The sequence below is a fragment of the Taudactylus pleione genome, unplaced genomic scaffold (genome assembly GCF_031769625.1).
Source record: "Taudactylus pleione unplaced genomic scaffold, aTauple2 ptg000447l, whole genome shotgun sequence".
In the NCBI taxonomy this organism is placed as follows: Eukaryota; Metazoa; Chordata; class Amphibia; order Anura; family Myobatrachidae; genus Taudactylus; species Taudactylus pleione.
The window spans coordinates 2,915,475-2,987,563 of record NW_028284849.1 but is presented as its reverse complement, the minus strand read 5'-3'; the positions used below and the strand labels follow the sequence as shown (position 1 = coordinate 2,987,563).

Below are 72,089 nucleotides of genomic sequence, written 5' to 3'. Positions count from 1 at the left end.
GGGTTTCTCGGCATCAGCACTTCAGGCCCTGGGATGTTGGAAATCGGATAGTTTTATAAAGTTACATTAGACCTAGGCGTTAAGGTCCTCTGTTTAAAATCATGTCACAGTGTGTTCCGGTTACGTTTATATTTTATGCTTGCCTGGTTTTTGTCTTGTCTCATGTACTGTCCTGTCTTGTCTGTTACCCCTGTCCGTCCTACTCGGGATTAGCTACTCGCCATTGCTGGCAATGGGAGTCTTGAGGGATTTTACAATTTTTACCTGAACTGACGGATTCAATTCGGCTATTCTCAATCATTTAATTAGGCCATAGTCCATCCCTCAGCAGGTTTTTATTTTACCTCTTGCCGAGTTCACCTGTTTTTTCCCAATTCCCCCCCACCCATTCTTCCCCTTTGTGTCTTCTGTTTGTCAAAGCCACTTTAAATAGTAAAGTCGGCGACCAATAGAAAATTTTTCTTTTTGGCAGATACTCACTTATGTTCTATCAGATCCCACTAATACACCATAAAATGTTATTGTTTTATGACAATTACTAATTTTTTATTTACTGCTTTCCTCCACCTTTAGGATTGCTCTTTGACACGAAGGACATTTGGGTGATAGGCCACTCATATATTTTTTGGGCTGCTAGGTTTATGAGTTCAGATCAAGCTCAAATTTTTGAATATTCAGCTAGGGTCCATTGGATAGTTTCCAGAGGTATGAGATGGCATTCCTTTTGTCCTAAACTGTTAGAGTATGCAAGGCTTTTTGGTAGGCCACGTATTTTGGTGGCTTATTTAAGAGGCAACGACTTAGGGAAGAGGTCCACTGTAGAATTACGAGTTGATATTGTCAATGATTTGGTGGGGTAGATTTAGTTATATGTATAGACCTGATGGAGTTCATTTAACAGAGGAGGGTTTGTCATTGTTTATTGGGGATCTTTTTGAGGAGTTGGCGTTATTGGGGTAGTACTTGGTATGGTGGCGGTGCGGCGGTTCTATAAGCAGAACCTTGCTGTGGCGGGAAAGAACGGCAGGTCGCCAGTCCGGGTGCAATTATGATTTAAGGGCGCTACCTTCGTTGACTGGTAGTTGGCTGTACCAACCTAACGGGGGGCAGTATCACCACCTAAACGGGTGGGAAGTCAAGATGGGGGTGAGCGTTACCTTTTGTTGTTGACATGATTTACATGGTTATGTGTATGCACTCTGGGCGATCTACGCCTGCTATGCCTTTTGTTGTTTGTGTGTGGGCATAGCAGATCTGGCTGATTTCTGGCCGTCCTTTCTTTGCCACCATACATCCTTAAATAAATAATAAATAAATAATAATTATTATTGCTCCAATAAATCGCCATCAAGTTATCTGCCAAATCCACGTCTCAGTGTCTTTATTTTATCTTAGTATGATAAGTGGTTTGCACACATGACAACACCTCATCCGATAGAAGGTTTAGAGAAACCGAAAGATTGCATAAGAAAAGAGGTGTTTTAAACCTCTAGGATGGGGGCAGGCATGTATGCAAATTACTTGTGGGAGTTAGCCTATGGCAAGCAGGGGCGGGTTTGTAACAGGAACATTATATAGTCGGCTAAAAGTGTGGGCCAAAGCCTCTTTGTTCCAGATTCCCCACCCTCCCTCCCCTATAAATTTTGTATGTGGTGGGTTTGGTTTTGGGTGGCGGGAAAGAACGGCAGGTCGCCAGTCCGGGTGCAATTATGATTTAAGGGCGCTACCTTCGTTGACTGGTAGTTGGCTGTACCAACCTAACGGGGGGCAGTATCACCACCTAAACGGGTGGGAAGTCAAGATGGGGGTGAGCGTTACCTTTTGTTGTTGACATGATTTACATGGTTATGTGTATGCACTCTGGGCGATCTACGCCTGCTATGCCTTTTGTTGTTTGTGTGTGGGCATAGCAGATCTGGCTGATTTCTGGCCGTCCTTTCTTTGCCACCATACATCCTTAAATAAATAATAAATAAATAATAATTATTATTGCTCCAATAAATCGCCATCAAGTTATCTGCTAAATCCACGTCTCAGTGTCTTTATTTTATCTTAGTATGATAAGTGGTTTGCACACATGACAACACCTCATCCGATAGAAGGTTTATAGGGAGCAGAGCAGTGATGATATTAGTGATGTAGATGTCACTAGTGTATAGAGCATGTGTGGAGGAAGGATTAGGTGTATGACACAGTAATGTATGACACAAGGGAGCAGAGCAGTGATGATATTAGTGATGTAGGTGTCACTAGTGTATAGAGCATGTGTGGAGGAAGGATTAGGTGTATGACACAGTAATGTATGACAATAGGGAGCAGAGAAGTGATGATATTAGTGATGTAGCTGTCACTAGTGTATAAAGCATGTGTGGAGGAAGTATTAGGTGTATGACACAGTAATGTATGACACAAGGGAGCAGAGCAGTGATGATATTAGTGATGTAGCTGTCACTAGTGTATAAAGCATGTGTGGAGGAAGGATTAGGTGTATGACACAGTAATGTATGACAATAGGGAGCAGAGCAGTGATGATATTAGTGATGTAGATGTCACTAGTGTATAGAGCATGTGTGGAGGAAGGATTAGGTGTATGACACAGTAATGTATGACAATAGGGAGCAGAGAAGTGATGAAATTAGTGATGTAGCTGTCACTATTGTATAGAGCATGTGTGGAGGAAGGATTAGGTGTATGACACAGTAATGTATGACACAAGGGAGCAGAGCAGTGATGATATTAGTGATGTAGCTGTCACTAGTGTATAGAGCATGTGTGGAGGAAGGATTAGGTGTATGACACAGTAATGTATGACACAAGGGAGCAGAGCAGTGATGATATTAGTGATGTAGCTATCACTAGTGTATAGAGCATGTGTGGAGGAAGGATTAGGTGTATGACACAGTAATGTATGACACAAGGGAGCAGAGCAGTGATGATATTAGTGATGTAGCTGTCACTAGTGTATATAGTATGTGTGGGGGAAGGATTAGGTGTATGACACAGTAATGTATGACACAAGGGAGCAGAGAAGTGATGAAATTAGTGATGTAGCTGTCACTAGTGTATAGAGCATGTGTGGAGGAAGGATTAGGTGTATGACACAGTAATGTATGACACAAGGGAGCAGAGCAGTGATGATATTAGTGATGTAGCTATCACTAGTGTATAGAGCATGTGTGGAGGAAGGATTAGGTGTATGACACAGTAATGTATGACACAAGGGAGCAGAGCAGTGATGATATTAGTGATGTAGCTATCACTATTGTATAGAGCATGTGTGGAGGAAGGATTAGGTGTAGGACACAGTAATGTATGACACAAGGGAGCAGAGCAGTGATGATATTAGTGATGTAGCTATCACTAGTGTATAGAGCATGTGTGGAGGAAGGATTAGGTGTATGACACAGTAATGTATGACAATAGGGAGCAGAGAAGTGATGATATTAGTGATGTAGCTGTCACTAGTGTATAGAGCATGTGTGGAGGAGGGATTAGGTGTAGGACACAGTAATGTATGACAATAGGGAGCAGAGCAGTGATGATATTAGTGATGTAGCTGTCACTAGTGTATAGAGCATGTGTGGAGGAAGGATTAGGTGTATGACACAGTAATGTATGACACAAGGGAGCAGAGCAGTGATGATATTAGTGATGTAGATGTCACTAGTGTATAGACCATGTGTGGAGGAAGGATTAGGTGTATGACACAGTAATGTATGACACAAGGGAGCAGAGCAGTGATGATATTAGTGATGTAGATGTCACTAGTGTATAAAGCATGTGCGGAGGAAGGATTAGGTGTATGACACAGTAATGTATGACACAAGGGAGCTGAGCAGTGATGATATTAGTGATGTAGATGTCACTAGTGTATAGAGCATGTGCGGAGGAAGGATTAGGTGTATGACACAGTAATGTATGACACAAGGGAGCAGAGCAGTGATGATATTAGTGATGTAGATGTCACTAGTGTATAAAGCATGTGCGGAGGAAGGATTAGGTGTATGACACAGTAATGTATGACACAAGGGAGCTGAGCAGTGATGATATTAGTGATGTAGATGTCACTAGTGTATAGAGCATGTGTGGAGGAAGGATTAGGTGTATGACACAGTAATGTATGACACAAGGGAGCAGAGCAGTGATGATATTAGTGATGTAGATGTCACTAGTGTATAAAGCATGTGTGGAGGAAGGGTTAGGTGTATGACACAGTAATGTATGACACAAGGGAGCTGAGCAGTGATGATATTAGTGATGTAGATGTCACTAGTGTATAGAGCATGTGTGGAGGAAGGATTAGGTGTATGACACAGTAATGTATGACACAAGGGAGCAGAGCAGTGATGATATTAGTGATGTAGATGTCACTAGTGTATAAAGCATGTGTGGAGGAAGGGTTAGGTGTATGACACAGTAATGTATGACACAAGGGAGCTGAGCAGTGATGATATTAGTGATGTAGCTGTCACTAGTGTATAGAGCATGTGTGGAGGAAGGATTAGGTGTAGGACACAGTAATGTATGACAATAGGGAGCAGAGCAGTGATGATATAAGTGATGTAGCTGTCACTAGTGTATAGAGCATGTGTGGAGGAAGGATTAGGTGTATGACACAGTAATGTATGACAATAGGGAGCAGAGAAGTGATGAAATGAGTGATGTAGCTGTCACTATTATATAGAGCATGTGTGGAGGAAGGATTAGGTGTATGACACAGTAATGTATGACAATAGGGAGCAGAGCAGTGATGATATTAGTGATGTAGATGTCACTAGTGTATAAAGCATGTGTGGAGGAAGGGTTAGGTGTATGACACAGTAATGTATGACACAAGGGAGCAGAGCAGTGATGATATTAGTGATGTAGCTGTCACTAGTGTATAAAGCATGTGTGGAGGAAGGATTAGGTGTATGACACAGTAATGTATGACACAAGGGAGCAGAGCAGTGATGATATTAGTGATGTAGCTGTCACTAGTGTATAAAGCATGTGAGGAGGAAGGATTAGGTGTATGACACAGTAATGTATGACAATAGGGAGCAGAGCAGTGATGATATTAGTGATGTAGGTGTCACTAGTGTATAGAGCATGTGTAGGGGAAGGATTAGGTGTAGGACACAGTAATGTATGACACAAGGGAGCTGAGCAGTGATGATATTAGTGATGTAGCTGTCACTAGTGTATAGAGCATGTGTGGAGGAAGGATTAGGTGTATGACACAGTAATGTATGGCAATAGGGAGCAGAGCAGTGATGATATTAGTGATGTAGCTGTCACTAGTGTACAGAGCATGTGTGGGGGATGGATTAGGTGTATGACATAGTAATGTATGACACAAGGGAGCAGAGCAGTGATGATATTAGTGATGTAGCTGTCACTAGTGTATAGAGCATGTGTGGAGGAAGGATTAGGTGTATGACATAGTAATGTATGACACAAGGGAGCAGAGCAGTGATGATATTAGTGATGTAGCTGTCACTAGTGTATAGAGCATGTGTGGAGGAAGGATTAGGTGTAGGACACAGTAATGTATGACACAAGGGAGCAGAGCAGTGATGATATTAGTGATGTAGCTATCACTAGTGTATAGAGCATGTGTGGAGGAAGGATTAGGTGTATGACACAGTAATGTATGACACAAGGGAGCAGAGCAGTGATGATATTAGTGATGTAGATGTCACTAGTGTATAGAGCATGTGTGGGGGATGGATTAGGTGTATGACATAGTAATGTATGACACAAGGGAGCAGAGCAGTGATGATATTAGTGATGTAGCTGTCACTAGTGTATAGAGCATGTGTGGAGGAAGGATTAGGTGTAGGACACAGTAATGTATGACACAAGGGAGCATAGCAGTGATGATATTAGTGATGTAGCTGTCACTAGTGTATAGAGCATGTGTGGAGGAAGGATTAGGTGTATGACATAGTAATGTATGACACAAGGGAGCAGAGCAGTGATGATATTAGTGATGTAGGTGTCACTAGTGTATAGAGCATGTGTGGAGGAAGGATTAGGTGTATGACACAGTAATGTATGACACAAGGGAGCAGAGCAGTGATGATATTAGTGATGTAGCTATCACTATTGTATAGAGCATGTGTGGAGGAAGGATTAGGTGTAGGACACAGTAATGTATGACACAAGGGAGCAGAGCAGTGATGATATTAGTGATGTAGCTATCACTAGTGTATAGAGCATGTGTGGAGGAAGGATTAGGTGTATGACACAGTAATGTATGACAATAGGGAGCAGAGAAGTGATGATATTAGTGATGTAGCTGTCACTAGTGTATAGAGCATGTGTGGAGGAGGGATTAGGTGTAGGACACAGTAATGCTATGACAATAGGGAGCAGAGCAGTGATGATATTAGTGATGTAGCTGTCACTAGTGTATAGAGCATGTGTGGAGGAAGGATTAGGTGTATGACACAGTAATGTATGACACAAGGGAGCAGAGCAGTGATGATATTAGTGATGTAGATGTCACTAGTGTATAGACCATGTGTGGAGGAAGGATTAGGTGTATGACACAGTAATGTATGACACAAGGGAGCAGAGCAGTGATGATATTAGTGATGTAGATGTCACTAGTGTATAAAGCATGTGCGGAGGAAGGATTAGGTGTATGACACAGTAATGTATGACACAAGGGAGCTGAGCAGTGATGATATTAGTGATGTAGATGTCACTAGTGTATAGAGCATGTGCGGAGGAAGGATTAGGTGTATGACACAGTAATGTATGACACAAGGGAGCAGAGCAGTGATGATATTAGTGATGTAGATGTCACTAGTGTATAAAGCATGTGCGGAGGAAGGATTAGGTGTATGACACAGTAATGTATGACACAAGGGAGCTGAGCAGTGATGATATTAGTGATGTAGATGTCACTAGTGTATAGAGCATGTGTGGAGGAAGGATTAGGTGTATGACACAGTAATGTATGACACAAGGGAGCAGAGCAGTGATGATATTAGTGATGTAGATGTCACTAGTGTATAAAGCATGTGTGGAGGAGGGTTAGGTGTATGACACAGTAATGTATGACACAAGGGAGCTGAGCAGTGATGATATTAGTGATGTAGATGTCACTAGTGTATAGAGCATGTGTGGAGGAAGGATTAGGTGTATGACACAGTAATGTATGACACAAGGGAGCAGAGCAGTGATGATATTAGTGATGTAGATGTCACTAGTGTATAAAGCATGTGTGGAGGAAGGGTTAGGTGTATGACACAGTAATGGTATGACACAAGGGAGCTGAGCAGTGATGATATTAGTGATGTAGCTGTCACTAGTGTATAGAGCATGTGTGGAGGAAGGATTAGGTGTAGGACACAGTAATGTATGACAATAGGGAGCAGAGCAGTGATGATATAAGTGATGTAGCTGTCACTAGTGTATAGAGCATGTGTGGAGGAAGGATTAGGTGTATGACACAGTAATGTATGACAATAGGGAGCAGAGAAGTGATGAAATGAGTGATGTAGCTGTCACTATTATATAGAGCATGTGTGGAGGAAGGATTAGGTGTATGACACAGTAATGTATGACAATAGGGAGCAGAGCAGTGATGATATTAGTGATGTAGATGTCACTAGTGTATAAAGCATGTGTGGAGGAAGGGTTAGGTGTATGACACAGTAATGTATGACACAAGGGAGCAGAGCAGTGATGATATTAGTGATGTAGCTGTCACTAGTGTATAAAGCATGTGTGGAGGAAGGATTAGGTGTATGACACAGTAATGTATGACACAAGGGAGCAGAGCAGTGATGATATTAGTGATGTAGCTGTCACTAGTGTATAAAGCATGTGAGGAGGAAGGATTAGGTGTATGACACAGTAATTGTATGACAATAGGGAGCAGAGCAGTGATGATATTAGTGATGTAGGTGTCACTAGTGTATAGAGCATGTGTAGGGGAAGGATTAGGTGTAGGACACAGTAATGTATGACACAAGGGAGCTGAGCAGTGATGATATTAGTGATGTAGCTGTCACTAGTGTATAGAGCATGTGTGGAGGAAGGATTAGGTGTATGACACAGTAATGTATGGCAATAGGGAGCAGAGCAGTGATGATATTAGTGATGTAGCTGTCACTAGTGTACAGAGCATGTGTGGGGGATGGATTAGGTGTATGACATAGTAATGTATGACACAAGGGAGCAGAGCAGTGATGATATTAGTGATGTAGCTGTCACTAGTGTATAGAGCATGTGTGGAGGAAGGATTAGGTGTATGACATAGTAATGTATGACACAAGGGAGCAGAGCAGTGATGATATTAGTGATGTAGCTGTCACTAGTGTATAGAGCATGTGTGGAGGAAGGATTAGGTGTAGGACACAGTAATGTATGACACAAGGGAGCAGAGCAGTGATGATATTAGTGATGTAGCTATCACTAGTGTATAGAGCATGTGTGGAGGAAGGATTAGGTGTATGACACAGTAATGTATGACACAAGGGAGCAGAGCAGTGATGATATTAGTGATGTAGATGTCACTAGTGTATAGAGCATGTGTGGGGGGATGGATTAGGTGTATGACATAGTAATGTATGACACAAGGAGCAGAGCAGTGATGATATTAGTGATGTAGCTGTCACTAGTGTATAGAGCATGTGTGGAGGAAGGATTAGGTGTAGGACACAGTAATGTATGACACAAGGGAGCATAGCAGTGATGATATTAGTGATGTAGCTGTCACTAGTGTATAGAGCATGTGTGGAGGAAGGATTAGGTGTATGACATAGTAATGTATGACACAAGGGAGCAGAGCAGTGATGATATTAGTGATGTAGCTGTCACTAGTGTATAGAGCATGTGTGGAGGAAAGATTAGGTGTAGGACACAGTAATGTATGACACAAGGGAGCAGAGCAGTGATGATATTAGTGATGTAGCTATCACTAGTGTATAGAGCATGTGTGGAGGAAGGATTAGGTGTATGACACAGTAATGTATGACAAAGGGGAGCTGAGCAGTGACGGTTTTAGTGACACAAGTCAATGAAAAACAGACGTCCGAGAGCTTTCTTGGCTTACGCTGCCCTAAACCGTTAAAGAATAGATATATCACAGCGATGAACTTTATTTTATACCTATAAAGATTGATACATATTATCTAGTTTCTCCACACAAATCGATATAAGCCCTATTTACTAATACAAAATGTCATTTTTTCCCTTTATTACCGTTCCTATTTCATTTATGTGAAAAACGATTCTTCAATTTCAAACAAGTCCAATTCCCGATAAGGGTCGGCTTTGGCATGACCATAAATAAAGCGCAGGGACAGACACCCAACGTGGCTGGAGGTGACCTACGTGGAGACTGTTTGCTCATGGAAAACGTTAAGTGGCCCTTTTTCATGTTACGTCACAACTAAATCTTTTAGCGTTGACGTCAGGAGGAAAAAAGTCTAATGTCGTCTACAAGGCAAACTTATAAGACCTCGGTTAAATAAAAACTATCGCCGTAATTTGTAAATTAAAAAATGCTCCCATGCAATAGTCTATTACCATAATAGGAAACACCCATGATACAAAGAAAGAAGAGTGAGACTCTTCGTCACATCTGGCTGAGACTTCAGGTGTAAATAGTTCAGGTGCAGAGTGTTCTGGGTCCACTGACCTTTAATAAATAATCAGGGGCGCTTTAACGTGATCTTTCAAATTTCCATCTGCGTTAGATTCTGTTTTCCTCAGCAGAAATACAAAGTGGGAATAGTACAGTGAACACTGGACCTGATTCTGACCCGCTCGCGAGCACTGTACGCTCGCAAGCGGGTTGATGGTGCCTAAGTGCGCATGCGCGAGACCCGGCGAGCGACGGAGAATCCGTCGCTCGGGGTCTCGCACCAAAGGGGGCGTGCTGTCGATGGTGAGTGACAGCACGCCCCCTTTGGTGGGCGTGCCGGGGGCGTGGCTGCCAGACGGAGGTGTTCCCATGGGAATGCCTACCGTCTGAGTCCGGGCCCCACTGACATCAGTAGTGATGTCAGTGGGAGTGATTTTGGCTCTGACCACCGCGACCATCATCATGGACGCTCGCTATAGCTGTGGGTGGTAACCCACAGCTATGCGAGCGTCCATGAGGCCGCTCCAAGTTGAGGTAGGAGGACCCTGATTCAGAGCGAGCGCTCTGGTCAGAGCGTCTGGCTCTGAATCAGGCCCACTGCTTTGTAAAACAGTAAATGTATTTATTTAAATGGGCTCAGTAATATAAAAGAGATAGACTGTTACATGCAGGCCCATGTTTCTAGGCCGATTGGATAAAAAGGAAATTGGCACATCACACAGTGCAGGGGCAGTCCCGGGCTCGGCCTTCCTGCCGGAAGCGGCTCCTTTAGATGTCTCTCTCCTGGCGGGAAATCCAAAGATAGCGCCCCCCTTCTCCACTTAATGCTTTCTTTTTTTATGTCAACAGTATCATTATCAAAGGACCAGCGAGGCTTCACAGTAGCTTTTCATTACCTGCAGAGCTGACAATCCATTCTAGACAAATCAAACTAAACATCCAGGAAATGTGGTGCTCCCATTGTTGCCACTTCAAAGGAGATTCCATAATGTTTAATGGCGGTCCTGACCTGGGATTGGATGGGTTCAGACAAGTGTTCCATATACAGATGTTATTATATGGATGTTTATATACAGGCAGGAAAGGCAGCGAGAACCCAACCAGTATGTCCCAACAGCCAGGGCCCAAATACTAACAATAATGTGCACAGCAGGAACTTCCCTTATCAGCTTGCCAGACAATGGAAGTCAAGGTGTAGACTGAAGGGTCTATTTACTAAACCTTGGAAGGAGATAAAGTACCAGCCAATCAGCTCCTAACTGTCATGTCACAGGCTGTGTTTGAAAAATGACAGTTAGGAGCTGATTGGCGGGTACTTTATCTCCATCCAAGGCTTAGTAAATAGACCCCATGAGACTCTGGTGGAATGAGGGAGTAGGGGGTATACGGGACACTCAGATACCCCACTAGTACGGGTTTGTGTCATAGCCTGAACACCTGACACTTACATCGAAGTATTTATTTAGACTGAGAATTAAATGTTTTGAGTACAAGGTTGTGTGGTTGATAGTTGCTGACAGAGGTGTTTTAACAAATTAAGGGGTCTGTGCACCACAACACCCCCCCCCCCACATGAGCAATACTCGCCCCCTTATACTTACAGTAATGTCTGTGGAAAGATGGAGCATGTGCTCTGTGCCAGAGTCTCTGCCATCTCCCGTGGCGGCGCCAATTTTCCAAAGACCTAGTCGGACAGATGGAGCAACTGCCAGCCCTGTAACAGTGGTAGAGTCCGTTCTGGGTGCAGGTTGTGTGGCACCTGTGTGACTGGCGTTTGTGTGCCTGGGCCCATAACCTGTTGGAATATGTGTGTACTATGGGCGGCAGTATGGCGGAGAAGTTGTACAAACCAGTCAGTGAACAGCCCAGTACGTCAGTAATGTGATTAGTACAGGCTCTCAGCATAGAGACCACCAGCCGGTGACTGCATGTGGGTAGCGGTGCAGGCAGGGGCGTCGTCAGAGAGGAGGGGGCCCGTGTGCACTTCCCGTGCGGGGCACCCTCCTCTCTCTCCCCGGTGGCCGGCAGCCGACTGTCGCGGCTAGCCAGCCACCGGAGCCTTAGTAGACTCCTGGCACTAGAGTGTGCCCAGAGTCTAGCACTAGAGTGTGCCCGGAGACTACTGCGCAAGCGCAGAACACCGGAAAAATGGCCACAGCGGCCATTTTCCAGTGTTCTGAGCAGCGCTGACACCCGACGCGTGACCACGGACAGGTAAGTTTAAAATAATATGGGTGCGGTGCGGGGCCCCCCTGGACCCGGGGGCCCGTGTGCCCCGCACATACTGCACCCATTATAGATACGCCACTGGGTGCACGATGCAAGCGGTATCAGAGGTTGTAGCAGCAGGGCCGGCTCCAGGCACGCTTCTTGTGTGCGGACGCAGAGGGGCGCCGAGGTCCGGCTGGAGAAATTCCCCGCCCTCCACCCATTTGCTACCGTAATTATATTATGCACATGGGGAGGGTGCAGTGAGGGCAGGGGACGCAGAGGGGCGCCGAGGTCCAGCTGGAGAAATTTCCCACCCTCCACCCATTTGCTACCGTAATTATATTATACACAGGGGGAGGGTTGCAGGAGGGAGCAGCCAGACCGGCAGGACGTGGGGGGGCTTGGCCCGGGAAAGGGGGAGTGGCCGGGCAGGTGACAGGCACTTGTGGGAGGGGCGGGGCCACACGTTCACGTCAGTTTGGCCCCGCCCCCGCTACACAATGCCGATAATATAGGCATTGTGAGGCAGGGGGCGGGGTGAATCGTGTCACCGCCCCCCCCCCCCCCTCACTGCGGGGGTTGAAAAAATTATTGCAGGGGGACAGGAGGGGTGGGCGGCAGCCGGGATGATTGCCTGCCTACCCGGGAGGTCGGGAGCGGCACCCGATTTTCAAGAGGCTCCGACCAAATCGGGGGGGTAGGCAAGTATGTCTAACACAGTGCCAAGGTGGCGTTGCACATGTGCAGAATTATAGACGGTGGCCATCTGGGTTAGGGATTAAAATTTCCCTAAAGTGCCAGTAAGGAGTGTGCGCAGTAGCGCTCTCTGGCATCATCACAGCATACAGAGCGATTTCGGCTGGCGATAGCGGAGCGTCAATTCTTTATTACTGACTGCTGTAAATGTGCCGCTCTGCTATCAGCGTAATAATAGACGGTTTAATTGTTTATAGAGAAGTGATATTAAGACAGTGACTACAGCGGGCATAGGGGCTCAGATTGGCGGGTGCTTTTACGCCTGTGGCACTGTGGTTGCCGGTTGGTAAGCGGAGATTATAGAGTTTAAAATCCTGTGTAAAGATTATGATCGAACGGATTTAAAAATCTCCTCGACTACAGTAAGCACCGCACAGCACAATCTGCCCTGATAAGGGCCTCATTTAATGAAGAGGCAGCTTCACGTTCCCTTACAATAAAGTCTCTTACTCCAGCGTCTGATAAGCTCCACGCAGTAATCTCACTGTTCTCAGCCGTGAGGAACAGACATGTGGCGCGGCATTGGGTGTGAAACTGGCACCAGGGTACCGCATGGCTAGTATGCAGTCTAACATGTAATAGCGTGGTTGTTATATAATGATTACATGGTGCTCTTATATCCCAAGGCAAAACATCCATGACATGGCAAAAAAAACAACAACAATTAACATAGACAAACCCTGCTGCAATACAAGGTATGCAAATACATTTATTATATGTGCATGCAGGGTAAATACCAAATGCTGGACAGCTGTATTATTACACTGCAATTAAATTAGAGCTAGGACGCCCCTCCTAAATCTCACTCTCACTGCACATTTTATACCTGTACCCTCCTGCAGCGCAGTCTGGTTTTAACAAGGCGCAAAGTTACTTTTTTTTTTTGCTTTGCTCCCAACTAAGGGTTATATTTACTAAAGTGACACTTCTTCTATAGTAGAGATGTTACCTATAGCAACCACTCAGAATCTACTTATTTATTTACCACCTTCTAGAAGAAAGTAGCTAGAATCTGATTGGTTACTAGCATCACCTCCACTTCTATAAATCCGCACTTTAGTAAATATACCCGTTAGTGTGTTCTGTGCCGGCATTGAGCTGGGAATAAAGTCCCTCTCATACAATTTTAAATGCTTGTAGATCTTTTGCTGGTTCAAATTAGCGCAATGATCTTAAATAAACATAGTTTCATAAAAAAGTGACCTGCCCCTATATAAAACTTACATCCAACTTATACCGCAATGCAGTCATCACGTCGTCATTCAAAATGTCGGCAGTCATTATGTGGATTAGAGATGTGCGCCGGGCCATTTTGCTGGTCTTGGTTTTGGTTCTAATTTGTCGTCCGGTTTTGGTTTTGTCAAAACGCTGTGACTACTTTTAGTTTTGGATTTTTTTCCAAAAATGGGCAAAAAAAAGCTAATATATTTTGGGCCTTTTTTTTGTTCCTATAGTATTATTAACCTCAATAACACTAATTTCCAGTCATTCCCACTAAATTTTGACCACCTCACAGCTCACAATATTGTTCACCAATATAGGCCAAAGGCTGGCTGGCTAAACTAATGCTGGTCATACACTATACGATGTAGTATGCTGCGATTCATCGTACGTTTTCCCGTGAACTCCCCAGCAGCTCCCTGGCGGTCCCGATGGCACGATTTGGTGCTTTTTAACACACACGATCTGCATACGATTACGATAGATAATATGGGCTGCACATCTGGTCATACGATCCATTTTAAGAGCGGCGGAAGCACGCATCGGATCGTATCATATGCTAAATGCTAAATGCTATATAAATGCTACACGATTTCGACACGATTCATCGTACGACGCATCGCAAATCGGGCAATGTTTTGCAAATTAGTAATGTGATCGATCAGCTGTACCTGTAGGTTGGATACAGTGTGAGTCAGATACAATGCGGGTTGAATACAGCGCGGGTTACAGTGCAGGTTGGATATACCAATGGTGCACTTACTGTAACATAGGGTGCTGGCAGTGTCGGCAGTATGGGAGTGCTGGTGGTGTCTGCAGTTCGGGGGTGGCGGCAGGTGATCAGTGCGGGAATGGTGGCGGTGTCAGCAGTACAGGAGTGCCGACAGTGTTCTCAGTGCAGAAGTGCATGGTTGCCGGCAGTGTCCTCAGTGAGGTGTTGCTGGCTGTGTCGGCAGTGCGGGGGTGGTGGTGGTGGTGGTGTCGGCAGTGCAGGAGTGCCGGCAGTGTTCTCAGTGCAGGGTGCCAGCAGTGTCGGCAGTGCAGGAAGTGTTCTGAGTGCAGAAGTTCAGGCGGTGTCGGCAATGCTGGGGTGCGGCTATGTCAGCACTGCGGGTGGCGAAGTCCGCCATCTTGCGTCCGTTTGCCCCATTGAAGTCTATGGGGAAGCGCTCATTGGCTAAGATCCATGACAGACGGCTCTTTCAGCCAATCAACGGTCAGCCTATTGATTTCAATTGTACTTTTGAAATTGGCGCCCGAGCCAAAACCGCGATATCCGGCAGCGGGATCTCGAGGTTTTGGCTCGGATAGGGATCCCAGGCAGACAGGAAGATCTGACCAGCATCTCGCATCGCCTTAGAGCCCGGGTGTGTCTGAATTCCATGGGATCCGAACTGCTCATCTCTAATGTGGATATTGTTGAAATGTCAACACGGAACATGTGAAAATGTGAAATGTCGACATGGGAAAAGCTGACATTATTGTTAGGGTGATGGTTTGCAGCATACACACAGCCATAACCAGGGGATCAGATTACACCGCTGGAACCCTGCATCACCTGACACCGCCGGACATGGAGGACGCCTTTTTGCCGCTGGAGGGTAAGTGATCGCCACATCACCAGGACCCACTGTTTTCTAGACATTCTGAGCAAAGTGAGCATCTCAACATGTCATCAGTGTCAACATGCTGAATGTCGGCTTTAGACTGTGAGCTCCATGAGCAGGGCCCTCCTGTTCTCATTACCTCTTCTCTTGTACACCGGTTACACTCATGGGCGCTGAGAGGGAGGGGGGAGCGGGTACAGTTTACCCGGGCCCGGGCTTGCTAGAGGGGCCCGGTGGGGCCCGGGTCCGGCGCCGCGCCCCCCGCCTCCCTCATAGCAGCTCAGCACACAGCTTGCACTGTGCTGCACTGCAAGACTGCTCGCGGCTGCTGCAGCAGCCAGAGCAGTCTCCTATGGCTGTGGGGGGGAGCAATCATCACACTGATCACACCCTCCTTGCATAGCGCCGGGCTGGGGGCTTACAGCACCCCCCCTCCCCAGCGCACGGTGCTGCAAAAGTGATTTTTTTATTTTTGTTTGTCAAGGGGGCATGGCCACGCCTCCCCAATTAGGCCACGCCCCCTCCTTTACCTGGGCCCACACGGGCTCTTTACGGCCCTGGTTACACTCTAGGGGGTAAATTTACTAAAGTGAGAGTTTTTAGAAGTGAGTTTTAAAAGAGAAGTTGCCCATAGCAACCAATCAGATTCTACTTAACATTTAACTAGCACCTTCTAGAAGATAATAGCTAGAATCGGATTGGTTGCTATGGGCAACATCTCTTCTAAAACTCACTTCTAAAAACTCTCACTTTAGTAAATATAACCCTAGATCCCCTGCTTGGGCTCTCTGCCCCCGGGCTCCTCTCCTTCCTCAGATGACCTAGACCCATTACCTGCACCCATGCTAAAAGCTACAGGTTTCAGCTTGCGCTGAATATTTCCATTGCACCCCCTGCATCAGCGGCTGTGCTGAGATTTGTAGTGCTAATCTGTACGGTGCTGCGGACCACGTGTGGCGTCCTATAAATAAAGCTTATTAATAATAATAATTAAAACCATTTCGACAAGATGAATGTTAGCAAAACAAATCGTACCCATTATAGCTAATCCAATCTCTCTACATTTGCAGAAAAGCCCTGGTACCCCACTAGTGAGAACCAGCACCCTCTTTTCTGCATTGTGACAACGTAGGAGAAGTACTTTATATATAGGGACACAGGGGTGACACTCATCCTGTACAGAACATCTAACGGGATGTCTTATTCTCTGCAGCAAGCTCTGGAGAATGCTCCCAGCCCTTACAGCACAATCGTTTCCATACAGTAGGGATGGCCATCGATGGTTACCATCAATGGCAAAATAGCAAGTAGCATAACAAACTATTCAATGGATGTCCATCGATGCTTTAACCAACCGATGGTCATCCATGTTTTTTTTTTATTGACTGGCCCGTGGGCCAATCAGAACCTGGGGGTGGGGCTTTGCGTGAGCCAGGGGGCGGGGCTATGCTGATTCCCGGAACCCTGTAAGAAACAAACAAACATTCAGTTATGCGTCAATATTATCGATGGAGGGAAACCATCTGGTTCTACCCCATCGATGGAAAAAGCATTCGACTTCGAACATAAACAATCGATGAGTATGAATCATCGATGGCCGATGGCCATCCCTACCATACAGAGAATGTACAGAACAATATAACCCTAGCCCAGGAATTGACAATCTGGCTAGATAGGAGTAATAAGAATGATTTAGGGGTGAACTTACTAAGTGTTGATTGCAAAAATCTCTGCTTCTCTGGAAATACTATTCAAAGCAAAACACGGCATGTCTTCCGCCATTAATAGCATTGCTGTTTTAATTAACTTGCTTAAACACGCTGTGAAGCGGCAACTTGCTTAGTAAATGTACCCAGGAGCTGGTCAACACTCTGAATGTTGACCTATGCCACACCCACTTCTGGGTGTCTGTAAGGCTGGGGTTTCATGTGAGCGGGGAGATAAATGTTGGACAACCTGGACGATCTAATAATTTCTCTTTGCGATATCTCCCATCACACCTGGGAGCACATTATATCCATCATACATGGATCAATAGGGGGATTGTCTGGTTTCCACCACTGGACTGTATTGGCTGCCCACAGGGAATGCAGAGACAGCTGAGGAGTGTCTGTTACTTTGTTGTGCCTGCTTTAGAGCCTCCAGAGCTGGGAGTACCACTGTTGTTGTTACAGGAGTTGTGCCTGCCCTAGAGCTTCCGGATCTGGGAGTACCACTGTTCCAGTTATAGGTGTTGTGCCCGCTTTAGAGCCTCCAGAGCTGGGAGTACCACTGTTGTTGTTACAGGAGTTGTGCCTGCCCTAGAGCTTCCGGATCTGGGAGTACCACTGTTCCAGTTATAGGTGTTGTGCCCGCTTTAGAGCCTCCAGAGCTGGGAGTACCACTGTTGTTGTTACAGGAGTTGTGCCTGCCCTAGAGCTTCCGGATCTGGGAGAACTACTGTTCCAGTTATAGGTGTTGTGCCCGCTTTAGAGCCTCCAGAGCTGGGAGTACCACTGTTGTTGTTACAGGAGTTGTGCCTGCCCTAGAGCTTCCGGATCTGGGAGTACCACTGTTCCTATTATAGTTGGTGTGCCTGCCCTAGAGCTACCAGAACTATATGTACCACTGTTCCTGTTATATATGTTTTGCCTGCCCTAGAGCTTCCAGATCTGGGAGTACCACTGTTCCTGTATATTGTACCTGCGGGGCATACACACTAGACAATAAAGTGAAGGATATGGACGATAACGATATAGTTCAGTGTGTATGCACAATATCGTTAACGATGCACACTCCCGTGGATCATTAACAATGTCTTCCATCGCCTGAACTTGCAGGCTAATGTGACGATATCGTCAGATTCTGCAAGTTCGGGGATGTGGACGGATGTCGTCACTCAACGATATCGGTCAGTGTGTATGCTAAAATCGTTTGCCCGGGAGAGCCCGGTACTTAAAAGCCAAACACTAGACGATATCACTCATGGAGCATATAGTCTAGTGTGTACGAGCTTTAGAGCTTCTAGATCTGGGAGTACCACTGTTCCTATTATAGGTGTTGTGTCTGCCTTAGACCTTTCAGAAGTGTGTGTACCACTGTTCCTGTTGCAGGTGTTGTGCCTGCCCCAGAGGTTCCAGATCTGGGAGTACCACTGTTCCTGTTATATATGTTGTACCTGCCTTAGAGCTTCTAGGTCTGGGAGTACCACTGTTCCTGTTATATATGTTGTACCTGCCTTAGAGCTTCTAGGTCTGGGAGTACCACTGTTCCTGTTATAGGTGTTGTGTCTGCCCTAGAGCTTCTAGATCTGGAAGTACCACTGTTCCTGTTATAGGTGTTGTGCCTACCCTAGAGCTTCTAGATCTGGGAGTACCACTGTTCCCGTTGCAGGTGTTGTGCCTACCCTAGAGCTTCTAGATCTGGGAGTACCACTGTTCCTGTTTTAGGTGTTGTGCCTACCCTAGAGCTTCTAGATCTGGGAGTACCACTGTTCCTGTTATAGGTGTTGTGCCTTCCCTAGAGCTTCCAGATTTGGGATTAATTTACCACAGTACACATACCAACATGAAGCAGTATAGATCAATGCAATAAAATGCTAATTTATGGCTGTGCATTCCATAGTCTCTAACATATGAATATGACACATTCCCATACAAAATACAGGGCAACATGTGGTTTTGTTTTAGTGGTCAAGTTTATTTAGGAGGATAAGGAAAAAAAAACAAACAAAAAAAAAAAAAACTTTAAATGCACAGAAAATCCAATACTATGTAACACTACATCCATCTAAATACTGCAAAGGCCTTAAATCATTTCACAATGCTAAACAAATCATCATCAATACCGTTTCCTCTAAGTATTACAAATAGTAATTATCAGCCTCTCTCTAGTTAACATAACAATGATGTAACAGTAAAATCGATGGCGGTGAGTTTTTTTTACTCGGAGTGTTGATGGTTTAAAGTGAATGTATCGGTGTTTCCAGCGATCTATGTTGTCATACACATTTGACTTGATTATCTGCAGGTTTCTAATGATCACACATTAAAGTATTAGAAAGATTTGCTTTAACGATTTGTCATCGGTCATTATAAAAAACAAGCTCCAGCTTTTCAAGTAGATCCCCCAATTAATACGAAGAGGATGCGATAAAACAAATGCTACCCCATATTCCTCTGCCTTCGGGTGTAAATAAAGTACGTATTACAGTGGTTTTACCATATCTGCCAGTGTGTGCCGGGAGACTCTATCCTACCGGTGCCAAGTGACCTCCGCAAACTCGCTGACCAGCGTTTGTTTGGCCTCCGTTCCGATGCTGCCTGCAGCGTTCAGTACTGTCGATACTCAGAAAAAATACAATAGGAGTGTTCACCAAGTACGCCGGCCTACACTATACTGCGGGAAGCTTTCAGAACGTAACGCTGGGGAGGATAGGCGCGTGAGGTTCTGTCTATGACTTTAACCATAATTGTGTTTCTACGATTGTGTGTTAAAGCCCAGCAAAATAATTAATAGCACAGCGTGGAATTCTAATTGGTTGTCAATCAGGGATATTCATCAATAACCAAGAGGAGTTTCCCTTTAGCTTGGACATTTGAATTGTCCCCCTCAGGTGATTGTGAAATGAGATACTGGTAAGCAGGCAATGGGCTAAATGTAATAGACTGCGACCCGGCGCCGTTGCGGGAATACATGAGATTATGCCCGTATTTTTAAAGCAGAAAGTATCTAACATGCCTGCAGCTTTAAACATACATTTAGCCCGACAGCCGAGAAGTCAGTTTCAGGATCCCGACCCATATTACATTGGTGCCAAATCTTGGTGGTGTTTTTTTTTTAAAGAAAAAAATCCATTCAGCAGAGTTGTCCTGAACCGCAGACTCGCGATGCAAGCCCTGCTTCCAGATTGCTGGCCGCAGAGGAATACAGCCGACAGAAGTGTCCTCTGCGTGTCAATTACAGAAACGCTCAGCAGCTTCTATTGTGCGGTCGCTAGTTCTGTATTCAGCGTCTAGTGCAGGTCTATACAGGGGTTATTAAATTGTGTGCGCTTTTTTTGAGTGGAGACTGTCATAAAAGGTTAAATGCGTCGCAGATTCGTGAACAGGAAAGCCGCGCGTGTTATAGCGACATAACGAACAAAAGCCACTTGAGTTGCACAATAAAAAGTTGGTGCATCTCTAAACCTACGTGGATGTGGGAGGGAGGGGTCGTGTTAATCAAACTTCAGTATTAAAAAAAAAAAACGATAAAAAAAGAAAATAAAAAATAAATCCCATTTTCCTCCACCTAGGGAGCTAGTTACCAAAAGGGCTACTCCTTCCCATTACAGAGGACCCGTCACCTACCCACAGTGGTAGCAGATATCTTCTGAGACTAATATTTAACCCATCGATCACAAGGAAGTAGTGATAACGAGTAAAGAAAACAACCCAAAAATGTAAAACCACACTACCAAACAAAAACGAAGCTTGCTCATTAGTTGTCCCTAAATTAATAATAAATTAATAATAATAATAAACAAAAAGAAAGAAAAAAGAAGGACGTTGGGACATGCAGTACAAAGAACAATGCTGTATTTTGGTTCCCCAGATCATGTAAAGGCAATACGGCGGAACGTCGTCAAGACACATTATTCCCCTGCGGTCCCTATAGACTGAAATAATTCCGTTTCTGATTAATCATTGGATGAGCCGATCAACAAAACAGTTCATACCCTGCCCCTTCAGAAGCAAGAAATGTCCGCAAAGTGCGAATTCCCAGCGCGGAAACATGGAGACGAGGGAGAACGCGCAGCTCGAAATCAATGTAAATGGGTCAGTTAACAATACAATGTCAGGAGAGGTCATTGTTTAGGATAGTGTTCCCCCAATCTATCACCCATCCCCCCCCAAACAGCTCATGTTGTCACACAGCTTACCTGGCTGGGGCCAGATCTGGGAAACGCTAGTTTAGGGCTCGGTCCTTGGGAAGACACATTTTAAATGTACAAAAACTAGTAGAAAAGGGTAAGCAAAACTACCCTAATAAATACATGTAATTAGGTTATTTTTGTTTAGTATATTAATTCATTAATAAAAAAGTTCTACTCGTCAACCAGTGCGTTGTTTAATACCATCTATCCAAAGCCAAAACGGTGACATCTTCATAAAACAACTATAATTATAACTTCTATGACCATCGTTCAAAGCAATTCATCTTCCAACGGCAGCGAGTAGGTTCAAGCTCCACAAACCCGTCTAGCGTCTCATATACTGGACCATTACTGGCAGCTTTATCCCCTTGTGGAGATGACGCTCAGCCGGCCACAGCGGCTATAGCCACGCAAACCGCTTTATGAGAAGCGTTACAAGTCATAGAACTAAACAGTGCTGCCGGCAGATGTAAGACTAAACATTTCTAGAAATAAATAGTACTAAAAAAAATATATATATAGATTTAGGTACATAAGTAATATTAAATTAGTACAGTAGCCAAAAAAAAAAAAAAAAAGATGTAACAGCATTAAAAACAAAACTATACAAATGCTGTGACTGCATCATAGAGGACATTACGGAATGCAGGTGTACTGTAATATTAAACATTACTGACGGAGTGTAATGACCCAGTCCGCTAACGCTTTCTGCAGAACAGAGATGACAAAAAGAGTTTTTCTTTAAAATAAAAAAGGAAAAGAATTACTGCGCCATTTCCGGCCTGGATGATATACAGAATATACAGAACATCCAAGGACGAAACAAAAGGTTGAAAAACAGAAATGTAAAATATGCAATAGTCCGATTTTTAAAAAGTCATCTAGCCTAAGTGCTGTGTCAGAGTTGTTTTTTTCTTCATCGACTTTACAACAAAATGAAAAACGTTTGGATAAACACTGCGTCGGTGAAGAGGATGGTACAGGGGGCACTGCCTGTCTGCCTTGTACGTAACGGGTAGGACAGGTATGAGCAAATTTTTAGCAATAAAAAAAACACGTCAGCTCTGGTCCTTTCAGCAGAGGAAATCTCGACTTCCAGTTGCAAATATCTTGGTCAGTCTCGGAAAGGTTCACTGGGTTGTAGGTCCGTGTAACTGTGGGCAAGACGTTCTGCAACGACCACAAGAGCTCTGCGGAGAAGTATCTGACACACGTTGGCTTCAGTCCACTGAGTAGAGAAGGGATTGGGCAGAGCCACGGTAAACTCAGGCTACAGTGGCTTCTTCTGTAAACTGTGGCAACTAGATTCAGAGTTTTACCAAAGACAAAACAAAAAAACGAAACAGCCACTACACAGAACGCCGGTGACGGCGCAGCCCAATTATAGGCCGGGTGGGGACTTTTGGGCCAGTGGTGTCTGTTGGTTGGAAAAAGAGCCTACAGCTCTGGTGAAGTCTCTGTTCCCACTACGATCTGGGGTGATGGTCCGTTTGCATCTGAATGGAGCGCTTTTAATATTTATTACGGCTGTCATTGTGCGTGGTTGGAGTGACGGGACTTTGCTGCATCTTAGGATTCCTGTGGAACGACCTCCATCAGCTTCTGCAACAGCGCCGTTGTGGAGTCTACATGGAGGCAAGCGGACACAGAATCATTAGTCTTAGTGAAGAGGAAAGAGAAAACAGACAGGATGCGGGTACAGCAGAGGTAGGCAACGTGTCGCTGTCCAGCCGTTCAGGACTACTAGTCCCAGCAGGCACTGTTGGCCACTTCAGCGATGCCTGTAGAGCTCAGGCTGCCTAAGTCTGTGACAGTTAGAGGGATTTGCAGCAGCAGATGGCAATATGCAGAGGGAAATGTTTATTAGCCTTTTAATGCTCATTAAATTGCTAACAAGAGAAACCGAGGCAGCTGTACAGGGGGGTTGGGTACTAGATGCCGGCGCTCAGGAGCCTGGCGGTCAAAATCCTGACGCCGGGATCCCGACAGGGTTAGGATACAGACACCTGTCGGTAGGTATCCTAACCCTCCCCCGCTACCTACTTCCCAAATGCCTGACCCTAACCTCCCTCCCTACTGCCTGAACCTAACCTCCCCCTCCCCGCACCCTAAACCTTACCCTTCCCCCCCTAGCGCCTAACCCTAATCCTCCCCGCAACCCCGCTACTAATCTTCGGGATGCCAGTGCCGCGATTCTGACAGGTGTATTCTAAGCGCGGGCATCCTCCGTGTCGGGATACTGAACGTATCCCGTATCAAACGTTAAAATAATTTGCATCCATGTCACTGTGAACTTCACCATGTCAGTTACACGCCCTCCCTAGCCAGGCTATTTATACACTACCAAAAAGCTGCTTGGTGTAAGGAAAAGTGATAAAGAACAGATCATTATAATCACAGCGTACAATCTGCCAAACAGAAATACAGGAATTATGCAATAAAATAATGCAAGATCCACCGACAGTGGTCATTAATGCCTGAAATTAGAGTAACGCTGTCACAAAATGGGAGTCTGTATAAAGACTGGGCGGCCCGGCGTGGAGGCAGAGTGTCCCTCCGTCATTTGTATGGGCACAGAATCATTCATGTGCACCCAGTGATCACCATCTGCCAGCAGTCAGCATCCGGAGGGGACACACTGCAAAGCAAAGCACGGAGGCCGGAGTAACATGAGTGTGTACCGGACACGGATCCCCGGAGGGGACACACAGCAAAGCAAAGCACGGAGGCCGGAGTAACATGAGTGTGTACCGGACACGGATCCCCGAAGGGGAAACACAGCAAAGCAAAGCACGGATGCCGGAGTAACATGAGTGTGTACCGGACACGGATCCCCGAAGGAGACACACAGCAAAGCACGGATGCCGGAGTAACAGGAGTGTGTACCGGACGCGGATCCCCGGAGGGGACACACAGCAAAGCAAAGCATGGAGGCTGGAGTAACATGAGTGTGTACCGGACACTGATCCCCGGAGGGGACACACAGCAAAGCAAAGCACGGATGCCGGAGTAACAGGAGTGTGTACCGGACGCGGATCCCCAGAGGAGACACACAGCAAAGCAAAGCACGGAGGCCGGAGTAACATGAGTGTGTACCGGACACGGATCACCGAAGGAGACACACAGCAAAGCAAAGCACGGATGCCGGAGTAACATGTGTGTGTACCGGACACGGATCCCCGGAGGGGACACACAGCAAAGCAAAGCACGGATGCCGGAGTAACATGAGTGTGTACCGGACACGGATCCCCGGAGGGGAAACACAGCAAAGCAAAGCACGGAGGCCGGAGTAACATGAGTGTGTACCGGACATGGATCCCCGGAGGGGACACACAGCAAAGCAAAGCACGGAGGCCGGAGTAACATGAGTGTGTACCGGACGCGGATCCCCGAAGGAGACACACAGCAAAGCAAAGCACGGAGGCCGGAGTAACAGGAGTGTGTACCGGACACGGATCCCCGGAGGGGACACACAGCAAAGCACGGAGGCCGGAGTAACAGGAGTGTGTACCGGACGCCGATCCCCGGAGGAGACACACAGCAAAGAAAAGCACGGAGGCCGGAGTAACAGGACTATGTACCGGACGCGGATCCCCGAAGGAGACACACAGCAAAGCAAAGCACGGAGGCCGGAGTAACATGAGTGTGTACCAGACGCGGATCCCCGGCCTGTTATACAGTTTACAGAAATGTGAGTTTCCCGATATGCAGATCATACCTTACATTCCATGTTATTGCTTTAGTGAGAAGGCAGAGAGAATATGTAACGTACACACTGCGGAGTAATGACACTTTCCCATAGTGACACAGAGAGAATATGTAACGTACACACTGCGGAGTAATGACACTTTCCCATAGTGACACAGAGCGAATATGTAACGTACACACTGCGGAGTAATGACACTTTCCCATAGTGACACAGAGAGAATATGTAACGTACACACTGCGGAGTAATGACACTTTCCCATAGTGACACAGAGCGAATATGTAACGTACACACTGCGGAGTAATGACACTTTCCCATAGTGACACAGAGAGAATATGTAACGTACACACTGCGGAGTAATGACACTTTCCCATAGTGACACAGAGAGAATATGTAACGTACACACTACGGAGTAATGACACTTTCCCATAGTGACACAGAGAGAATATGTAACGTACACTGCGGAGTAATGACACTTTCCCATAGTGACACAGAGAGAATATGTAACGTACACACTGCGGAGTAATGACACTTTCCCATAGTGACACAGAGAGAATATGTAACGTACACTGCGGAGTAATGACACTTTCCCATAGTGACACAGAGAGGATTATGTAACGTACACAAGGCCTGATTCAGCAAGGAACACAAAGGAGAGAACGCACTTGGCTAATGTTTTTGACCTGCGCAGCATCGCACTGCACGTGCGCAAACTAGCTAATGCGATCGGGTTATGGTACGCGGATTACACGCAGTGTGCATGCAGACCAGGGCCGGATTATAGGCAGGGCAACAGGGGCGGTCGTCCCGGGGCCCCCACACACTGTCCCCCACCCCCATCCCCCTGATTAACCTTTTTTTTCACGGGCCTGCCGCGACCCGCGATTAAGCTCTGCCCCCATGGCCGGCGCAGCATGCTCAGATGCTTCCTGTTGCTTGCCGTATGGTGGTCAGGGTTGGGATCAGGTTACGCATCTCTGATCGCCTGTACTCCCCCTGATCAGCTCGTCAGTGCCTGTGATTATGGCTGGCCGCTGGCGTCCTGCTGCTCCCCGTCCGCACCCGGATCTCCATCTTTCCAGGTGTTTCCTCCCCCTTCTACCCCTGATATCCTCCGCCCGCCTGTCTATACAGTATTAGTGGGTAGTGATACTTCCTTGTGTGCCCCTCAGTACACCTGCACCCCCTCCAGTGTGGGAGGTACAGGTGTGGTATATCAGTGGGGAAGGGTAATTCCCTGTGTGCTACCCACCAACCCACTGTGCCCGTCTCACTTGCTCCCCAACTAGAACCCCCCAGCCAGTCCAGTCAGAGTGATCCCCCCTCATTCAGCCCAGTGTTCCCCACTTCTAAGTCTCACTGCCCCCTTCCCAGTGCCCTCACATTCACAAAGTGTCCCCTCCATCCAGCCCAGTGTCCCCCACCATCTTCCTGACCCCCCCATCCCAGTGTCTCCCACTCTGTCAGCCCAATGTCCCCCCTCTTCCCTCCCCCAACCACCTGACTGCCCCATCTAACTGCCCCTAAGCAAGAACCCCCTCACCCAGTCCAGTCAGTGTGTCCCCCTCCTCATTCAGCCCAGTGCGCCCCCTTCTCGCTCCCACCAACATCTCACTGCCACTTTCCCATCCAGCCGTGTATGTGTGTGTGTATATATATATATATATATACACACACACACATACACACACACAATTTCATTCAACTTTTATTGATCAGGGTCCCCACCTGTTTGTTGCCCAGCGGCCCCCACAGACCTTAATCCAGCCCTGACGCAGACCCTTCCAATATTGACTGACAGGAAGTGCCGTTTGTGGGTGGTGACGGGGGGTGGTCAGGTGAACGCAGGCGATATAACACCGTTATAGGGTCGTACATGATTAAGGCAGTGCGGCGGCATACGCAGCCATACCGTAAGCTGTACACAGGAATCGGCCATAATCCTGCGGCAGGTCAGGTCTACCACTATTATGCTAATGGGTCCGATGGTTCTCGATGTTACCGATGTTTACGCTATCTTGCGTACTGATCAGGCTGAGAGTAACGGGAGATGGGCGGCTTAATATGAGGCTGGGCGCCTACATCTTGTGCTGCGGTCTCCGTGCGTACACATTGATTATCATATTCTCGCAGCGGCCGGTGCGTGCGTCTGCATCCGTGCGTTCCTTGCCGAATCAGACCCACACTGCGTAGTAATGACACTTTCCCATAGTGACACTTACATATGCCATTCTGTACCCACTCCGGCTTGTTCTGCCACCAGACCCCAAAGAAGTACACTGGGACCCCAGACAAGATGATGATGAAGCCGATCCCGCACTCAACGGGGGTCATGTAGAAGGAGACGACGATGAGGAAGATACAGGCCAGGATGAAGAAGATGGGGAGCAGGAGGTTCAGCTAGGGAGAGGAAGAGAGAAGACATCATACAGATCATTTACAGTATATATACACAGTAATGCAGGTATACATACACATACAGGTGTCATACAGATCTATATATACACAGTAATGCAGGTATACATACACATACAGGTGTCATACAGATCATTTATATATACACAGTAATGCAGGTATACATACACATACAGGTGTCATACAGATCATCTATATATACACAGTAATGCAGGTATACATACACATACAGGTGTCATACAGATCATTTACAGTATATATACACAGTAATGCAGGTATACATACACATACAGGTGTCATACAGATCTATATATACACAGTAATGCAGGTATACATACACATACAGATCTATATATACACAGTAATGCAGGTATACATACACATACAGGTGTCATACAGATCATTTATATATACACAGTAATGCAGGTATACATACACATACAGGTGTCATACAGATCTATATATACACAGTAATGCAGGTATACATACACATACAGGTGTCATACAGATCTATATATACACAGTAATGCAGGTATACATACACATACAGGTGTCATACAGATCATTTATATATACACAGTAATGCAGGTATACATACACATACAGGTGTCATACAGATCATTTATATATACACAGTAATGCAGGTATACATACACATACAGGTGTCATACAGATCATTTATATATACACAGTAATGCAGGTATACATACACATACAGATCTATATATACACAGTAATGCAGGTATACATACACATACAGGTGTCATACAGATCTATATATACACAGTAATGCAGGTATACATACACATACAGGTGTCATACAGATCATCTATATATACACAGTAATGCAGGTATACATACACATACAGGTGTCATACAGATCATCTATATATACACAGTAATGCAGGTATACATACACATACAGGTGTCATACAGATCTATATATACACAGTAATGCAGGTATACATACACATACAGGTGTCATACAGATCATCTATATATACACAGTAATGCAGGTATACATATACATACAGGTGTCGTACAGATCTATATATACACAGTAATGCAGGTCCAGTAAACATACACACACAGGTGTCATACAGCACATACATAACACAGATATACACACACAGGTGTCATACAGCACATACATAACACAGATATACACACACAGGTGTCATACAGCACATACATAACACAGATATACACACACAGGTGTCATACAGCACATACATAACACAGATATACACACAGGTGTCATACAGCACATACATAACACAGATATACACACACAGGTGTCATACAGCACATACATAACACATATATACACACACAGGTGTCATACAGCACATACATAACACAGATATACACACACAGATGTCATACAGCACATACATAACACAGATATACACACACAGGTGTCATACAGCACATACATAACACAGATATACACAGAGTAGGCTGTTAGGCCGTTTAGTGTTTAATATCTTAAGTGTTTGGTTCTTAAGTCTATTGAGCATTTAAAATAAATATTTGCGTTATACCGGCGTTCTTGTTTGCTGTGAAGTGACATTGCCATCTTTCATCCCCCAGATAAATTGATCAGCAAATACTCCCATCAGATGCTACTGATTTATGTTTTTATAGCATAGCAGCAATTACATTGCATAGGTAAACTGATATTAGTTGTTGTAAGTAGTTTTAAACTTGAACTATGGGGGTCATTCAGACCCGCTCGCGAGCAGCAGTACGCTCGCAAGCGGGTCGATGTTCCCCACTGCGCATGCGCACGATGGAGGGAGCTCCGTCATGCGCACGATGGAGGGAGCTCCGTCGTGCGCATGCGTGAGACCCGGGGAGCGACGGGCTTTCCATCGCTCCGGGTCTCGCACCAAAGGGGGCGTGCTGTCGATGTTGATTGACAACACGCCCCCTTTGGTGGGCGTGCCTGCCAGACGGAGGCGTTCCCATGGGAACGCCTACCGTCTGAAGCCGGCCCCACTGACATCACTAGTGATGTCAGTGGGAGTGATTTTGGCTCTGATAGAGCCAAAATCACTCCAGTGCTTGTGGCTGGGAGACCCTACCGCAGGGTCTCCGTCGCAAGTCCGATGGTCAAGACCATCGCGACCATCATCATGGGCGCTCGCATATGCTGTGGGTGGTCACCCACAGCTATGCGAGCGGCCAGGAGGCGGCTCCATTTTCATGGAGGAGGGCCCTGATTCAGAGCGAGCGCTCTGGTCAAAGCGTCCGGCTCTGAATCAGGCCCTATGTTTTATAAATTAAATAGAAATGGAGTGCTATACTGACCTCACTATGGCCCTCATTCAGAGCCGCTCGTTAGCGGCAGTACGCTCGTTCCGAGCGATGTTTGCACATCTGCGCATGCGTACGGTTTTTAGTACGCATGCGCGAACCAGTCAGTGCGGGCGAAAATCATTTGTACGCAATATAGCGAGTGCCTGCTATTTTGAGTGACAGAATGAGGCGTATGTGGGTGGTAACAGGGGAAGGTGCTTGAAAATGGGGAGTGGAGATCCGAACGCAGGCGTGCTTAAAGGTCAAAACGGGCGTTTTATGGGTGTGTATATTTAAAACAGCAGCGTCAATGACCACGTCACTGGGTTATTTTATAGCCAGAACTGCTCGCAAATTTGTGGTAGCAAACACCAACCACAAGAATAGCGAGCAGTTCATACGCTGGTCGATGTACTCGATTAATCTAATAAATAGCGGACATGACGTATGGTGCAAGCGGCCAGGGGGCGTTTTTAACAAATAAACGAGTGTATGTTTTGCTCGTTCGTTCAGACTTAGAGGTGTGAACAGACTGCAATGTGCGTACGGATCATTTGAATAGCCACCCCTTGTTTTTAAACGAACGACCGCAAATAGCGAACGGCTCTGAATGAGGGCCTATGTACAGATTGATTAGCACCTTTTGCTGAGGGAGGAGGGTTGTTTGTTAGGGGGTAGGGGTGAATGAGGATGTACACATGTTTGTAGCATTATATATTTAGTTTAGAGTAGGCTGTTTGGCCGTTTATGCTGTTGGGTGTTTAGTTTCAGAAGTGTATTGAGCATTTAAAATCAATATTGGCGTTAAACCGAAGAAAAACAGAGGAGAAACATATTACAAGCCAACACTAAAGGGCCCCACACACGGAGCGATATAGCGGCCGATCCGATGGATTGGAACGATATCGCTGCTATATCGTTCCGTGTGTGGGTATGATATCGGCCAGTGCGAGCTCTCTTTCATGCCGCACAAGAGATCTGGAGAATAGATACACGATCCCCAGTGATCGCGGTGAGTGACAAAATTTGTGGGTCCCAGGGACCCACCACTTTAAAAAAATGGTGTCCTACCTGACTATTTCTGGGTCCCATCATAATTTCTGCTTTAGAGCTCCCCATATGCCTCTCAGACCTCCCCACATCCCCCTAAAATGCCCATCTGATACCCCCAACAGCATCAGATATCCCCACAAGCCCCTTAAATGCATGTTTTAATGCCTCCACGATCTTTCAGGTAATATGACTTGTCTGTTCACAAAACCCATAGTGAATAAGTAGGTTTACGATATCATCACTTTACACTGGGACACTCATGGATTACACAGGTTCTGTGGCTCATTAAAACCATGTGAAATCCAGGCATGAAGTCACCCAGCCACAGAACCTGTGTAATTAATTCATGTGTCCCGTTTTAAAGTGATAGTATGGTTAGCCTATGAATAACGCTTTAGGTAATAGGCATATTTATCAAAGGATAAATGCCCAGTCTTTACACATTATGCCACACATTAATGCCCTTTACACATTATGCCACACAGCAATTCCCAGCCTTCACACATTATGCCACACAGCAATGCCCAGCCTTTACACATTATGCCATGCAGTAATACCCCTTACAAATGATGCCGCACATTAATGCCCTTTACACATGATGCCGCACATTAATGCCCTTTAGTCCCCCAATACATTGTCCCCAGTAGTAGTCCCCCTATGCAGTGCCCCCAGTAGTAGTCCCCCTATGCAGTGCCCCCAGTAGTAGTCCAACCCAGGAGTAGTCCCCCTATGCAGTGCCCCCAGGAGTAGTCCCCCTATGCAGTGCCCTCAGGAGTATCCCCCTATGCAGTGCCCCCAGGAGTAGTCCCCCTATGCAGTGCCCCCAGGAATCCCCCATATGCCTCTCAGACCCCCTATGTAGTGGAGGTAGCTGCCACCCAAATAGGAGTGACCTGGGCATTAGGCGCAGGTCACTAAAGGGCAAATTGGTGGGTCAACTACTGGGGACCCTCCTATTTGCCCTTTAGTGACCTGGGCCTAATGCCCAGGACACACACCTATTTGGGGGGAGGCAGATACCTTCAATTGGGCCTAATGCCCCCTATGTAGCCCGGGCCTTGTGCCCGCCCATATACCCACAGGCCTGTTGCCTGAATTTATGCCATGGGCCTAGTGCCAGACAACCCTGGTGGTCTAGGGAGGGGTAAATAATGGTGGCCCAAGGCCGCCTACCCGCACGGTGGAAGAGGCTGAAGGGGGGAGCTTCAATAGCTCTTTTACTTTCCACCCCTGCAGTCCTCTCCGGTCCTCAGCTTGGCCACAGCACAGCGCGTCCCCGGGTACTTTAAAAAAGTGAGTCCCCAGTGCCCGATAACAGGTGAAATACGCGCTATAGCGCGTATTTACGAACAATGATCCCATGCATCACTATTCAGGGGTTGGGGGGGCATATCAGGCAGCAGATCACTCCGTGTGGGGGGGACCGCCAGATATGTCGGCCATCAGATCGCTGGCTACACATCATACAGAGTGTAGCCGGCTTAACACAGATGGACCACACTCGAGCTACACAGTGAGTCAACAAAATCTTCAAAACTGAAGGTGCGTACACACTAGACGATATTTTACACAATGCACCCGATTTCGACGCATCGGAACGACAAATCGTGTAAAATATGTCCAAATCGTGAGTGTCTACTCACGATGCCGATGCACGTACTCGCTGGTCGTACATTGCATCTTCAGATCTTGCCTACTGCAGGCAAGATTTGCCAATCTCATACACGATAGATCTTAAGTCAGATTGGACACATTTTAGCACCATATTGTGTCCTGGAGAGCCGGGGAGCGATCAAGGGAAATAGCTCAAGATATCGCATCATGAGCACATCGTCTAGTGTGTACGCACCTTGTCACCTGCAGTCTGCATAACCTGCACACTCTACACTGATCTCCCTGGTTTGGACACTGCATCACCTGCACACTCTACACTGATCTCCCTGGTTTGGACACTGCATCACCTGCACACTCTACACTGATCTCCCTGGTTTGGGCGCTGCATCACCTGCACACTCTACACTGATCTCCCTGGTTTGGACACTGCATCACCTGCACACTCTACACTGATCTCCCTGGTTTGGACACTGCATCACCTGCACACTCTACACTGATCTCCCTGGTTTGGGCGCTGCATCACCTGCACACTCTACACTGATCTCCCTGGTTTGGGCGCTGCATCACCTGCACACTCTACACTGATCTCCCTGGTTTGGACACTGCATCACCTGCACACTCTACACTGATCTCCCTGGTTTGGACACTGCATAACCTGCACACTCTACACTGATCTCCCTGGTTTGGGCGCTGCATAACCTGCACACTCTACACTGATCTCCCTGGTTTGGGCGCTGCATAACCTGCACACTCTACACTGATCTCCCTGGTTTGGACACTGCAAAACTCTTCTCCTCAGCTGCAGCTTCTTGCATTTGAAATTTCATATTCTGAGAAACATTGTGAATGCACATCCCAAACAATGTCATTTTGCTTTTTATACACTTGTTTGCCCTGTCTGAATTTACCAGTTTATTATTTACTATACTCTTCATTTGACTTTTATTCCTCCAACTCTTTACCTACACTCTTCCACTACTTCAACGCCGTATTACACTGCCTCATTGTCTGCCTCCCCTTTAAATACCTACATCCTCTATCGTGCTCTCTGGCCCACTTCCTATTTGCATACTTGTCATCCTTCGCCTTCCTACCTTCTCCCCCTCCGCCCTGTGTCGGCCTCTATGATTCCTTGCCCCTGTCCCATATCAATCCTCTCCACCGGCTCTCACCTTCCCCTCACCCACAACCCAGCCAATCTCATCCACATATCCCTCGTCCCCTCCATTTCTCCTGTGCCCTCTGGAATACCAGATCCATCTGCACTTTTAACTGCCACAAACTTTTTTATTTCACACTCTCAAAATCTTCTCGCCATGACTGAAACCTGACTCTTCTCCTCTGACACCGCTTCCCCTGCTGCCCTCTCCTATGGGGGCCTCTCCTTCACTCACTCTGTCAGAGCTGACAACCGCCAATGTGGCGGTGTGGGCATCCTCTTATCCACCAACTGCACCTTTCGCATTATCACACCTGAGCCCTCCCTTTTTTTCTCCACCTTTGAGGTGCACTCTGGGCCTGATTCAGACCTGGTCGCAAGAGCTGAGCGCTCGGAAACCGGGTCGATGGTGGCCCAGAGCGCATGCGCAGGACGGAGCCAGCTCCGTTGTGCGCATGCGATAGACCCGGATAGCGACGGGCAAGCCGTCGCTCTGGGTCCCGTACCAAAGGGGGCGTGCTGTCGATGTTGAGTGATAGGGGGAGTGGCTGCCCAAACAGAGGCGTTCCCATGTGAAAGCCTCCGTTTGGGGCCGGCCCCACTGACATCACTCATGATGTCAGTGGGAGAGATTTCGGCTCTGTTAGAGCCGAAATCTCTCTGGGGCTTGCGGCAACGAGACCACAAGGGTCTCGTCGCAAGCACGATGGTCTTGACCATCGCAACCATCTTCCTGCCGCTCGCTATAGCTGTGGGTGGTCACCCATAGCTATGCGAGCAGCCAGGAGGCCTTTCAAAAAAAAAAAAAAAAAAGACCGGCCCTGATTCAGAGCGAGCGCTCTGTCAGAGCGTCCGGCTCTGAATCAGGGCCACTGTCCGTCTCTTCTACCCCATTCATCTCCGTGTTGCAGTAATCTACCATCCCCCAGGGTCCCCCACCCAATTCCTTGACAATTTTGCTGCCTAGCTTTCCCACGCTCTACTGACCTCCCCTCTATAATCCTTGGTGACTAACATCCCTATTTACATAACGAACCCTGCATGCCCTCTCCTCCTCCTTTGGACTTTCTCAATGGACCTCCGCCACCACCCACTGTCTCAGCCACTCCCTTGACCTGGTCTTCACCCATCTGTGTGCTCTTTCTAACTTCTCCAACTCTCCCTTCCCCCTCTCTGACCACCATCTACTCTCCTCTCTTAACCCAAAGCTTCCGTCACCAGGCGCAATCTTGAGACTCTCGACCATGCTGTCCTGTCCTCCTCACTTGACACTCTCGTCTATAAACCATGACCTGCCCCAACCAGGCGGCCTCCTTCTACAACATCACCCTCACTTCTGCACTTGTCTCTGCTGCCCCCATCTCCTCTGTCCCCCTCAGTCTTCCCAAACCCCAACCCTGACACTCCAAAAAATGATTGCACACCGCCAAGTGCCTCTGGAGGAAATCTCGCTCTCTGGCGACTTCCTTCACTTCAATTTGGTCCTCTCCCTTGCCAAGCAATCCTTCTTCCAGTCGTTAATCTACTCTCAATCCTCCAATCCCCGCCGCCTCCTTGGTACTTTCAACACTCTCCTTCGCCACCCTCTCATCCTCCCTCACTGCAATTGACTGCCTCCTTCTTTTCTTCCAAAATTGAGGCAATCCATCACATTATATCCATCCAATCTCCCTGCTGCAACCCCACCATCCGCACCTCCCGGCCACCCAACTTCTGCTCCTTCAGCCTCACTATGGGTGACGAGGTACACTCCCTCATCTTGTCTTCTCCCCCCTCCGCCTGCCCCCTTCCTTCTCGCCTTCTACGCTCTCTCTCCACCGGCATCTTTCCCTCATCATTCAAACATGCTCTTGTCACACCTATTCTAAAAAAAACCAACAGCCTTGACTCGTCCTCACCTGACAACTACCGCCCCATTTCTCTTCTCACTTTCGCCTACAAACTACTTAGGCGTCTTGTCTACAGCCGCATCACCAGCTATCTCTCTGACAACTCCATCCTTGATCCTCTTCAATTTGGATTTCGCCCACATCACTCCACTGAAACTGCCCTGGCCAAAGTCACCAATGCATCCAATCCAGAGGCCACTTCTCTCTGCTTATCCTCCTGGACCTCTCTGCAGCCTTCGACACTATGGATCATCCTCTCCTCCTCTGCACCCTTTAGCCTTCAGACCTTTGGCATCTCTAACACCGTCCATGCCTGGTTCACCTCTTACCTCACCAACCGCTCCTTCTCTGTGTCTGCTTCTGGCTCCACCTCCCCCCCTTCCACCCTTCCCGTTGGTCTCCCGCAGGGTTCTGTCCTGGGCCCCTGTTCTTCTCCCTGTACACCTCTACACTAGGAGAACTCATCAGCTCCTTCGGCCTCCAATACCACCTCTATGCCGATGACATGCAACTATACCTCTCCTCTCCTGAGCTCTCTCCTTCTGTCCTCTCTCCGGTATCCAGCTGCTTCTCCGCCATCTCCTCCTGGATGTCTGAGCGCTCTCTGAAGCTCAACATGGACAAAACCAAACTCCACCTAACAGAGTCTCCATCCCAACCAATCTCGCTATCACTGTTGACAACACCATCATCTCCCCTGTCCCCCAACTTCGCTGCTTAGGTGTCACCCTTGACTCTACCCTCTCCTTAGTCCCCCACATTCAGGACCTCATTCAGAGTCGGTCGAAGCGGCCGCACGGTCGTACGCCACCGATGTTCGCTATACTGTGCATGCGTAAAGTTCGCAATGCGCGTGCGCAAACTAGCCGCTACGATCAGAAATTTCTCTCTCCTTGAACACAGCCAGGTCGGTAGTTTGAGTGACAGATTGAGGCGTTTGTGGGTGGTAACAGGGGAAGGTGCTTGAAAACGGGGGAGTGGAGATCCGAACGCAGGCGTGCCTAATTATGCGAACAGCGTTTTATGGGAGTGCATACGGATTATGGGAGTGCATAATTAACTAAGTAGCGTCATGGCACATGTGACATGGGAGGCTTTTACACTGACATGATCGTAGAGCTTAAGAGAGGGTATGTTCAACCTTAAGCTCTACTACCAGTTCCGATGGTTCTCGATGGTCTCGATTAATCATTATATGCCTGGAGATGACGTGTAATGCGTACGAGAAGGGGGAGTATTTTTTTGTATTTCGGCCGCTTCCTCTCCTTGGTCGGCCAGCTACCGATCCGAACTTAGGGACGCAACTTGCGAGGGAATCATTTGCATATCCGGCCCCTTTTCCCGTACGACCGCTTCGACCAACTCTGAATGAGGTCCTCAATCTCTTGTCTCAATCTTGTCGGTTCCAGCTACGCAACATCACTCGCATTAGGCCTTTCCTCTCCCAGAATGCTACCAAACTGATTATTCAGTCACTAATCATTTCTCAGCTCGACTACTGCAACCTTCTCCTCACTGGCCTCCCACGTTCCCATCTTGCTCCCCTCCAATCTGTTCTCAATGCTGCAGCTAGACTTCTCTTCCTCTCCTGCCGTTCCACTTCCACCGCACAAACATAGCACATATATACACACACACACACACACACACACACACACACACACACACACAGGTGTCATACAGCACATACATAACACAGATATACACAGGTGTCATACAGCACATACATAACACAGATATACACACACAGGTGTCATACAGCACATACATAACACAGATATACACACACACACAGCACATACATAACACAGATACACACACAGGTGTCATACAGCACATACATAACACAGATATACACACACAGGTGTCATACAGCACATACATAACACAGATATACACACACAGGTGTCATACAGCACATACATAACACAGATATACACAGGTGTCATACAGCACATACATAACACAGATATACACACACAGGTGTCATACAGCACATACATAACACAGATATACACACACAGGTGTCATACAGCACATACATAACACAGATATACACACACAGGTGTCATACAGCACATACATAACACAGATATACACACAGGTGTCATACAGCACATACATAACACAGATATACACACACAGGTGTCATACAGCACATACATAACACAGATATACACACACAGGTGTCATACAGCATACATAACACAGATAGACACACACAGGTGTCATACAGCACATACATAACACAGATACACACACACAGGTGTCATACAGCACATACATAACACAGATGTACACACACAGCACATACATAACACAGATACACACAGGTGTCATACAGCACATACATAACACAGATATACACACACAGGTGTCATACAGCACATACATAACACAGATATACACATACACACAGCACATACATAACACAGATATACACATACACACAGCACATACATAACACAGATACACACACAGGTGTCATACAGCACATACATAACACAGATATACACACAGGTGTCATACAGCACATACATAACACAGATATACACATACACACAGCACATACATAACACAGATATACACATACACACAGCACATACATAACACAGATATACACATACACACAGCACATACATAACACAGATACACACACAGGTGTCATACAGCACATACATAACACAGATATACACACAGGTGTCATACAGCACATACATAACACAGATATACACATACACACAGCACATACATAACACAGATATACACATACACACAGCACACACTTTCCCCTAGGTATATCCTCGTGTTATACACATCAGCCAGCAGCCTCAGGTCACTGCACGTAGCCAGGTCCATCCTTTCTATTCCTGGACGTCTGCTCGCTGTTTGCAGGAGTCATGCTGGTTGTGAACGGACCCCTCTCCCAGCAGGTGAGCTTCAGCAGGAAACTCCTAACAATAATCCGTGGAAGAGGCCACGGGACAGAAGCCGTGGTCATGAGACCCACCCACCCTTACAGAAAGCTTTGTAACCTGAACTAACTCATAACATCAACATAGGACTGGCAGGAAAAGCATTTCCCGCTGAGATCAAACAGAGTGAGGATGCCTGGGAGACCTGCGTGTTCAGCCCCAAACATTTCATTCCAGCAGACGCCCGCGGCCTCCACGTCCGAGGTCACTGCTACTCATTACTCGGTCAGTTCCCGAAGCCTCCACGTCCGAGGTCACTGCTACTCATTACTCGGTCAGTTCCCGAAGCCTCCACGTCCGAGGTCACTGCTACTCATTACTCGGTCAGTTCCCGAAGCCTCCACGTCCGAGGTCACTGCTACTCATTACTCGGTCAGTTCCCGAAGCCTCCACGTCCGAGGTCACTGCTACTCATTACTCGGTCAGTTCCCGAAGCCTCCACGTCCGAGGTCACTGCTACTCATTACTCGGTCAGTTCCGTGTCCTGGTCTGGAACCCGATGGACACCAGCATGTCAATCGCAGAGGACAGGTCACCGGTGGATCAGAGTGCAATTACTTAGCTCGTTAGTTATAGAATTCATATACAAATTCCAGCGCATGCTGGATAAGGGAATATATTTATTCCACCTAAATAACGTCCAGACCTCCGTGATAAATAAGAAAATAACCAATAATGGCAGGGAAATCAAAAGACAAAGTACAGAAGAGACATACACAAAATACTAAAAGAAGTGCGCGCCAAATGCAGCGCTTCCCGCTGAATGGCGGTATTGCTGCATTTATTGGGCTGTAAAATACAGTATTCAAAAAATTCTGCATCACAAACAGCCTCAGCCCAAAATAAATGATAACAGCTACAGACTGCATCATTTACTCAGCGGTCTCCAGCTCAGTATTGCACAAGATAAGACCATATGCAATGCCCGAAGCCCGGAATCCACAGCTCTCTTCTCGTACATGGTCTCTGCAGTCAAGTGTGGTGGGGAAGGGGGACGGGGGAGGATGGGGGGGTCATTCCTTTGCTCCTGCACAGAACAATCAGCATTAACTGGCTCCCTCATACACAACAAAACCTGCCTCCCAGCTACCAGTGCTGTGTGTATCAAGATAATGACTTCATGTGCTTTCATACCATGTAATGGCCTGGTATAATCTTTTATAGAGGCAATTGTACATAAACTTCCAAGGCCTTACAAGCTCGCGGGCCGCAGACAATCAGGCGGGCTGCACGGTACTAAGTGCTACGGTTAATGACCCATTAAAACGGCCAATAGAACTTGTTCATACGCATCAATCTGTGAGCTTACACGGTTTATTCTCGTTAAATCACCACTAGGATCCACGACAAGATGCCGGTGACCTTCGTTTTGAACATGGTCCCTATGGCGGTTTGGGGTCAAATTGTTCAATTACAAAACCGGTGGATGAAGATCAGAAAGTCTCTTTGCAGGCGGCTGCAACTAGTGGAGAATTGCAGGAGAGAATGTATTGCAGGCTTCTACACCGCCTGTATTATTACAGATGGAGACAGATGAAATCCTCACTATTTGCCCCTTCGCATGATATAAATTAGTAGTACACACACACAGAGGCCATTTAAATTGTTCTGGCTGCTGACCAGTCCCCCTTCCCCCTCTTACCAGTGGCGTATCTATAGAGGGTGCAGGGAGTCCGCTCTGCTATGGGGCCCGGCGGCTTAGGGGGCCCTGCAAGCAACCCCCTGCCGAATCCTCCGAGTCCTGGCCCCCGAATATACACTGTATTAATACAAACTAAGGCAGTCGTGGCGCATCGGGTGAATTCTCTACTCCTAATAGTACATAGGTCTCACGGAGGGTGTGCTGGAGCAGTTGCAGGGGGGGACTGTGCCATGCCTGCTGAGGGGTGACCCTCTGCTGCCTCTCTATAGGGAATCTGTACAACACAGGGACCTGGCACCCCCCACTCTTACTTCTCCTTACTGCCAGGGAGTGTGAGGAGCCCGCTGTTGGCATGCAGGGAGCTGGAACCCCCCCAGCTGTGTGTCACCCGGCTCGGATCTTACACTAACAGCGAGATAATAATACAGACCTGGGGGGAACATAGCGGGAACCAGGGAGGAGAACCAGGGAATAGATGCTGCAACCCCTCACTGCTTATATAATAGCCGGCAGGCAGGGGGCGATCTTGTGGCTGCATGGGAAGGGGAGAGCGCGCTGCTAGTCACTTGTACAGAGAAGTGTAATCCGCAGCTTGGAATCCCGTGCACTTATATTGGGGAAGGCTACAGGGGTGGGCAGCTGTGTTCCCGGTTTATAAGCCAAGCAGTACATGGCATTAGTGTGGTACATGTATAATAAGGGAATATGAGAAATACTGTCCTATAATACACCTGATTACTTGCACAGTTACCCTCATTTATATGTGTTCTGCAGTGCAAAATCCATCCTACCTCCTGTCACTGACAACCAGGCTGGGCGCTGCCCTGTACATAGGGCGATAGTATGTGTCTGTGTTACAGCGAGTTAGTCGACAGCAGACGGTGTATATGTGGCGCTCGGTGCATGTGATTCGGTCAATGGCGACAGTCACACGCGCTACGCAGGCAGCGGCGTAACTATGGCGAATCCTCTGAGTCCTGGCCGCCGAACATATTAATTACAAACTAGGTGCCGCCACGCACTGTGCGCTGGGCTCTACAGAGGTGGGAGTCTGCCATCTGCATTTACCCAATAATGGACTGAGGAGGAGGCGCCACTGACTGACTACCGGAGCGCGGTCTGCGGCTGCGCTGTACTGCCAGCAGCACCTGACGTGACCTTCCTGTCAGTGGGGAGAAGATCGGGTGAAGGAGGAGGAGAGAGGGAGATGGAGAGAAGGTAACTAAACTACAGAACACTAATCATGAAGGGGAGAGGAGGAGCAAAGTAGTGGACACACAGAGGGGGGACATCGGTAATGGACACAGAGCGGGGGACACAGGTAATGGACACAGAGCGGGGGACACAGGTAATAGACACAGAGCGGGGGACACAGGTAATGGACACAGAGCGGGGGACACAGGTAATGGACACAGAGCGGGGGACACAGGTAATGGACACAGAGCGGGCCCACAAAGTTCCAGTTAGCCACCTGCCTCTTACCTTGATGGGCCGTTCCAATTCCGGCTTCTTGTAACGCAGCCACAACATGCCGATGATCGCCAGTCCCACACACAGCCAGTTAAAGAAGCTGAAGAAATTGATGACGGAAAATATGTCGTTGGAGAAGGCGTAGAGGAGTGTCATGGCGCACTGGGAGGAGAATCAGAGGCAGGCAATCAGGAAATGCCGTGTAACACCGTCTATAGACAATTCTGCAAACGTTAATGTCGCTCTATTGACCAACAGGCTTTTCATATTGGATGAGCTTCTATTAGGGTCACCTGAATGTTCTCAGTAAAGAGTTACAGAACGTGTGCACTATATAAATAATCTACAATAAATATGTTTACTTGAATTTCGCACTTTCTCCCAATAACACACATCTCACAGCCGCTCTGTACTCGCTCTATAAATATTATTTAGCACCCAGTCGATGCACTGTGCTGGGACCAGAGACAGTTTATGTGGCAATTTACACTATAATAATAAGTTATCAGTGATGTCAGAATTAACAGCAAAATGATTATAGACTGTAATAATACAAATATCAACGTAAAAACTTGATGTCGTCGTGGGCTGAGCAGCTGGATCCCTTCTGGCAGAAAGAGGTCACGAGCCGCCCACAGACGATTGGGGAAATCTGGAAATGATGTGTGCTGCAACCTCGCTATCTTGGAAGAAGCGACGCCCGAGGGACTTATCCCACCCATCCGTGCGTGGCTTGTGAATATGTGGTCAGTGGATGGTGCAATATAGGAGTTAATCCTGATACTGCACTTACATAACCTCTTCTAACATCAAAGGATACAGGCGTATACCGGTCACTTCCCGGCAATATTTATCCGCATATCAGATTATGGGAATGGGGCGCGGAGATATCCGCCCATTTGTCCTGTATTCCCGAACATGGCTGTATTTCCCCACGTTGCACTTCATAAATCTACTCGGCTCTAACTATTCTGCAAATCTATTATCCCTTTATGGTGCGGAACAACTGGAAGCTGCAGGCACGTACCGTGAAGATGAGAGACGGCAGAGGGGTGAGGAGCCTGGGGTGGATCATAGACAGGAGAGAGGGGAGATGTCCTTCTCTGGATCCACAATAGAAAAGTCTGTCGGGGGGGACACAAATAGCGTTAATCTCTGTTTATTTTGCAAAATGAGGTTAAACAAAACTTAATATCACAATAGGCAGCGTGGACCAGAGACCGTTCATGTGTCAAATTACACTATAATAATATGTTATCAGTGATGTCAGAATTAACAGCAAAGGACCACAATGATTGTAGACTGTAATAATACAAATATCAGGTCTATGATGGCTCACGTGGGCGCCATTCTCACATGCACAGCGGATTTCCTGTTCTATACCTTGTATAAGGAGCCTTTCTGTCCCTGCAGTGGCTGACGGGAACAGCGTGCATAGAGATAGAGGATTCTGGGCCTCATTCAGAGGCGGTCGTTAGATGCAAGCGGTCGCTCTGAATCAGAGCGGCAGCTTGCATCCTGAACGGCCGCCGCCATGTCGGTCGTTAGGCTGTGGGTCTTACAGCCCTTTAATGCAGCATTTTCTATTAATTCACAGTAAGTAGGTATATGGTGATTTCATGGGTTTATGTATTCGATGGTCAACGGTTTGTGACCCAGTTTGTCAGAAAGTGGAAACCCCAATGCTGAGAATATTCTGGAGACAGCGACGCGCTAATTATTACAACATCTCAATACGTCAGTCTATTTAACGTTTCCTGCTTACGCCAATTACCTGGATGATGTAAACAGCGACCCATTAACAGATCCGAAGCACGATAACCCCACAAACACTGGGATGATCCACGCCATGACCCCCAAGTGATAGTTCCCGAAATCCTGTTGGAAGAAAGATAATGTTGGCTCAGAGACGCATTACAGAAGGAATCAGATGATGTTACACGTAAGGTTGCCTTCTTCCCGTTGCCGTGCCAGTAACTGCAATCATGTGACTATATGTTAAGTTAGGTCAGCGATTGCCTACATGCCAGCACCTTCTGATTGGTTGTGCCAGTGAATAGATCCGTTGTAGGATGTGTGGAAGGGACGAGACCGTAAGGTTCTAATACGAGAATAAAAACAATGTTTCAGCTTTACTTGTCCATTAAAAAGGAGAACACTTTAATAAAAATAAGGTGGAAGAATTACAGAAAGCGTAAATACATATAATTACAGCTATGTATACATTTGTCACGTCCAGGTGTAAGAACCTGCTGGACGTGTCTTTATTTCTTGTACGGTTATTATTTCCGGCTACTGGACTCGGGAGGTGCGGAATAATTGCCATTTAACTGCAGTTACAGCTGAAGCGACCACTTACCACGGCCACCGCCTCCGAACTCAGCATCTGCTCCGGTGTAAGCGTGGTGAAGTACGCCAGATTCGTTAGGACGTAAACCAAAGTCACGATGGGCAGAGAAATAATGATGGCGCGAGGTAGGTTCCTGCGGACAAGGAAAGCTACATGAATCTTCATTTACATCAGGGATGGGGAACCTCAGGCCCAGGGTCATATAAGGTCCCCGGAATCATTTGGTCTGGCCCTCTGAGCTTTTTCCTGCTAACCTCATCTGGCTATCACTGTGCCCAGAATGTCACCCTGCAGCCAGACTCTATGCAGCAGTGCCATCTGGACCGTCCTCAGGATGCTCCGGTCATTGCTGTAATCACCGTTGATTGTGGCCCCGCCCCTGTGTGACATCACACAGAGGGGGCGTGGCATGCACCAGGCCCACGAATAATGTTATTTATTTATATATATATATATATATATATATATATATATATATAAATGGCCCTCGGCAGAGAAAAGGTTCCCCACCCCTGATTTACATGAACGGGGCGGATGTAAAGCGATCTACAGGTATTTTACAGAACCTCGGTTAGGCAGAATGTGGGGGGGTTGTAGTCACTGTTATAAAGAAAAACAAGCACTTGGAGAAGTATTCAGGTTATAAGCTGAGCATTCTCAGGTTAGTATAGGAGCTCCTTGTATTACGTAGGGTAGACATCAGATATGGGCTGGTAATAGACACTAGAAGTCACACACACACACCTAAAAACACTTTACAGGATATCTATAGGTGAAAGGAGTCTGTGGACCTCATTCAGACCCGCTTGAGCGCTCGCAAGCGGGTCGATGTTTGGATGTGCGCACGCGCAGCGGCCTCACTGCGCGTGCGCAAGCCCCGGAGCGAGAGAGAAATTCTCTCACTCCGGGACTCACTACAAAAGGGGCGGCTGTCGATGTTGATTGACGGCTTGTACCGTTTTGTAGGCGTGCCGAGGGGTGGCTTCACAAACGCAGGCGTTCGTAAGCGAACGCCTGCCGTTTGTGGGCAGCCCCACTGACATCACCAGTGATGTCAGTGGGAGAGCTTCCGGCTCTATTAGAGCTGAAATCTCTCTGGGGCTTGCGGCAGACGAGACCCTACCACAAGGGTCTCGTCGCAAGCCCCGATGGTCGCGATGGTCTTGACCATCGCGACCATCATCCTGGCCGATCGTTAAAGCTGTGGGTGGTAACCCACAGCCTAGTGAGCGGCCAGGAGGCCGGATCATTCAGAGCGAGCGCTCGCATTTTGCGAGCGGCTCTGAATGAGGTCCTGTGTGCAAAGACCCAACATGCAGAATTAAACGTACAATTATTGCTATCCCAAAAAGACCTACACCTGGGTGCCCACTGGATCACCCCCTTATAATGCAAATGTGCACTCAAGGTTCTGCACCGGTATCAATTACACCTATGCCAAGCTCCATTAGCACTGTGATCACTGGGCAACTTGGATGGGAGCTGAACACTCATAGTAGCACTTAAAGATAAAATCTATCGTAATATAAAAAAAAAAAAATCTAGATTAATTTTGTGTTATTTATATTTTCCAGAATTGTTCAGTAAAACTGGTATATAGGTTATTCTCACAGAAAAGTTATTTACCTCTATCATTGCACGTTTTACACGTTTTACTACAAATAGAATTTTCCATGAAATATGATCCATGGACGGCAGCAGCAGCAGTACAGCGCCACCCAGTGGTCAAGTTATCAGGAAAAGGGATCAATGTACTTGCCAGGCAAAACCTAATACTATTATGGGAATTACTGCTTTTACCCACCAATAGCAACACACACATTACTTCTGTTTAATGGCTCTTTAATAACTTGGAGTCACAGACAGATGGACCCCGTCCTCCCCCTCTTAAAAATAAATCAAATTCCTGTTGACACAGGGATCACATGTGAAAGTGATTTAAGTTTCATCTGTCAAGTGTGTGATTTTATCTCAGCTACAGGTCATGAGAGTTAAGTCTATTTGGCAGGAACCACTTTGAAGGCATAAGGTAGGCGCAGCTCTGTGTTGGAGGTCTTGGCTGGACCCAGGATAGTGAGAGCTGACAGTTCACTTACTTGTAAGGTTCTATCATTTCTTCAGTGACGAAGTTCAAGTAGTTCCTGCAGACAGAAACAGAGACGTCTGTTAGGACGGGTACCTGTGCTCGGTACACATTAATGGGAATGTAAACCTGTCCTATATGAGTACAGGGAGCCCCTCCTGCTTCAGAACGTTCCAGTGACCTCTCATATACCCACAAGGGGGTCACTGGCCAAACAGATTTTACATTTAGTTTGCACCATTAAAAGAGGTCTTATTGCAATCTTGGGCAATCTGTGGCTTTACTGCAATTGGCTTTCAGGATATGCTGGGACTTGTAGTTCCACAACTGCTGGAAAGCCACAGAGATCCTACCGCTGCCACTGAGACAGATCTCATCTATGAAACAGAATGTGCAATTTCTAATCTAAAGAAGTATTAACTACATGGAAAATGAGGGTTATTTACCAAGGCATTGGGACATCACAAATGTGTCCTATATTAGCCAATCAGAAAGTAACTTTCGTGTCTAACCAGCACTAGACCAATCAAAGCTTATGGCCTGATTGGATGCTGTGGTTTCGTCAGATTTCTACTTTGACACTTCATTGTCAGCACTATATAATAATATGTGAGTTTACTATGGGTAACTGTACGCACCATCCGCCGTAAGCAAACAGCCCGCTGTATAACGCCAGGACCCACTTCCCGACATCTGTACTGGTGTTGTCAAAGGCATGTTCTGGGCTCAGGCTGGGGATGACTTCTATGTAAATGGCAGAGAGAAAGAAATGGAATAAAAAAAAAACGGAAATAATATCCACACTACGTCCCAGAGCTTTAGTGGCGCCGATTTCATGTCTCTGAATCTCGTCACAAGGCTTAGAATCTGTAAACATGCTCAGCCTCTTAGCCATATAATCACGGTATTTATCATATTCCATACTGCACAAGGACACCTACTACCATAACACAAACTGTCCTCGGACTTTGGGGGAGTGAAGTGACAGACAAATACTTTTCTCATGATCAATGACACAGAGAGAGCGCTAATGGATGCCGCCTGGCCAGGCTTCATGTCAGCAAAGGGTTAACAGCTGCAATGCTATCATCCGTCCTGAAGCAGTGATATTAAAAGAGCTAAATATAAAAATGGCTTAATATCTAAATGTATCAATTATTACTTCAAATACAACATCCCATTAAGTACAACGTGTCTACATAGATTACTGCTGTTCTAGTGTAACATAATAATGTGTACATAACGTGCGTGTATGGGGGGTGTAACACAGCAGGGTGGGAGAACTTTGCATGCAGTTTATGTTACTGTGAGAAACTCAGAGCCGTCACGTCACGTGAGTGTATAATAACCAGCTCCCGCCTGACGGGCTGGGGTACAGAGCTCAAACATCTGACCGGCTGCTGGTGGCACCATGTGAAGCTGCTCAGTGTAATCCAGTACACCCAGTCACGCGTGCTCTGCCCCCCTCCCACGTAAATGGGGAAATGGCATTAACCCTCGCTGCAGGGTCTGCGCTGGGGCTCACATTCAGGAAGATCCTGTGCGGAGGCCGTTATATTTCCCCTCCCGCCAGACAGATTACCGTCCTTCTCCTGCTAAATAAAAGCCATTTGTGTAAGGACCATTACACTCCCAAACTGAGATGTCTGTATGTGATACATGGGAGGTATAAAATACATTTCAGTGCTTCCCTGATATTTTATTTCAGCAGTTATAAAGCCCCACTCACTCCCCATACAGATAGCTAACCCCACTATATCAGGGAGAATGTGCTTTATCATCTACAGGACACGGGGCTATATCATCTACAGGACACGGGGCTATATCATCTACAGGACACGGGGCTATATCATCTACAGGACACGGGGCTATATCATCTACAGGACACGGGGCTATATCATCTACAGGAGATTGTGCTATATCATATACAGGACACAGCGCTATATCATATACAGGACACGACACTATATCATATACAGGATAAGACACTATCCTATACAGGACACTACACTATCATATACAGGAGATGGCGCTATATCATATACAGGACACTACACTGTCATATACAGGATATGGCACTATATAATATACAGGACAAGACACTATCCTATACAGGATATGGCATTATATGATATACAGGACACTACACTATCATATACAGGATATGGCACTATATAATATATAGGACATGACACTATCATATACAGTAGATGCCCCTATATGATATACAGGACACTACACTATCATATAAAGGATATGGCACTATATAATATACAGGACATGGCATCATATCAGACACTGTACTATATAAAGAGGACACTTCCTCATGTAACAGGAGCTGTATGTGGTTGGGGTTACGGGAGGGTGAGGACCTGTCTCAGCAGTTCTGGGCGCTATGAGCACATTTCTGTATAATTCTGTTACCATATGGGAATTTGATAAGACGACAACCACTGATGTTCCCTGATAACACCATACACTTCGTGTGACCAGCACCAGGGCTGTGTATGTGTGTACAGGGTGATTAGTGTGACCAGCACCAGGGCTGTGTGTATATATGTGTACAGGGTGATTAGTGTGATCAGCACCAGGGCTGTGTGTATACGTGTACAGGGTGATTAGTGTTACCAGCACCAGGGCTGTGTGTATATGTGTACAGGGTGATTAGTGTGATCAGCACCAGGGCTGTGTGTATATATGTGTACAGGGTGATTAGTGTGACCAGCACCAGGGCTGTGTGTATATGTGTACAGGGTGATTAGTGTTACCAGCACCAGGGCTGTGTGTATACGTGTACAGGGTGATTAGTGTTACCAGCACCAGGGCTGTGTGTATATGTGTACAGGGTGATTAGTGTGACCAGCACCAGGGCTGTGTGTATATGTGTACAGGGTGATTAGTGTTACCAGCACCAGGGCTGTGTGTATATGTGTACAGGGTGATTAGTGTGACCAGCACCAGGGCTGTGTGTATATGTGTACAGGGTGATTAGTGTGATCAGCACCAGGGCTGTGTGTATATGTGTACAGGGTGATTAGTGTGACCAGCACCAGGGCTGTGTGTATATATGTGTACAGGGTGATTAGTGTTACCAGCACCAGGGCTGTGTGTATATGTGTACAGGGTGATTAGTGTGACCAGCACCAGGGCTGTGTGTATATGTGTACAGGGTGATTAGTGTGATCAGCACCAGGGCTGTGTGTATATGTGTACAGGGTGATTAGTGTGACCAGCACCAGGGCTGTGTGTATATGTGTACAGGGTGATTAGTGTGATCAGCACCAGGGCTGTGTGTATATATGTGTACAGGGTGATTAGTGTGACCAGCACCAGGGCTGTGTGTATATGTGTACAGGGTGATTAGTGTGACCAGCACCAGGGCTGTGTGTATATGTGTACAGGGTGATTAGTGTGATCAGCACCAGGGCTGTGTGTATATATGTGTACAGGGTGATTAGTGTGATCAGCACCAGGGCTGTGTGTATATATGTGTACAGGGTGATTAGTGTTACCAGCACCAGGGCTGTGTGTATATGTGTACAGGGTGATTAGTGTGACCAGCACCAGGGCTGTGTGTATATGTGTACAGGGTGATTAGTGTGACCAGCACCAGGGCTGTGTGTGTATATGTGTACAGGGTGATTAGTGTGACCAGCACCAGGGCTGTGTGTATATGTGTACAGGGTGATTAGTGTGACCAGCACCAGGGCTGTGTGTATATGTGTACAGGGTGATTAGTGTGACCAGCACCAGGGCTGTGTGTATATGTGTACAGGGTGATTAGTGTGATCAGCACCAGGGCTGTGTGTATATGTGTACAGGGTGATTAGTGTGACCAGCACCAGGGCTGTGTATATATGTGTACAGGGTGATTAGTGTGACCAGCACCAGGGCTGTGTGTATATGTGTACAGGGTGATTAGTGTGACCAGCACCAGGGCTGTGTGTATATGTGTACAGGGTGATTAGTGTGACCAGCACCAGGGCTGTGTGTATATGTGTACAGGGTGATTAGTGTGACCAGCACCAGGGCTGTGTATATATGTGTACAGGGTGATTAGTGTGACCAGAACCAGGGCTGTGTGTATATATGTGTATAGGGTGATTAGTGTGATCAGCACCAGGGCTGTGTGTATATGTGTACAGGGTGATTAGTGTGACCAGCACCAGGGCTGTGTGTATATATGTGTATAGGGTGATTAGTGTGACCAGAACCAGGGCTGTGTGTATATATGTGTATAGGGTGATTAGTGTGACCAGCACCAGGGCTGTAGATATCTGAGATATAGTTGTGGTGTTGGAGGGAGGTTTCACAGCTGCTCCTTATCCTGTAATCTCAATGGAGCCAGCCTCTGCCCAGTATGACGCAACTGATAACAGAGAACAATAGCTTGGATTCACTTACATTGCAAATACAACAAAAAAAATCCCAATTCTGTCAAGAGACACACACACACACACACACACACACACACACACACACACCTCCAAAACTGCCGGCACTCCGGTGATCCTTATACAACTAGTCCTGGCGCCATATCAGCAAAAACATGAAGAATCCAAAAGGTAATCGACACTCAAAGGACATTGCAATCAATTGGCAAAAAGACAAAATATTTACGTTACGTTTCAGGGCATCCGCCCCTTCATCAGGACCCACTTGCACATACACAGGCCCTGTGTATGATTATGTATCTCTTACCCACCTGTGAGCTGTAATGATTATGTATCTCTTACCCACCTGTGAGCTGTAATAGTTATGTATCTCTTACCCACCTGTGAGCTGTAATGATTATGTATCTCTTACCCACCTGTGAGCTGTAATGATTATGTATCTCTTACCCACCTGTGTCCTGTGTATGATTATGTATCTCTTACCCACCTGTGTGCTATGACAGATCACCATTCACTTCTTCACCAGGTACTACGAGGGGCACTGCTAAACAATTGTATGGGGAACCCAGGAGCACTGTGGCCACATATATTCTGTATTACATGTATGTTACATGTAGGACATAAGAGGCCTTGCAGTTACTGCCTGACTCCAGACTGTATATTCTCTATTGCCATCTCTCCCTGCCACATCCAGTGTAATACCTCTACCTGTAGTTTCTCAGCTGTACATCCCCTTCCCTCTCTCACTGTATCCCCGATACACTCAGCTCTCTATCCCAGCTCCCGTCCAGCCTTCAAAATGCAAATATTAAAGCGGCTCCAGACATTTGTGGGTTTTACAATGCAAATCGCTCATCAGTAAAATAAGTTCCTCTCCTCAGTGACCTAGTTACACATTGCACTAATACCAGATCGGTGTTCAGGGGTTTACATGCGGGCACCTGAAACCGGATCACTACAGATGAGAAAGGCACTGCCGCTTACTTACACCATTAACATTTATATATATATATAGCATATGCTGCAGCGCTGTACAATCTGCAACAAGCACAGTAATAATACAAAGCCAAGTGCTAAACAAAACGGGCAAAGAGCTGACAATCTACTCCTCCCATACTGCACCAGGATCAGGCATCACAGTCTCTAGAGCTTCCCCAGCTCCAGTCTCCAAGCACCCAGGGCAGGACATGTTTTCAGGATGTTCATAATTATGCACAGATCAAGTGATCAATGGCGTTGGTAAGGAATTATATTATCTATTCTCACAGGGACTTGTTGGAGGTTTTCGTGGATCGGAGTGGAGAGACCACACTCAACATATATACTCTAGAATCAGGGGTTAGGGAACTTTTTTACCTTTTACCCCAAAATATATTTAGATACGCCGACGTTACCTCCTTGATTTGAAAGGAAGGAAATCATATAGTAGTGCCCCCATATAATGCCCCTGTAGTAGTACCCCCATATAATGCCCCTGTAGTAGTGCCCCATAGTTATGCCCCTGTAGTAGCGCCCCCATAGTTATGCCCCTGTAGTAGTGCCCTCATAGTTATGCCCCTGTAGTAGCGCCCCCATATAATGCCCCTGTAGTAGTGCCCCCATAGCTATGCCCCTGTAGTAGCGCCCCCATATGCCCCTATAGTAGTGCCCCTATAGCTATGCCCCTGTAGTAGTGCCCACATATAATGCCCCTGTAGTAGTGCCCCCATATAATGCCCCTGTAGTAGTGCCCCCATAGCTATGCCCCTGTAGTAGCACCCCCATATAATGCCCCTGTAGTAGTGCCCCCATATAATGCCCCTGTAGTAGCGCCCCCATATAATGCCCCTGTAGTAGTGCCCCCATATAATGCCCCTGTAGTAGTGCCCCCATAGCTATGCCCCTGTAGTAGCGCCCCCATATGCCCCTATAGTAGTGCCCCTATAGCTATGCCCCTGTAGTAGTGCCCACATATAATGCCCCTGTAGTAGTGCCCCCATATAATGCCCCTGTAGTAGTGCCCCCATAGCTATGCCCCTGTAGTAGCACCCCCATATAATGCCCCTGTAGTAGCGCCCCCATATAATGCCCCTGTAGTAGCGCCCCCATATAATGCCCCTGTAGTAGTGCCCCCATAGCTATGCCCCTGTAGTAGCGCCCCCATATAATGCCCCTATAGTAGTGCCCCCATAGCTATGCCCCTGTAGTAGTGCCCCCATATAATGCCCCTGTAGTGCCCCCATAGCTATGCCCCTGTAGTAGTGCCCCCATAGCTATGCCCCTGTAGTAGTGCCCCCATATAATGCCCCTGTAGTAGTGCCCCCATATAATGCCCCTGTAGTAGCACCGTAATATAATGCCCCTGTAGTAGTGCCCCCATAGCTATGCCCCTGTAGTAGTGCCCCCATATAATGCCCCTGTTGGATTTTCCCGATAGTACGATCACGATCACAAAATTGTGATTGTCAAATCGGGGACATTTAAGATGTAAAAATTCAGTAATCCTGTGACGGATCGCTGATCATCAATGGTGGCCGGTCGGCATTTCCGATCGCATCGCTACAATCAGTTGCAGACTGGACACCTTAAGACGGAAGATTTCAGGGCTTTTTTAGCAATGTCTTGGCCCAATTTTTCAGGATGACATCCTTGAACACTGGGATTAATCCGGTCCTGTCCTGGGACAGGCGGTCATACGTGGTCATGTTATCAATTCGGGTACCAAATGAAGGAAGGACAGATCTAAGGGATACTGGACCCGATTCAGTGTATGACGCTTATCCCCAAGCGAATGTGTACACAGATGCGTTGCGATAATATGCAAATGACCCAGACGCCGGGCGATGTATTGAGAGGCCCATCGGCGGATTCGCAAAGCCGAGCCTCTGTGTACAAAGACGCATCATTGATCGCAGATCATTCGATTATCGCAGTCCTGAGCAAGACTATGGTCGCGAAGAATGGGCGTGGGAACTGAGGCGCTGGAGCCATTTTTCTTTTTATACGGTATCGCTGATGACTCAGGGGTGTGACACGCCTCCGAAACGGTCGCGACATGCCTACGTATATTGCTACCACTCCCTGTTACCTTCCCCAAACGTTCCGTCTGTCAATCACACCGCGATTAAAAAGTCGCTATGTGCGGCTGTTACGGTAATGTGACTGACGCATGTGCCATTAACGGATATTCGCTCAAATCCATAAACACCGCAATGTACAACCATGAACCAGGACCATTGTTCCCTGCGAGCGGCTGTGGCCTCAGCTTCAGTCAGTACCCTGAGTGGCCAATCCGATGCCACCTTACAGATTTATCTCCACTGTACTCGCGCACAACTCTTTGTTCAGCTCAATATCAGGAAAGTATTTCCAACTTGTTCCACAAGGTCTACTTTTCTCCCCCCCCCCCGGGCAAATTTTGGCTGGAATGTCAAACACCCCTGCATGCTTATGGTGTCAGGCGCACCTAGTACATAACTTCCAGAGCCGCCCGCTTCACAGACGGTTTTGGCTACAGGTTAGGTTATTACGGAAAGCCATATTACAAACTTGAATTAATTATAATCCACTTATGATTGCCCTTTATAAAGGAAAAATGATTCCATATATTCAACATGGATTGGCTGGAGGACACACTGGACAGAGAGAGATTGACATTGAAATTCTTTGATATTAGGGAAAGTTATGTTCACATTCTTCCCCTGAGGTTTAAACTGAGAATACAGGAATCTCTAAAATGTACTATGTGGTATCGACCATCCTCTACTATTTCATTGTTCGGTAGTGGTCTCAGGGCCTGATTCAGACACACTCGCGAGCGCTGTGCGCTCGCAAGCGGGTCGATGGTGGCCCAGTGCGCATGCGCACGACGGAGCCGGCTCCGTCGTGCGCATGCGCGAGACCCGTATAGCGACGGGCAATACGTCGCTCCGGGTCTCGCACCAAAGGGGGCGTGCTGTCGATGTTGAGTGACAGTTTGCCCCCTTTGGTGGGCGGGCCGGGGGGGTGGCTGCCCAGACGGAGGCGTTCCCATGAGAACGCCTACCATCTGGGGACGGCCCCACTGACATCACAAGTGATGTCAGTGGGAGAGCTTTCGGCTCTGTTATAGCCGAAATCTCTCTGGGGCTTGAGGCAACGAGACCTTACCACAAGGGTCTTGTCGCAAGCCCGATGGTCAGGTCTTGACCATTGCGACCATCATCCTGGCCGCTCGCAACCCACAGCAATGCGAGCGGCCAGGAGGCCGCTCCATAAAAAAACAAAAAAAAGCCCTGATTCAGAGCTAGCGCTCTGTAAGAGCATCCGGCTCTGAATCAGGCCTCAGTCTCTGCTTTTTTTCCCCTCATGGTGATGGGGTCTCCTGACACGCAGAGGGGGTCTCCTGACACGGAGAGGAATCTCCTGCTGTAAGGACACAGTGGCGAATTTATACACGCCCAGAAAAGTGTTTAAATGGTCCGACACGCCTGCGTTCTACTAACCCCCCCCAAATACCTCCCCCATACGCTGACTACCTGTCACTCACTTTGCCAGTGAATCCTCTGTGCAAGCGTAATCGCAAATCAGTCGCTGCTTTCAGGCATGCGCAATGGTTAACAATAGCTTAATCTGCGTAAAAATAGCCGTTGCGTCCATCTCTGAATCCGGCCCTCGGTCTCTAGTTTGGGGATATTTATTTTGCTCCTCAATTAAATTCAAGTCTCCGTAAAGCGCTGCAGATAATGTGCGCAATATAAATAACTATAATAAATAACTTTCTCAGTGCATTGTACTTACAAATACAGGATTTCTTCTACGGTTATGTTACTAATTGTTTCAGAATGTGCGATACAGAGCTTCTATAAAAATATATTTTTTGGGGGGTGGGGGGAAGGAATGTGATACAATGCGGTTGTCAGATCTGGTTGCTGAGTGACCGGATTGGTGACCATAATTCATAATTTGACCAGATCTGGCTGCACAGTGGTCTCGCCGAAAAGACCCCCAGAAAAGCAGCAGGGTTTTAATATACTCTGGTCAGCCAAACGCATCGAGACATTGCCCAAAATACGCCAAACTCACGGGCCCCTCCGTAACCGCCTGTTTGTTACTTAGGAAGAGTAGAAACATAGGGCCTGATTCAGACGCTATTTGCGGACGGTCGTTCAGGAAAAGGGGGTGGCTATTCAAATGAACCGTTCGCTCTTTGCGGTCTGTTGACGCCTCCAGGTCTGAACGAGCGAACAAAACTTGCGGTCGTTTTTGGGATAACTACGCCCCCTGGCCGCTCGCATCCTACGTCATGTCCGCTATTTATTAGATTAATCGAGTACATCGAACAGCGTATGAACTGCTCGCTATTCTTGTGGTTGGTTTTTCCTACCACAATCTTGCGAATAGTTCTGACTATAAAATAACCCAGTGATGTTGTCAATGACGCTGCTGTATTAGTTATGCACACCCATAAAACGCCCGTTTTGACCTTTAAGCACGCCTGCGTTCGGATCTCCACTCCCCGTTTTCAAGCACCTTCCCCTGTTACCACCCACATACGCTTCCTCCTGTCACTCATATTAGTAGGCATTCGCTATTTAGCGAACAAACTATTTTCGGCCGCACTGACTGGTTCGCGCATGCGTATTAAAATCCGTACGCATGCGCAGTTGGGCAAACATCGCTCGGAACGAACGAGCGGCCGCTTACGAGCGGCTCTGAATCAGGCCCATAATGCATTGTAATTTGTACTTTGGTTTTCTGCTCCTGTAAGAGAATCCTGAGCTCTGGTAATTAGAGAAACAATCTCACTGAGTTTAAGCAGACTTTGAAGCGGGTAACATACCAGCGCAGACAGAAGACAGGTTGCTTTAGGTACAAAGCCAGGCAAAATGACTGGGATTTGGAGGTAATCCTCTTAGGGTGAGATTTTCTGATGAGGCACGCAGCGGCCTTATCATATTAATTCCAGCCGAGGTGTTCAGCTCTTGTGCTGGCTGAGCAGCGACGGGGAGAGGGGCGAGCGTAGCGTAGTAACGCAGGGAGAGGGGCGGGAGGGAGCCAAACACGTGCTTCAGCTCCCCTGGAATAATTGTATAAATCCACCAAAACTAATGACTGCTTAAACTAACAACCTAATCCCTAAACGCTAAAAGGGGAACGCTACCCAGCATTACTTTATTTTATTACCCAATAAAGCATCACTACCTGCGAGTATAAATACTTCTGTCTCTCTCAATATTCAACTTATTAATAATGGTAACAGTGTTTTTCCTTACTGCCGGCAGTGTCACCCATACGTGGAGACTCCTGCTGTCCTGCAATGAGTTACCCACTGGCCCCTGGGAGAGCTTACACTAGAGGAGCAGGGAGCAGGCATCTGAGGTTGGGGGACCCTCACATACCCTGGATCCCAGATAAACTTAAAGACCGGGATTTATTAAAGGATATTTATTCCAAAATGGAAATAACAACCCCCCCCCCCCCCCCCAACACTCCCAGGGTGGTGCCTAACCCTAACTACCCCCTGCATAGGGGGGGGGATTACTACTGGGGGCACTGCTGGGGTGGAACTACTACTGGGGGCACTGCTGGGGGGACTACTACTGAGGGCATTGCTGGGGGGGGGGGGACTACTACTGGGGGGGGCGGGGGAGGCCTAACCCTAACCTCACCCCAGTGGTGCCTAACCCTAACCCCCTCTCCCACTAGCCTAACCCTAGCCCTCCCCGAGGTGTGCCTAACCTTAAGACCCCCAGGAGTCCCTAAACCTACCCTCCACCCCCACGGCTAAGTGCTAAGACGGCCGGACTTGCCTCGATGGGACCGGCGTCCTTCTGAATTCCGTCATCGTCGGGGTTAAGATAGCCGTCAGTATTTTGACGCCTATCTTAAGTCCCCCATCGGGCTTTTGTTGTCGGGATATAGACCGGCGCCATCTCATCTGTTAACTACATCCCCTTTCCTCCTATTCATATTGCTCTTCTTCCACATGCCCCTGAATGTCTGCCAATTACTTGGCAGAGCAAGGAGATGGCATTTGCGGCTACATTTTCAGGGAAAGGAGTATTAGGGATGAATAACAAACGCTGCAGCGTAGCACAGCAATCATACATTACATTTCATTGCCTAAATTGTAATCAATACAGAATTGCTGATTGGCTATTGTGGTTCAATAGCACTTTTGCCCCAAAAAAGCCCTGTTCATAGATGAACTGGAATACTTCAGCAAAGCATCATTCAGAGAAGAGAGTGCCCATGTTTAACAAGTGCAATGACTGTCCCCGATACCTACATGCTTTCTATATTATAGCCAGATCCTGTTACACATCACAATGCAGCGATACAATCCAGGGGGGGAACCTGCTCACCTCTACCCAGCTGCACGAATCCCAGAATGATGATCAGGAAGAGGGCAAGCAGCTTTGCCGCAGCGAATGCGTCCTGGACCCGCGTGGCAGCTTTTACGCTGTAGCAGTTTATCGCAGTCAGTAGCACTGAAAGACAGAGAGGTATGGTAAGTAGCGTCACAGTATAACCGTATCACGGGGGGGAGGAACAACACTCAGCTGCGGAATATAGGAGCAAAACATACTGTAACAAGCGCAAAACCGCCAGAGGGAAAACAGGGGCTGGACAAAATGTGGCAACGGGAAGGATAGATCACGGCGAAACATGTACGAGTAGACAGACATGAGTCCCTATTGATGAGCCCAAATAACTATATAGTGTAACTATAGCATGTGCATAATAGGTTAGGAGGTTAGATCAGAGTACAGGGCACCCGCTGCTGTCTTATAAAAATATCACAAATTTACCAACTGGCCGGGCTGCAGAGGGTCGGGTTGGCGGGCCCCTACAAGCTTTGGGCCCTTGGGCAACTGTCCAACAAGCCCAATGGAAGAGATTGCCCTGGCTGCAGCTATTTAGTGGATTGACCCGGTGTTTATTAAGACGGCCTAAACACCGATCCATGCCCCAGTGAGGTCACTAATACCAAGCGAGTATCGGATGAGCCCACAGAATAGAGGCTTCCTTTAATAATCATTTTTTATTTGCGTTACTTTAACCTGTTCACCAGAGCCGTAACTAGACTTTTTGGTGCCCTGGGCCAGAGAGAGCATTGGCGCACTCCCCCCCACTCCATTTTTTTTTGAAAAGGAATATAAGATATAAGTGCACCTAAAAAAGGGCCATGGCTTCATGAGGAAGGGCCAGGGAAGAGATACGGGAGGCCAGGAGATGCTGGGGATATATAGGGACATAATATAGTGCACCTGAGAGAGGGCCATGGCCTCATGGGGAAGGGCCAGGGAAGAGATAGGGGTACTCCTGGAGCAGCCAGGAGATGCTGGGGATAAAAGAAGAAGAGCAAAGCTACAAGTAAGAATGATAATACACAGGAAAATTGACAGGCCCGAACAGTGCCCCCTGCCCTGCGGTGCCCTGTGCCATGGCACTGATCGCACTACCCTAGTTAGGGCCCTGCGGTGCCCTGTGCCATGGCACTGGTCACACTACCCTAGTTAGGGCCCTGCGGTGCCCTGTGCCATGGCACTGGTCACACTACCCTAGTTAGGGCCCTGCGGTGCCCTGTGCCATGGCACTGGTCGCACTACCCTAGTTACGGCCCTGCGGTGTCCTGTGCCATGGCACTGGTCCACTACCCTAGTTACGGCCCTGCGGTGCCCTGTGCCATGGCACTGGTCGCACTACCCTACTTACGCCCCTGCAGTGTCCTGTGCCATGGCACTGGTCGCACCACCCTAGTTACTGCCCTGCGGTGCCCTGTGCCATGGCACTGGTCGCACTACCCTAGTTACGGCCCCGCTGTTCACTAGCAGAACTCAAGAAGTTTACTGAACTTTTGCAAGCGATGTCACTGCACCATTAATACAGCCCACCCTTTTTGCATGCAGCCCACCTATAAGACGTGGAACCAGTGTGAAATGTGGCAGATGATGGTGTTATTCCATCTTATAGCAGCAACTGTTTACTCTGAGCCGTTCAGCAAATGTGGACGTCACGCGGACACAGAACCTCTCAGGCAATATACATGACGAGCCTGGCCTGGTTCCATGCTGACATCCTCTGCATTACTCACCTCTTATGTACAGTAGACGGGGGGAAACATTCTGCTTTATCAATAGCCGCTTCTTGTGTAAATACAGAGCTGATCTCAGAAACTACCTGCCTGCAGCAAGGGGGGGGGGGGGGGGGGGTGACGGGGAGCAGGATGTGTGTTTCTGGATAAGAGGTTGACAATACATACAGCTGTGCAGTTAATGCTATAAAGACTCTATTGCCTTACAAGCGGCTCGTTCTGCCATTACCGATCACACATTTACCAGTCAGGTTCTGAAGAGGCCGTGACAAAGTGTAATCCTCGTGTAAGGGACTTGCATTATAGCATTAGCAGTAAAACTGAGATGACAGTGGCCCAGCGTCTCTCATAGGCTTTGTGCAAAAGTGATAATGTCACCGACCCGTCTACTGCCACAAGCTGCAGATAACAGGGCACCGCCGACTTCTGGCACGCCCAGGAAAGTAATGGAGATGAGCAAGGAGTGTCTATAAAGTCACCCCATAAACGGTAATATAATCGGGAGACACAGAAGCGCAGAGAGACGCTGTAGGACGCCCCTTCCGCCCCTATTGCTGTAGCGTTGCCTGTGCCAGGATACAGTCTGCAAATCTTATATCTGCCTCTTTTCTTAAGCTACATTTTCAGCGGATGTGAACATTAAGGTTTATTAATAATATTGAAACGCAGCTTATGGTTCGTCCATTTTCCTCATTGCCTTGTTTTAGCTCCATGAAACGCTGGAGGATAAATGTGAAAATGCATGCTTTTACAGGCCTCTAATAGATCGTATGTGAGCAGACGCTGGATACGGAGAAGATATAGAATCTCAAATCCACTCCCACTTCCTAGAACCGGGTGCGTCAGCAAAAAGTGCCTCAGGGATCTTCTATCTCCAGAAATGTCTCATATAGGGACCATACAAAATTTCCCTGGTCACCCGCATACATAAGAAAAAGGTCACCGTGTTCTAATCTGTAAGCAAACGTAACCAAAACTGCATAAACCTGCATCAATGAACACATTTCTATGGGTATCCGGATGGAAGATAAACAGTACATAGACAGTCAATAGGCCGACACCAGATGGTCGACATGCAAAGGGTCGAATGTGTCGACACATTTTTCATGATTTTTAGGGTTAGGACAACCGTTAGTGTTAGGTTTAGGGATAGGCACTTGGCGAAGGATTAGGGTTAGGCTGCAGAAAGGAAGGGTTAGGGTTAGGCACCAGGGGGAGGATTAGGGTTATGGTGTATACACACGGTCAGATTTTTCCTTCAGATCTAAACGATAACGATTTAAAAATCGTTCAGTCGTTCATATCTGAAGGAAAATCTGACATATCTGACATGCCTGAACGATGGACGATGAACGATGCGTGTTCCCGTTTGTCAGATAACGATATCTGACATCTGATGTGTTTGCAGTCAGACTTGGACGATTCCATTCATTTTAATGCAGTCAAAAATTGTTCAAAACTTTGGTAAAATCGTTCAATCATTCATCTGACAAATCTGACCGTGTGTATGCTCCATTAGGCTGCAGAAGGGAATGGTTAGGGTTAGGCACCAGGGGGAGGATTAGGGTTAGGCTGCAGAAGGGAACAGTTAGGGTTAGGCACCAGGGGGAGGATTAGGGTTAGGCTGCAGAAAAGAAGGGTTAGGGTTAGGCACCCTGGGGAGGATTAGAGTTAGGCTGCAGAAGAGAACGGTTAGGGTTAGGCACCAGGGGGAGGATTAGGGTTAGGCTGCAGAAGGGAACAGTTAGGGTTAGGCACCAGGGGGAGGATTAGGGTTAGGCTGCAGAAAAGAAGGGTTAGGGTTAGGCACCCTGGGGAGGATTAGCCTGCAGAAGGGAACGGTTATGGTTAGGCACCAGGGAGACGATTAGAGGAGTTAGGCTGCAGAAGGGAACAGTTAGGGTTAGGCACCAGGGAGACGATTAGAGTTAGGCTGCAGAAGGGAACGGTTATGGTTAGGCACCAGGGAGACGATTAGAGTTAGGCTGCAGAAGGGAACAGTTAGGGTTAGGCACCAGGGGGAGGTTTAGGGTTAGGCTGCAGAAGGGAATGGTTAGGGTTAGGCACCAGGGGGAGGATTAGGGTTAGGCTGCAGAAAAGAAGGGTTAGGGTTAGGCACACTGGGGAGGATTAGCCTGCAGAAGGGAACGGTTATGGTTAGGCACCAGGGGGAGGGTTAGGGTTAGGCTGCAGAAGGGAATGGTTAGGGTTAGGCACCAGGGGGAGGATTAGGGTTAGGCTGCAGAAAAGAAGGGTTAGGGTTAGGCACACTGGGGAGGATTAGCCTGCAGAAGGGAACGGTTATGGTTAGGCACCAGGGGGAGGGTTAGGGTTAGACTGCAGAAGAGAACGGTTAGAGTTAGGCACCAGGGGGAGGGTTAGGGTTAGGCTGCAGAAGGGAATGGTTAGGGTTAGGCACCAGGGGGAGGATTAGGGTTAGGCTGCAGAAAAGAAGGGTTAGGGTTAGGCACCAGGGAGACGATTAGGGTTAGGCTGCAGAAGAGAACGGTTAGGGTTAGGCACCAGGGGGAGGATTAGGGTTAGGCTGCAGAAGTGAACGGTTAGGGTTAAGCACCAGGGAGACGATTAGGGTTAGGCTGCAGAAGAGAACGGTTAGGGTTAGGCACCAGGGGGAGGATTAGGGTTAGGCTGCAGAAGAGAACGGTTAGGGTTAGGCACCAGGGGGAGGATTAGGGTTAGGCTGCAGAAGGGAACGGTTAGGGTTAAAAATAACAAAATAAAACAGTGTCGGCTCGAATAGACATGTACATGTCTATGGAGGACCTCCATGTGACCCCGGAAAGGAGTCAAAAGTTCATCTCCACTTGGCATCCATGACTGGACTTCAAATCTTCTGGAACATATCTGACGTCTGTGGCATAACCATGGTCATCTCTCCACTGATGGAGTTCTAATGGTGGATTTGGCTGAGGACAGGATTTAGCTAACAACTCTCTATTTGTATTTTGAGTCATCTAACTCCCCCCCCCCTCCCCTGACTTTTCCTTCCCCTTTCGTCCCAACCCCTTCCTTTTCTGTGTTCTCTCAGTTCTTGTTTGTCTCTATTTAAGTTATTTAATTTTATTGTTTTTTATATTTTTTCTCTTCTCTTGTTCATATTGGACTGGATAACATTTGGATGCGGTTGTTATGTTTTGAATGTATTTGAATGATCAGTCAATGTTGTGCGTGATTTGTATTCCGCATTCTGATGTAATGTTTTCGATTATTTTGAAATTTGTTTTGAGAAAAATAATAAACATAAATTGCAAAAAAAAAACAAAAAAAAAAACATGTGTCGACCCATTCTGTGTTCCCAAGTGAACTCTATCCTAGGACAAGTGATGTCTGGGGAAACAGTGTGTGAGGTTATCATTCCCAGACTGCTCAGCTTAGATGGAACATCATATACAGCAAGAAGCAAAGGCACTATGGGCCTGATTCAGAGCCACTCGTAAGCAGCCGCTCGTTCGTTCTGACTGATGTTCGCTCATCTGCGCATGCGTACGGATCGTTATACGCATGCGCAAACCAGTCAGTGCGGCCGAAATTCATGTGCTCGCAAAATAGCGAATGCCTGATAATTTGAGTGACAGAAAGAGGCGTATGTGGGTGGTAACAGGGGAAGGTGCTTGAAAACGGGGAGTGGAGATCCGATCGCAGGCGTGCTTAAAGGTTAAAACGGGCGTTTTATGGGTGTCTATATCTATATCTCTATAGCCTGCGTGCATACATATCATATCTCTATAGCCTGCGTGCATACATACATCTAGCGTTCCCGCTAGGCTGTTTTAGCAGGGCGCGGCACCCTGCCCTCCTTCTGGAGGGCAAAAACCACCCTGCCCTCCAGGAGGAGGGCAAAAAGCGCCCTACCCTCACAGCCTGCGGGTGCTGTTCTCACCCGTGGGACGCAGTGTCCCACGGGTGGAGAAACATGCGGTGACCCGGTCACCGCCGGAGAATAGACGCCGGGCGCATGCGCCCGGCATCTATTCTCCCTTTCTGCAGCGCTTGGGGGCTGCCCGGCATGCCCGTAAGCGCCGGGCACGCCCCCAAGTATGACGAAAAGGGGACGCTTCTTATAGACACGCCCCCTTTTCATGACCACGCCCCCTTTTCGGGCGCGCACACAAGGTTGCCCTCTCTATCTCCGGCACCTTGCCTGCCGCCGGAGCTAGAGTGAACACTGTACATCTATAGCCTGCGTGCATACCTCATATGTATACATCATATCTATCGCCTGCATGTATACATCATATCTATAGCCTGCGTGTATACATCTCATATATATATATATATATATATATATATATATATATATATATATATATATATATATATATATATAGCCTGCGTGCATACATCATATCTATAGCCTGCGTGCATACATCATATATCTATAGCCTGCGTGCAGCTTTGCAATTGCGATCCTTGCAGAATAAGGCCCTATATTCCTTCAAAAACTGTGTGCAAGTGTACCTAGAATTGAAGAACTGATGCGTTTTTCAAGGCATAGGATGATCACACCAAAGATTCATTTGATTTAGATTTCTCTCCTGTTCATTCACTTTGCATTTTGTTAATTGATACAAATAAACTATTAACACTTCTATGTGTGACAGAATTCTTACTTTGCAGCATGTTTTCTGCACCTGCCTGACACTTCTGCACAGTACTGAGTATATTCTATAAATGCCAGTGCTGAAAAAAAAAAAAAAAGAGGGATCCGCCATCACAGAGGACAAATTAGGAATCATATGACCAAGTCCTGGGCAGCGGCATGTTCAGTGGTCCAGATGCCACAGTCTGTCCAGACACCGCGCGAGCTGCCTCCTGCCCAAGCCGAGTCCCTGCTGTGATGACAGGGTCACGAGACCAGCTCAGCGTTGCCGTACGATCACCGACATTTCAGCCTCAGGTGCTCAGACAGAACCGATTGTTCAACACAGAGAACTGAGGTTACAATAAAGGCCAGAAGGTTCCTGCTGCATTCTGAAGCCATGCCCAACACAACCTCCCCTACCATGCTGGTGTGTGCAGGTAGCCATTCCTTCCAGTGTACCTATATAACCGTTTCACATCTGTTAGTTGCTCTTCCAACCTTAATCTAGATGAAAACAGCAGGGTTATTACTGAAAGTTCCCAAACCGGATACCCACAGGTGCAGGTGCCAGGGTTAAAGCCGAGTAACTTTCAGCAGATAAAGTAAACAGAGGTTGCACACAGCAATCTCTCCTTACAATACGTTGAGTATTAAACCTGTTCCAATATCATGCGGCCTATTTTTCGCAGAAGTTATTATTTTAAGTTACACCTTCCTACTGGCAGCTCTCCCTAGTGCCAGCAGCAACATATGCCAAGGGTGTGGAAGAGGCACCATCAGCAGCGCCTACCACGCTGGTAGGTGCCTAGGCGAATCTGTATTTTACGTTTACAGACACCGATTCCCTGTATACAGCGTCTAGAACAGAGCGTCTCACTGGTTTTAGAGTTCTAAGGGTGTGCATTTCTGGTGGTGAAAAGGGTAACAAAGGATGCCCGCCCTCCGCAGCACAGTTAGCGCCCGCGTGGCTGTGCGCACATTTCCTGGTGTGACCAGACAGTAAATAGTATAATGTCTGTACTGTGAGAGTCCCCGGCTTCTCTAGATGGATAGACCTAGTGCACACCCATAACACAGTCTGCAGACAATAATAGACATTTCCGAGGGGGCCCAAGGCTGAGAAAGCAGCGCGCCAAGCCCTCTAATCCTAGGTTTAATTTACTGCGAGGCCAGGATGTGCTGTATGCTCTATATACAGAAGCCGGCCTCCCAGATAGAACCGGTTTGGGTAGCAATGTGTAGTTTGGAGGCTGATGTAATTCTAGTGACGGCCAGCATCAGCGAGGGGACACGTGGGTGCAATGAATGAGAGGTGGGGCCAGCCCCATGTGCTATAGTAATGCCGGATATTTCAAAAAGATAATGATGAAAGCCGGGAGGGAGAGCATTGCAATCCCACTGAGGGGAAAAAGGTGCCTCGGTGCCTCGTTCCAACAGGAAATGGATCTATAAATGTAAGAACCGCTGAAGATGGGCATTTACAACACATAGCGGTATTATTGTGACCATGTACTGTCATCATAACTATTATCTCTCTTTAGGCAACCAGCTGTGGTGGAAACACAAGTCCCAGCATGCCATGTCATTATTTATTACCAGTTATGTTTTCATATGTATATAGAGAAGTATATATATATAGTATACGGTTAGGATTCACAGGACGCAGAGGCAGAACACATGATATGTAGGGTATATATATGTATATAGGGTGTATATATAAGGTATAGGGTAAGAGACTCACGGAAGAAGAGGCAGGACACGATATGTAGGGTATATATGTGCATAGGGGGTATATACCGTGTGTATATATAAAAGGTATAGGGTAAGAGACTCATGGAAGAAGAGGAAAGACACATGATATGTAGGTATACAGGGGGTATATCAGGGTATATATATGTATACAGGGGGTATTTATAAAGGTATAGGGTAAGAGACTCACGGACGCAGATGCAGGACACATGATATATAGGTATACAGGGGGTATATATATATATGTGTGTGTGTGTGTGTGTGTGTGTGTGTGTGTGTGTGTGTGTGTGTGTGTGTGTGTGTGTGTGTATATAGGGGGATATATTTGTATACATAAGGTATAGGGTAAGAGACTCACGGACGCAGAGGCAGGACACATGGTATGTAAAAATACAGGTGGTATATATATATGTGTGTGTGTGTACATGGGGGTATATAATATGTATACATAAGGTATAGGGTAAGAAACTCGCGGACGCAGAGGCAGGACATATGATATATAGGTATACAGGGGGTATATATATGTGTGCATATGGGGGTATATATATAGGTGTATATATGTATACATAAGGTATAGGGTAAGAGACTCATGGACGCAGAGGCAGGACACATGATATATAGGTATACAGGGGGTATATATATGTGTGTATATGGGGGTATATAATATGTATACATACGGTATAGGGTAAGAGACTCACGGACGCAGAGGCAGGACACATGATATATAGGTATACAGGGGGTATATATGCTTGTATATGGGGGTATATAATATGTATACATACGGTATAGGGTAAGAGACTCACGGACGCAGAGACAGGACACATGATATATAGGTATACAGGGGGTATATATATATATATATATATATATATGTGTGTGTGTATAGGGGGGTATATAATATGTATACATAAGGTATAGGGTAAGAGACTCACGGACGCAGAGGCAGGACACATGATATATAGGTATACAGGGGGGATATGTGTGTATATGGGGGTATATAATATGTATACATAACGTATAGGGTAAGAGACTCACGGACGCAGAGACAGGACACGTGATATATAGGTATACAGGGGGTATATATATATATATATGTGTGCATATGGGGGTATATAATATGTATACATAAGGTATAGGGTAAGAGACTCACGGACGCAGAGGCAGGACACATGATATATAGGTACACATGTATGTATATAATATGTATACATAAGGTATAGGGTAAGAGACTCACGGACGCACAGGCAGGACACATGATATATAGGTATACATGTATGTATATATGGGGGTATATAATATGTATACATAAGGTATAGGGTAAGAGACTCACGGACGCAGAGGCAGGACACATGATATATAGGTACACATGTATGTATATAATATGTATACATAAGGTATAGGGTAAGAGACTCACGGACGCACAGGCAGGACACATGATATATAGGTATACATGTATGTATATATGGGGGTATATAATATGTATACATAAGGTATAGGGTAAGAGACTCACGGACGCAGAGGCAGGACACATGATATATAGGTATACAGGGGGGATATGTGTGTATATGGGGGTATATAATATGTATACATAAGGTATAGGGTAAGAGACTCACGGACGCACAGGCAGGACACATGATATATAGGTATACATGTATGTATATATGGGGGTATATAATATGTATACATAAGGTATAGGGTAAGAGACTCACGGACGCAGAGGCAGGACACATGATATATAGGTATACAGGGGGGATATGTGTGTATATGGGGGTATATAATATGTATACATAAGGTATAGGGTAAGAGACTCACGGACGCACAGGCAGGACACATGATATATAGGTATACATGTATGTATATATGGGGGTATATAATATGTATACATAAGGTATAGGGTAAGAGACTCACGGACGCAGAGGCAGGACACATGATATATAGGTATACAGGGGGGATATGTGTGTATATGGGGGTATATAATATGTATACATAAGGTATAGGGTAAGAGACTCACGGACGCAGAGGCAGGACACATGATATATAGGTATACAGGGGGGATATGTGTGTATATGGGGGTATATAATATGTATACATAAGGTATAGGGTAAGAGACTCACGGACGCAGAGGCAGGACACATGATATATAGGTATACAGGGGGTATATATATATATATATATATATGTGTATATGGGGGTATATAATATGTATACATAAGGTATAGGGTAAGAGACTCACGGACGCAGAGGCAGGACACATGATATATAGGTATACAGGGGGGATATGTGTGTATATGGGGGTATATAATATGTATACATAAGGTATAGGGTAAGAGACTCACGGACGCAGAGGCAGGCCACCAGCTTGGCAGCGTCGTCGGGCACCGGGCAGGTGGGGAAGATCGGCTTCAGCAGGTAGGTGGAGAAGACCAGGGCCACGATGTACTGCGAGGACGGCCGGATGATCAGCAGCTCCACCCAGAGCTTGAGGAAGGCGGGCAGCGGGCCGTACACCTCCAGCACATAGGCGTAGTCTCCCCCGGACTTGGAGATGGTAGTGCCCAGCTCGGCGTAGCACAGGGCGCCCACTATGGAGAAGAGGCCGCACACGGCCCAGACCAGCAGCGACAGCCCGGGGGAGCCCGCCTCCCGCAGCACGCCGGTCGGGGTGACGAAGATGCCGGAGCCGATGATGGTCCCCACGATGATGGCCACCCCGTTCACCAGGGTGATGGTGCGCCTCAGCTCCACGGTCCCCTCCCCGCTCGGGGCCCCGTTCTCCTGGAGCATCTTCTCACTGGCCTCCTGCTCCTGGGACCCCGACTGCCGGCGCTTCACACCGTCCCCCGACATGGCTCGTCCCCTCAGGGGCTGCTGTGCCCGGCGGGTGTGCTCAGGTGGGCGCTGTGCCCGGCGGGTGCCCTCGGGTGATCTGGCTGCCGGAGTCTGCGCCCTTTGCTAGGGAGATGGAGGAGAACCACCCACTGTCCTCAGCCGGTCTCTGGTCCCTACACTGGGAGGATCTTCTGCCCTGTGCCCCAGGTGTCTAACAGGGTGCTGCTCCCTCAGTGGGTGCTGTGTACCCCCCCTACGCCTGGCACTGGGTGCTGTGTAACCCCCCTCTACGACTGGCACTGGGTGCTGTGTCACCCTCTCTACACCTGGCACTGGGAGCTGTGTAACCCCCCTCTACGCCTGGCACTGGGAGCTGTGTAACCCCCCTCTACGCCTGGCACTGGGTGCTGTGTATCCTCCTCTATCCCTTGTGCTAGGTGCTGTGTAACCCCCTCTACGCCTGGCACTGGGTGCTGTGTAACCCCCTCTACGCCTGGCACTGGGTGCTGTGTAACCCCCTCTACGCCTGGCACTGGGTGCTGTGTAACCCCCCTCTACGCCTGGCACTGGGTGCTGTGTAACCCCCCTCTACGCCTGGCACTGGGTGCTGTGTAACCCCCCCCTCTACGCCTGGCACTGGGTGCTGTGTAACCCCCCTCTACGCCTGGCACTGGGTGCTGTGTACCCCCCTCTATCCCTTGTGGTAGGTGCTGTGTAACCCCCCTCTACACCTGGCACTGGGTGCTGTGTAACCTCCCCTCTACGCCTGGCACTGGGTGCTGTGTAACTCCCTCTACTCCTGGCACTGGGTGCTGTGTCACCCCCTCTACGCCTGGCACTGGGTGCTGTGTATCCTCTATCCCTTGTGCTGGGTGCCTAGTACTGGTCCCTCAGTGTGTGCTGTGCCTTCACTTCTGTTCCTGGTGCTGGACCCTGAGTGGGTGCTGGTCCTCTGTCCCTGGTGCTGGGCAGTGAATGGATGCTGGACTCGCAGTGGGTGCTGGTCCTCTGTCCCTGGTGCTGGGCAGTGAATGGATGCTGGACTCGCAGTGGGTGCTGGTCCTCTGTCCCTGGTGCTGGGCAGTGAATGGATGCTGGACTCTCAGTGGGTGCTGGTCCTCTGTCCCTGGTGCTGGGCAGTGAATGGATGCTGGACTCGCAGTGGGTGCTGGTCCTCTGTCCCTGGTGCTGGGCAGTGAATGGATGCTGGACTCTCAGTGGGTGCTGGTCCTCTGTCCCTGGTGCTGGGCAGTGAATGGATGCTGGACTCGCAGTGGGTGCTGGTCCTCTGTCCCTGGTGCTGGGCAGTGAATGGATGCTGGACCCTCAGCTTGTGCTGGGTGCTGTCACACGTGACTGGGTGCCTTCTTTCTCCACGTGGTCCCTCACTGTGAAGTTCCTGGGTGCTGTGGCCCCTTGTGTCTCCCAGACAGCTGCAGCCTGAGCTCTCCACCCTTCCCAGGGGGCCAGCTCAGCTCCTTGCAGTGATGGTAGGTGAGTGAGCTCCGGTCCCGGGTCACACTCGCTTTATGTATGACACCCCCTCACCCGCCGCACCGGTTTTATTCGCCTCCTTCTGCAGACGTCACCAGGAGAACATATTTAATGATGATGCAACATAGAGCATGGAGATAGAGGAGGGAGGGCGCCGCCTGCTGGCAGCTGTCCACCAGTGCAGGGATTCCTGCTGCAGCCTCTATCCCTATAGGTGACAGGTGCATGGGGCTCACCTGAGTTATTGCACACACAGTGATTACAGGGACTATATACAATGCACAGCCATGTACTGTGCCTGGCCCAGGAGGGTTACATGATCAGGACAAGGCATGTGAAACAGATGGATGGTAGTGTGTGAAATCCAGAGTGCTTCACTCTGTACACAAAGCTGCTTTGTACTAGGACATCTACAAACACTGCTATCTGAATAACCTGCGATTATGCAGCAGTCTGGCTCACAAAGGGTATAGATAGAGGATCCATTGTAGGCAGGCGCCACCTGGCGGCGGGGATTGGAAGCAGCTCTTTGTACAGCCTGCTGTATGGATCAGGGTGCAGTAAACTGAATTGGCCTATATATTATTATCATTATAATTTATATATATACATAATTGTTGTACTTCTTCTATTCGTGGATTTCTCCAGAGAGAATTCAGCATGTTCTTGTGTTTGGGCGTGAAGCCAAAACTTCACTCTCTACCTAAGTTTCATATAAACATGCTATAGCTTATTTTGTGCAGATAACAGGCTATCTACTACTGAGAATGGAGAAGTAAATGCAAACACCAGTATAAAATCATTTTATAAGGCAGGGGTAGGCAACGTACAGCACTCCAGCTATTGTGGACTACACGCTGAGTTGTATAGTTCATTGCCTACCCATGTAGTAAGGCATAACACCACATGGGCATGCGCACACACACATACATACATATATATACATATATATATATATATATATATATATATATATATATATATACACACACACATACATATATATTTTTCAGTTTAAACTCTGTGATAGCAGCTACCAGGTTTCCATAAGTATGACAGATAGTGTAGGACCTGCAGAGAAGTGGGGTCCCGTGATGTGGGCTGCAGGCTTAAATGCATTCAATCCATGAACCACAACCCCATTATTTATTTATTTATATTATATATATATATATATATATATTTTATTGTGAGTGATTTAACAATGGTGAGTGCTGAGTTTTCTGTTATATATATATATATATATATATATATATATATATATATATACGCACACAAGACTATGAAGCTTTTTTCATAATACCCATTTATAAATCCCAAATTACTGTTGTGATATTTTTTCCATAAAACTATGTACAAACTACAGTGTCTGCCTACTTTTATGGAAATCTCCTGCAGAAGGCGAATTAGTGCTGCAGATTGCGTCCCCATTATGACTAGGATCTGAACCCTATGTAACAAACCCTGAAAAACGAAGCTTTCCTTCAGTTAGTTGGCTCAGTTAGTTTACACCATCCTCATATGGTGCAAACCGCTTTACAGCTGAGTACATACTATAAGATGGTGCGACAATGCGATGTAACGATACACTATACAATGTGTACAATATACGGTTCCGATCCGTGTCGCATACATTGTATAGTGTGTACCCAGCTTAAGCCTATGGAGGCTTACAGGCAGGAGAGAGATATTCCAATCTCTCTTTCGCAGCATCCGGCCGGCGATGGAAAGTGTTGCTGTGCGCGTGCGCAGTGTCAGATTCCCCGGGAGGAGTCTTTCATAAATGTGCGAGAGTCCTACAAAATGGCAGGGATGTAACTTGCAGGGAGAGTGTTTATCGCAACTGCCGTCCCTGCGAGTTTCAGTACATAGTGGGGATATTTTCATTTTGACCCAAATTATCTGCCACAGAAGAGATACTTAATATTCACGGCAGTTCTGCAATTATTAATACATGGGCCCCATAGTATTGTTCTCTTCCACGAGTATTGAAATGAATTAAAACAGGTACAGAAGGGCTGTGACCAC

The 72,089-nt window shown here is 47.3% G+C and overlaps 1 protein-coding gene across 1 annotated transcript; it reads right to left on the bottom strand.

Moving 5' to 3' along the window:
• Positions 1 to 19,044: 19,044 nt before the first annotated feature.
• Positions 19,045 to 70,134, bottom strand: SLC7A5 (solute carrier family 7 member 5). The gene is made up of 10 exons (XM_088448011.1): positions 68,075 to 70,134; positions 57,654 to 57,779; positions 46,573 to 46,678; positions 45,948 to 45,992; positions 43,861 to 43,984; positions 43,276 to 43,379; positions 42,529 to 42,625; positions 41,514 to 41,663; positions 27,206 to 27,383; positions 19,045 to 22,902 (listed from the first exon to the last, which is right to left on the bottom strand). The coding sequence occupies exons 1-10, from the start codon at positions 68,583 to 68,585 to the stop codon at positions 22,847 to 22,849; spliced, it is 1,497 nt and encodes a 498-aa protein (XP_088304137.1). The 5' UTR covers positions 68,586 to 70,134; the 3' UTR covers positions 19,045 to 22,846.
• Between the last annotated feature and the right edge of the window lie 1,955 nt (positions 70,135 to 72,089).

What these genes read in the sequence shown, in the direction of transcription:
- SLC7A5 (XM_088448011.1), bottom strand. Translation starts at nt 68,585, where the DNA reads ATGTCGGGGGACGGTGTGAAGCGCCGGCAGTCGGGGTCCCAGGAGCAG. An exon ending in GAAATGATAGAACCTTACAA is followed by an intron (nt 43,985 to 45,947) that starts GTAAGTGAACTG and finishes CCTTGTCCGCAG; the next exon opens with GAACCTACCTCGCGCCATCA. An exon ending in AATTGGAACGGCCCATCAAG is followed by an intron (nt 27,384 to 41,513) that starts GTAAGAGGCAGG and finishes TCCTCTCCCTAG; the next exon opens with CTGAACCTCCTGCTCCCCAT.